This window comes from Nicotiana tomentosiformis, chromosome 5 (assembly GCF_000390325.3).
Source record: "Nicotiana tomentosiformis chromosome 5, ASM39032v3, whole genome shotgun sequence".
Taxonomy (NCBI): Eukaryota; Viridiplantae; Streptophyta; class Magnoliopsida; order Solanales; family Solanaceae; genus Nicotiana; species Nicotiana tomentosiformis.
Window position 1 is genome coordinate 59,304,101 of NC_090816.1, and position 72,089 is coordinate 59,376,189.

At 38.5% G+C, this 72,089-nt stretch overlaps 1 protein-coding gene and 2 long non-coding RNA genes across 3 annotated transcripts; all 3 read right to left on the bottom strand.

The window, feature by feature from the left end:
- Positions 1-27,952: 27,952 nt before the first annotated feature.
- On the bottom strand, positions 27,953-30,299 carry LOC138891794 (uncharacterized). Its single transcript, XR_011408122.1, has 3 exons — positions 30,175-30,299; positions 29,472-30,076; positions 27,953-28,223 (listed from the first exon to the last, which is right to left on the bottom strand). It is a non-coding gene; the product is annotated as an uncharacterized lncRNA (long non-coding RNA).
- A 1,371-nt stretch (positions 30,300-31,670) lies between these two features.
- On the bottom strand, positions 31,671-33,437 carry LOC104119734 (uncharacterized). Its single transcript, XM_018778881.3, has 3 exons — positions 33,299-33,437; positions 31,816-33,208; positions 31,671-31,714 (listed from the first exon to the last, which is right to left on the bottom strand). Exon 2 carries the CDS (start codon positions 33,113-33,115, stop codon positions 32,420-32,422), a length of 696 nt encoding a protein of 231 aa, XP_018634397.2. The 5' UTR covers positions 33,116-33,208; positions 33,299-33,437; the 3' UTR covers positions 31,671-31,714; positions 31,816-32,419.
- A 42-nt stretch (positions 33,438-33,479) lies between these two features.
- Positions 33,480-37,545, bottom strand: LOC138891525 (uncharacterized). Its single transcript, XR_011407817.1, has 3 exons — positions 37,454-37,545; positions 33,867-36,102; positions 33,480-33,785 (listed from the first exon to the last, which is right to left on the bottom strand). It is a non-coding gene; the product is annotated as an uncharacterized lncRNA (long non-coding RNA).
- Positions 37,546-72,089: the final 34,544 nt, after the last annotated feature.

The following is a 72,089-nucleotide window of genomic DNA, read 5'->3' on the forward strand; positions in this document are numbered from 1 at the left end:
TTGAGTTGTTTTAAATAAAAGAAAACTTCCAGTATGTTTAATTTAATAAATTTTATATCCAAATGAGTAGTTTATCTGATGCTTTATTTTAAAGAAAATGTCATTTTTCCTCTCTCAAATGATTTCTAAAATAAACTTATCCTTTTGTTGATTTCTTACTTGATTTAAATATTTTAACCTTACTTTATTGAAAATAAATTGATCTTGTTGATCTTATATACATTGATATTTTGGTACGTGAGTTGTCCGTACAGTTATGAAAATAATATCGGCATGAGGTGCTGGGGATCCGTCTCATATTCTGGATTTTAGTACAATACAGCTGGACGGTAATTTGACTTATGACGTGGAACCGGTGGCTATTTTATACCGGCAGGTTAGAAAGCTGAGGTCAAAGAGCATAGCATCAGTGAAGGTGCAGTGGAGAGGCCAGCCAGCAGGAGAAGCTACTTGGGAGATTGAGCAGGAGATGCGGAGCAAATATCCACACTTATTTGAAACTTCAGGTATTGTTCTAAATACGTTCGAGGATGAACGTTTGTTTAAGAGGGGAGAATGTAACGACCCGACCAGTCGTTTTGAGTATTATAATCCCGTTCCCCCATTTACTGCTCAATTTATGCTTTATAGTTATTTTATGACTTACCGGGTTAGTTGTAACGACCCGACTTGTCGTTTTAAGAATTAATGCCCCGTTCAGTGGCTTAAGATCTCGAACAGCTTCACAATATGTATTATGACCCGCGGGTGTGGTCGAGTTTGAGTTACTGAAGATTTGGAATTTAGTTAAAAGAGCAATTCTTGTTTAGAAGCTTGAATGGAAAGAGTTGACCGGAGAGATTACTTTTGAGTAAACGACCCCAAAATAGAATTTTGAAGATGGCAATAGCTTCGTATGATGATTATAGAGTTAGGCGTATGTTCGGATTTGGATTTGGAAGTCCGTAGGATAATTTGACACATTTTGGCGAAAGTTGGAAAATATAAGATTTTGAAAAAGTTCGACCGAAGGGTGAATTTTTGATAACGAAACCGGATTTCGATTCCGAAAATGGGAATAACTCCATTAAGTCATTTATGACTTGTGTGCAAAACTTGAAGTCATTCCGGATTAATTTGATACGTTTCGGCGCAAAACATAGAAGTTGAGAGATTTGTAAAGTTAAGAAATTTGAGAATTTAGCCATGGTCAAGATGACCTCTTTTCAGTGTTTTGAGTGCACGAACAGGTCCGTAGCGTGTTTTATGATTGAAATTCATATATGGTTTGTGTCCAGAAGGTTCCGGATGAGTTTTGAGCGAGTCTGGGCATTACCGGAACTAAGGCATGGTTCTGGTGCTTAAAATTTCGCTGAGGGCGGAAAAATTTCCGCTGAGGTGACGAGTACGTACTTGGTTTATATATGCAAATTTCATTGATTAAAAATCCTTAGACGCCCTTATGTATTAAATTGTAAATTATTGGCACTCATTAAATCCTCTATTTATCATGCCTAGATCCTTATTAGTTGAAATTGTTTTTACATGATGATTTGGTGTGATTGCCACCTTGATTTTTATGTGAAATATTATTTTATTGAGTTGTTCACTTTCGGATATTTTGTTAAGATTTTTTGTGATCATTATAGTCGAGCCATGGGCTCGTTATTGTGGAAAATAAGGTATTGTTGATTTTTGTGGCAAGTTGTGATATTTGAGCACTTGATGTGCAATCTGTGATAAGTTGTAATATTTGAGCACTTGATGTGCAATCTGTGATAATTTGTAATATCTGAGCACTTGATGTGCAATTTGTGATAAGTTGTAATATTTGAGCACTTGATGTGCAATCTGTGATAAGTTGTAATAATTGAGCATTTGATGTGCAATCTATGCTATGTTGTAATATTTGAGCACTTGAGGTGCAGTTTATGACATGTGATATTGGCACATTATATTGTGAGAGTTATGTTCGGGTGTTTGCACGAGGTTTCTACCGTGCTATTATTACTATTAATTTATGCACATGCGGTGTGACAAGGCGGGATATATATATATGTGTGTGTGGGTTTGCGCATGTGCCGAGTCAAGGTGGGAACATTATTATGCACGTGTCGCGAGACAAGGCTGGCATTTACTTTACTATTGCACACGTAGCGAGACAGGGGGGGCTATGTTGGGGATTGATTTGTGATGGCCTGGGGGCATTATTATTGTTGCATATTTATTTTAGAACTACGAGGCGGTACCTCGGGAGATTCCCTGTTGAGCACTTACTTCGGGACTATGTTTGCACTTGCCCTTGGTTATTTTATTTTTCCGTAATTTATAAATTCTTGTATTTTTCGTGATGTATTATTGTACATAATATTAAGTGTTTTGTATTCTTGATGTATTATGTTGACCTTGACTTTTTCGTACGAGGCTTTGAGGATTTGTATTTTTGGGTTGTACTTGTCTTTGATGATTGAGTTGTTTTAAATAAAAGAAAACTTCTAGTATGTTTAATTTAATAAATTTAATATCCAAATGAGTAGTTTATCTGATGCTTTATTTTAAAGAAAATGTTATTTTTCCTCTCTCAAATGATTTCTAAAATAAACTTATCCTTTTGTTGATTTCTTACTTGATTTAAATATTTTAACCTTACTTAATTAAAAATAAATTGATCTTGTCGATCTTATATACATTGATATTTTGGTACGTGAGTTGTCCGTACAGTTATAAAAATAATATGGGCATGAGGTACCGGGGAAAAATATGATGATTTTATTATTGACACGTGAGTTGTCCGTGTGATGGTATAAAAATATGGGCACGAGGTGTCGTGAAAAATATGAAAGTGGGTTGAGACCCGTAATTTTTATGATTTGAAATGAGGTGTCACATGGTGACTTTTACTTGAAAATATATTTATTTGAAAGAAGTATATTCGAAAGATAATTATTCAAAAGAAGTATATTCGAAAGATATTTATCTTAAAGAATAATATGTGAAGGATTTATATTTGAAGGACTTGACTTACTGATTGTACTTGTGTTCCTTATTCGCCTAAGCAATAATTATGATGTTCTTGTTGCCTTGTTGTTATATCACTGGTTGATTTGTTGTTATCATTGCTAGTTATTTTTCAGTACTATTGTATATTGCTATATTGCACAGGGTATTAGACTAGTGAGTGCCTTAACTGTACCTCGTCTCTACTCTATTGAGGTTAGTCTTGATACTTACTGGGTACCGACCGTGGTGTACTCATACTATACTTCTGCACATTTTTGTGCAGAGCCAGGTATTTGAGATATCGGACTTGAGCAGAGTTACATCGTAATCGTAAGGATTCAAGGTAGAGCTGCTTGGTCGTCGCAGTCCCTTTGGGTCTTTTCGTTTCATTGTACTGTTAATTTGTAATCAAACAGTATTGCATATTCGGTCCTCGTGATCATTCCATGTATTCAGTTAGAGTTCGTGACTCAGTACTACCAGTCTTGGGAGGTTGTATATCATATTTGTTCTACTGTTAGTTTTGATTACTTATTCAATTCAAAAGAAATGGCTTCAAAAGGTAATTGAAATCGGCTTACCTAGTCTTAGAGACTAGGTGCCATCACGATGCCTGTGGTGGGATTTTGGGTCGTGACAAGTTGGTATCAGAGCTCTAGGTTCATAGGTTCTACGAGTCACGAACGAGTTTAGTATAGTCTTGCAGATCGGTATGGAGACGTCTGTACTTATCTTCGAGAGGCTACAGAGCTAGTAGGAAAAAAATTGTCACTTCTTTCATTCCTCATCGTGCAAAATTTATTCAGCTTGAAGAATATATCTTATGTTCTTTTGCATCCACTCATGTATGAAGTTGCGCACTCGGTATCAATTATGCACCAAAGGTTCGTAATACTATAGAGGGGTTATAAGAGAGCCAGGGTTGCTCAACCATTATTACAATATGTCGTCCAGATAGAGGATGCGGAAGTATTGAGAGATCATTCAGTTGTGCACATTGGGGTGCAGCAGGTTCAGACATCTAATTGATAAGTATAATATTAAGAGGGTTTAATTAATTGCCTAATCACCACAATTGTGGTAGGGTCACGAGCTGAATGTAGATCTGAAATAGCTGGTGGTATTAAAGACTATGTAGTTCGTATGGGATTTCTATTTAGCAAAAGGTAAGTACACAACCAAGGCACTAGAGGAAGTGAGTTTAAGTGTCGCGAGGATGACATGCGCCAAATAAATGGCTTGAGGCGTCTTATGACCGGTGTCCTACGAACGATGAAGGTTAGTATTGTGGATTATGGGAATGTGTCCTGTGGCTTCGCGCCAAGTGAAGGGAGTCCACTATCAACAATCAGATTGCTTCATGTGCTATATCAGTTGGGACCTGAGATGTATTTATGGGGTATTGAAAGGTTCTCCAAAACTTGTATATGATTAAGAGGTGGGATTCAAGCTACAAGCTTTATTCCAGTTAATACTCCACGTGCACAATCAGCTAGAGGTCGAGGATAGGCGGGTAGTGGGCGCCTAAGAGGTGGAGACCCGACCCGTTGATATAATCGCTATGATTTGGCTGAGGCCAATACACCCGATGGTGTCGTTACAGGTACGATCCCGATTTGTTATAAAAGGATATTTTCCTTTAATTTGATTTGATTCTGAATATTGAGGTGAGCCCTCCTATTATGCTCCGCTTATGGGTGAGCTTCGTAAATTTTGTTACCCACTTATATGTTTATCCCTGTTGGGAGATTTGAAGATTTGAGCCCGTGTCTGTCATTTTATTTTTGGGCACCATTGAGGACTATAAGTCCAAAAGTAACTTTTATTATTCATTACAGTGGGTTTGATGTATTTTGGAGTAATTGATTCCAATTTTATGAATTATATGTCCTACCGGTATGAGGGTTCATTATGTGTTGTGAAAACTGTTTATGAAATATATTGAAAAGAAGAAAGAAAGGAAATTGAAAATTCAGTTGGCACAATGTGCAAAACAAAATTGTGATTCGTAGTTGAGGACGAGATCCTCACATTTTATATATGATGTGAAATATTTAAACTGGGCCACAAGCTGCGGTGGAAGTTATATAAGGACGAGGTCCTTGTTGTGAAAAATTTATGAGTTTAAAATTCTCCCTGTGTAAAGTTTAAATTGTATTATAGAACTAATAGGGAGTCATGCCTTATAGGCTTACGTGATAATTCTTTTATGTGTTTCTGTGCCATAATTGTGCTGTAATTATTGAGTTTTAGCCTACGAGATGAGTTCCCAGGTGGCGTTAATATGACTAATTAATCCGAGTAAGTAATCATGAGGTCTTCATGCCTCACATTCTGTTGCAAGTGTTGTGAAAATTCCAAACGAGGTGGTGGTTAATATGAGATTAATTGATGATGCTGAAATTAATTATGAACAACTTTTAAGACCAGAGATGTGGTAATGAGCATACATATGATGTGCTTCATGTCCTGATATCATTATGTTAATGCAATGCTTGTAATGCTGAGATTGGTGTTATTGATATATACATTATGGATGTATTTTTAGGAGTTATTTTGGTGTTACTCTGGTAGGTTGATAGGTCCAATTACAGGGGAGACTCTGCCGAAATTTCAGAAAAATTTGCTAGTTAGAAAAATTTGGGAGATTAAGACGTGCAAAAGAAGAGATAAGTTATGTTATGTGGTTAGGGGCGAATGATCCTGAGCGGGGGAGAATGTAAGACCCCAGAAAATTTTTGAAGTACTTCAACACTATCAAGAAAGTTTATGTGTGCGTAGGAACGATTTGCTACAGCCGGTTGAAACTAACACTATGTCTTGATGTAGGGAATTTGAAATTTAATTGGAGTATAAGGAATTGGCTTAAAGGCTTATAAGTGTGAATAAAAGAAATAATATCAAACGAGATGGTGTTGTCGGGATTATCTCAAATGCGGTAGCATGGAATCAACCGTGAGTATACGTGTAAAAGTAAAATCATCAATTTGGTAACCTCAGAATAATTTCAAGAACGTTCGAGGACGAACGTTTGTTTAAGAGGTGGAGAATGTAACGACCCGACTTGTCGTTTTAAGAATTAACGCCCCGTTCAGTGGCTTAAGGTCTCGAACAGCTTCACAATATGTATTATGACCCGCGGGTGTGGTCGAGTTTGAGTTACTAAAGATATGGAATTTAGTTAAAAGAGCAATTCTTATTTAGAAGCTTGAATGGAAAGAGTTGACCGGAGAGATTACTTTTGAGTAAACGACCCCAAAATAGAATTTCGAAGATGGCAATAGCTTCGTATGATGATTTCGGAGTTAGGCGCATGTTCGGATTTGGATTTGGAAGTCCGTAGGACAATTCGACACATTTTAGCGAAAGTTGGAAAATATAAGATTTTGGAAAAGTTCGACCGAAGGGTGAATTTTTTATAACGAGGCCGGATTTCGATTCCGGAAATGGGAATAGCTCCATTAAGTCATTTATGACTTGTGTACAAAATTTGAAGTCATTCCAGATTAATTTGATACGTTTCGGAACAAAATATAGAAGTTGAGAGATTTGTAAAGTTAAGAAATTTGGGAGTTTGGTCAAGACGACCTCTTTTTAGTGTTTTGAGTGCGCGAGCAGGTCCGTAACGTATTTTATGATTGAAATTCATATATGGTTTGTGTCCGGGAGGTTCCGGATGAGTTTTGAGCCAGTCCAGGCATTACCAGAACTAAGGCATGGTTTTGGTACTTAAAATTTCGCTGAGGGAGGCAAAAATTCCGCTGAGGGCGGAGGAGGGGGCGCGGACCGCGTAAATTTGGTCGCGGAGGCGCTCCAAAAAGTTCTGCAGTCCGTTGGTCCGACTTCGAAAGCCTATATCTTTGGATCCTCAAGGAATTCGGAGATGATTTAAAAACGAAAGTTGTAGCCCTTCGTATCTAGTTTCTAGAAAGGTAGAGAAGTCATACTTTGGACATCTGTAGAGAAAGTTATGTACAAAATACTAAAGCCTAGCAGTGCAGCCACCAAACTTTCGCGGCCGCAGTGGGAATTCCGCGGACCGCGGTGAGGCATTCGCGGGGGCGGTGGAAATGCACGGTCAGCATATTGAGAATCCGAGAGGTGCACTATATATCCGAGGTTTAGGTTGTTATTTCATTTTGGACCTAGGGAGCTCGGTTTGTGGCGATTTTTTGAGGGTTTTTCAAGAAATTCATCGGGGTAAGTGATTCTAACTCGGATTTGGTTAATATACATGAATATATCACTGAATTTCATCATTTAATTAGTACTTTGAGATGGAATTTTGGAAAAAATTATAAAAAGGCAAAAATTCTGCTGAGGGCGGCAAAATTCCGCTGAGGGCGGAGGAGGGGGCGCGGACCGCGTAAATTTGGTCGCGGAGGCGCTCCAGAAAGTTCTGCAGTCCGTTAGTCCGACTTCGAAAGCCTATATCTTTGGATCCTCAAGGAATTCGGAGATGATTAAAAAACGAAATTTGTAGCCCTTTGTGTCTAGTTTCCAGAAAGATAGAGAAGTCATACTTTGGATATCTGTAAAGAAAGTTATGTACAAAATACTAAAGCCTGGCAGTGCAGCCACCAAACTTTCACGGCCGCGGTGGGAATTCCGCGGACCGCGGTGAGGCATTCGCGGGGGCGGTGGAAATGCGCAGTCAGCGTATTGAGAATCCGAGAGGTGCACTATATATCCGAGGTTTAGGTTATGATTTCATTTTGGACCTAGGGAGCTCGGTTTGTGGCGATTGTTCGAGGGTTTTTCAAGAAATTCATCGGGGTAAGTGATTCTAACTCGGATTTGGTTAATATACATGAATATATCACTGATTTCATCATTTAATTAGTACTTTGAGATGGAATTTTGGGAAAAACTATAGAAACTTCATAAATCACAAATTTAAGATTTGGAGGTCGATTTGATATTGGAATTCGATAAGATTGGTATGGTTGAACTCGTATCGGAATGGGTGTTCAGATTTCATGAAAATTATGTCGGGTTCTGAGGGGAGAACCCCACGTTGACTTTTGTTGACTTTTTGGAATAAATTTCTAAGCCGACGTTTTATTATCCGGAATTATTTTCGATGAATTTTAATGAAGTTATACAACTGATTTGAATAGATTTGAGCTGTACGGAAGTCAATTCAAGCAAGAAGGCGATTTTGGAATATCGGCATAACTTCTAAAAAGTAAGTGTCTTGCTTAACCTCGAGTGGGGGAATTACTCCTTAGGCATTGAGTCTTATATGCAATTTATGTAATTGAAAACCATGTACGCGAGGTGATGAGTACGTACTTGGTTTATATGTGCAAATTTCATTGATTAAAAATCCTTAGACGCCCTTATGTATTAAATTGGCAATTATTGGCACTCATTAAATCCTCTATTTATCATGCCAAGATCCTTTTTTGTTGAAATTGTTTTTACATGATGATTTGGTGTGATTGCACCTTGATTTTTATGTGAAATATTATTTTATTGAGTTGTTCACTTTCAGATATTTTGTTAAGATTTTTTATGTACATTATGGTCGAGCCATGGGCTCGTTATTGTGGAAAATAAGGTATTGTTGATTTTTGTGACAAGTTGTGATATTTGAGCACTTGATGTGCAATCTGTGATAAGTTATAATATTTGAGCACTTGATGTGCAATCTGTGATAATTTGTAATATTTGAGCACTTGATGTGCAATTTATGATAAGTTGTAATATTTGAGCACTTGATGTGCAATCTATGCTATGTTGTAATATTTGAGCACTTGAGGTGCAGTTTATGACATGTGATATTGGCACATTATATTGTGGGAGTTATGTTCGGGTGTTTGCACGAGGTTTCTGCCGTGCTATTATTAATATTGATTTATGCACATGCGGCGTGACAAGGCGGGCTATTTATATATATATATATATATATATATATATATATATATGTGGGTTTGCGCATGTGGCAAGACAAGGAGGGAACATTATTATGCACGTGTGGCGAAATAATGCGGGCATTTACTTTACTATTGCACACGTGGCGAGACAGGGGGGCTATGTCGGGGATTGATTTGTGATGGCCTGGGCACATTATTGTTGTTGCATATTTATTTTGGGACTACGAGGCGGTACCTCGGGAGATCCCCTGTTGAGCACTTACTTCGGGACTATGTTTGCACTTGCCCTTGGTTATTTTGTTTTTCCGTAATTTGTAAATTCTTGTATTTTTCGTGATGTATTATTTGACTTAATATTAAGTACTTTGTATTTCTTGATGTATTGTGTTGACCTTGACTTTTTCGTACGAGACGTTGTGGATTTGTATTTTTGGGTTGTACTTGTCTTTGATGATTGAGTGTTTTAAATAAAAGAAAACTTCTAGTATGTTTAATTTAATAAATTTTATATCCAAATCAGTAGTTTTTTATTTTAAAGAAAATGTCATTTTTCCTCTCTCAAACGATCTCTAAAATAAACTTATCCCTTTGTTGATTTCTTACTTGATTTAAATATTTTAACCTTACTTTATTGAAAATAAATTGATCTTTCCGATCTTATATACATTAATATTTTGGTACGTGAGTTGTCCGTACAGTTATGAAAATAATATGGGCACGAGGTGCCAGGGAAAAATATGATGATTTTGTTATTGACACGTGAGTTGTCCGTGTGATGGTGATAGAAATATGGGCATGAGGTGTCGTGAAAAATATGAAAGTGGGCTGAGACCCGTAATTTTTATGATTTGAAATGAGGTGTCACATGGTGACTTTTACTTGAAAATATATTTATTTGAAAGAAGTATATTCGAAAGATAATTATTCAAAAGAAGTATATTCGAAAGATATTTATCTTAAAGAATAATATGTGAAGGATTTATATTTGAAGGACTTGACTTACTGATTGTACTTGTGTTCCTTATTCGTCTGAGCAATAATTATGATGTTCTTGTTGCCTTGTTGTTATATCACTGGTTGAGTTGTTGTTATCATTGCTAGTTATTTTTCAGTACTATTGTATATTGCTATATTGCACAGGGTATTAGACTAGTGAGTGCCTTAACTGTACCTCGTCTCTACTCTATTGAGGTTAGTCTTGATACTTACTGGGTACAGACCGTGGTGTACTCATACTAAACTTCTGCACATTTTTGTGCAGAGCCAGGTATTGGAGATATCGGACTTGAGCAGAGTTACATCGGAATCGTAAGGATTCAAGGTAGAGCTGCTTAGTCGTCGCAGTCCCTTGGGGTCTTTTCATTTCATTGTACTGTTAATTTGTAATCAAACAGTATTGCATATTCGATCCTCGTAATCATTCCATGTATTCAGTTAGAGTTCGTGACTCAGTACTACCAGTCTTGGGAGATTGTATATCATATTTGTTCCGCTGTTAGTTTTGATTACTTATTCAATTCAAAAAAAAAATGGCTTCAAAAGGTAATTGAAATCGGCTTACCTAGTCTTAGAGACTAGGTGTCATCACGATTCCTGTGGTGGGATTTTGGGTCGTGACATTAGTGGGTTCAGGTCCGAAAGGAATTCAAAGTGAAATGAGACACTTAGACTCATAATTGAAAATTTAAGTTAGAAAAGTAGACCGGATATGGACCTATGTGTAAACGACCTCTGTTTTGAATTAGAAACGACCTCATAATTGAAAATTTAAGTTAGAAAAGTAGACCGGATGATTCCAATAGCTCCGTATGGTGATTTTTGGCTTGGGAGCATGTCCGGAATATTATTTGGAAGTTCGTAGAGGAATTAGGTTTGAAATGCCGAAAGTTGAATTTTTGGGAAGTTTGATCGGGGAGTTGACTTTTGGATATTGCGGTCGGAATCCGATTCTGAAAATTTGAATACCTCCGTTATGTCATTTATGACTTGTGTGCAAAATTTGAGGTCGATCGGACGTGAATTAGGTTCCGGAGTCGTTTGTAGAAACTAGAAATTTCAAAGTTCATTAGGCTTGAATTGGGGTGTAATTCATGGTTTTAGCGTTGTTTGAGGTGATTTGAGGGTTCGACTAAGTCCGTATGATATTTTAAGACTTGTTGGTATATTTGGTTGAGGTCCCGAGGGGCTCGGGTGGGTTTTGGATGGTTAACGGATCATTTTTGGCCTTGGTGAGATTACTAATATCTGCTGCTGCATTTTTTTGGTTTTCTCTTTCGCGTTTGCGAGTGGGCCCTCACGTTCGCAAAGAGTTTTTTCTGAGTGTGAGGTTTTGTTCTTTGCGTCCGTGAAGGGGAGGACGCGAACGTGAAGGTATAGTCTGTGTGTGCATCGCGAACGCGTGAGAGGTGTCACGTTCGCGAAGAGGAGTGAGGCTATTGGGGACCCTCGAGTCCTTGCTCTATGCGTTCGCGAGGTGGCGGTCGCGTTTGCGAAGGTCTGAGCTGGTAAAGCTTCGCGTTCGTGAATCCACGGTTGCGTTTGCGAAGGGTTAAATTTGTGGGCAGTCGAGTTGTGCTTCGCGAACGCGAGGGACTTGTCGCGTTCGCGAAGAAGAGAGGTCTGGACAGAGAGGTTAAGTTCTGAAAATGGGACTTTTCAGTTTTTGATGGATTTGAGCTCGGGAAGTGGCAATATTCGGGAGTTTTTTAAGAAAAACAACGAGGTAAGTGTTCTTAACTCAATATTGATTAAATTACCCGAATCCATGGTTGTTTTTATCATTTAATTGGTGAATTAAGTTGGAAAAGTTTGAAAACCCTCCTAGTTTAAATTGAAGATTCGACAGTCGAGTTGGGGTCGGATTTTGATTAAATTGGTATGGTTAGACTCGTGGTTGAATGGGCTTTTGGATTTTGTAACTTTTGTCGAGTTCCGAGATGTGGGCCCCCCAGGCGATTTTGTAGCTAAAATTCGGATTTTTATGGAAAATAAGCATTTTCTTATGGAGTTAATTCCAACAAATTTTATTGATAATTATTTGTGACTAGATTCGAGGCATTCGGAGGCCGATTTGCGAGGCAAAGGCATAGCAGAGTAAAGAATTTCACGCTCTGAGGTAAGTAACAGTTTTAAATCTGGTCCTGAGGGTATGAAACCCCTAGATTTTGGTATCATGTGATTATTTTGAAGGTGCCGCACATGCTAGGTGACGGTCGTGTGGGCGTGCTTCGAGGGGATTGTGACTTGGTCCGTCTCGGGAACTGTAAAGTTGAATAATTTATTGTTAGCTATATGCTCTCTATGTGTTGATAAAATTTGACTGTAAATCATGTTAGAAATCATGCTTAGGCTATGTAATAGTATTGTTGGGACCCACAGAGGTCGCGTACTTGTTGAATGCCTGCTAAATGCTATATGTCCTCAGTCTCAGTTTTTACTTGCATATTTTATCTCAGTCTCTGTTATTATTATTGATACATCATATCATTATTGTTTGGGCTGATTTCATAATTATTGAGAGCCCGAGAGACTGGAGAGATTTATGAGTGAGTGAGGCCGAGGGCCTGATTATGAGATATTGATACTATAGCATGTGAGTTGTCCGTGCAGCACATGAGTTGGCCGTGCAGATCCTTATATTATACTATAGCACGTGAGTTGGCTGTGCAGATCCAGATATTTATATTATGGCACATGAGTTGTCCGTGCAGCACGTGAGTTGTCCGTGCGGATTATAGCGCTTGGGCTATAGGAGCCCCTCCGGAGTTTGTACACCCCCAGTGAGCGCGGGTACCCATTGAGTGTGAGTGATGAGGGTTGGGAGTCCAGTGAGTGATTGTTGTCATGAGAGGTTGTACTTGACTTTTGTTTGTTGTTTCACCTAGTTTCTATCTGTCTTTGTTGTGAAATCGCTAAAAGATTTTATATACGGATTATATAAACATGAAATGTATAAAAATTGATTTGACATTAAACTGCTAGATTTGAAAGCATGTCTATTCGTTGTTGGAACTACTGAATATGAAATGTAGTTGTGTAGCTCGTCACTATCTTCAGTTCTTTATTTATTATTGTTACTTACTGAGTTGGTTGTACTTATACTACACCCTGTACTTCGTGTGCAGATCCAGGTGTTCCCGGACATAGCGGGTGTTTATTCTTCCGTACAGCTGATTTTCAGGAGATTTTGAGGTAGCTGCCGTGTTTCGCAGAGCTAGTCTCTCCTTCTCTATCTCCTTGTTTACTGTATTTGGTCTCAGACTATTATAGACCGTATTTTCCAGACTTATATTCATATTAGATGCTCATGAACTCAGTGACACCAGGTTTTGGGGAGTGTTCGTGTCAGTATTTATGGGATTTTGTATTGTATTAAATTATTGTATTTTCAAACTTAAGAGAAATTGTGGTTTATCGAGATTATCGGCTTGCCTAGTATTGAGATAGGTTCCATCACGGCAGGTTGGGATTTTGGGTCGTGACACTCTTCTTCGTTTCCGACACGAAGCAAGAAGACAATGAATATTGGATCTGTTCTTACTTTATATTTCTTGTAGTTGAATCTTTTTCGTTGAGGCCAGAAGTATAACTTTGGTAAGCTAGCTTTTATAGTCTCTGCTTTTGTCGATTTTGGAACTACTGGTAGTACTTGACAGAACTCACCTCCCAAACCATTAATTTTTTTTTACCAAATGATTCATTAATATCCAATATATCTCTAGAATTCCGGGCAATTATTTCGATCGTTTGACACTTAACCATAAGTGCTTCATCCCATATTATCAATTTTGTTTTCCTTATAAATTTAGCATCATTGCTCTGCTTTGATATATATATGGTGGTTATTTAAGTTGTTTGAATAGGTATATCAAATCTAAAGTGGGTTGTCTCATAATAAAATTGTTGTTTGTACACCACTTGCTATTATTGCTAACAATGTCATGCCTCTTGATATGATATTTGCAAGTAATGCATGACATAGAAATATTATTTCGATTCCGCCGGAGGCATCTACAAAGAATAATCATGTTATACCAGAGTCGACTCTTTATAATATAGTCTTGAAAACTTGTTCCTGTTTAGAATTTAGCTTTGATTGTGCTTCCTTAGACACTTGTATATCATTTTGATTCTTAATAATATACTAACCTTTTTACTGTGTTCTAGAGCTCTTTTTATGGAATAAATTTATGTACACTGAGATATGTTTTTAACTTGAATAAGAATTTTACTCATATGATGAATTTAAAAAATAATTGAATTCGATTCTCTTGCTAAATAATTAATTAAAAGAATTAATTATTTGGTTTTAGCATAAAAAATAATTTATTCTATGTTGATTCAGATCTTAATATTAGTTCATCTCTTGTTTTGAATATTTAATCCTAATTATAATATTATCCACCATAAATTTTGTTTTCAAAGAGTAAAAGATTGATATGACATTTCACTTTTAGATTTTTATGTTTCTAGAATCATTAGTGGTATTGACTCTTACCAACCATTTTGTTTCTCTTTCTCACAAATTTATATTCTTAAATATTTTCTTAGTTGTTGTTTAATAATTGGGTATTTTTTAATATTACATAAAAAATTGATAAAAAAAATATTATTTGAGTAGGAAAATAGTTCAAATATAATATAAAAATATATTATCGTGGTGGTATTTTTTTTCTCTCAATTTTAACTCTTTATGCATTTTATTTAATATTAGTTTTATTTTTTCTTCGTATTGGACATTATGTAGTAGTAATGCATTGCCAATACGGAGGATTCTTATGAAAATGATTTTATTAAACCTTCAAACATATTTTAAATAAGAATTTAATAGATAAAATTTTATTAATTTTAAAATTTTAAATATTAAAAAATTAGCATCGAAGATATTGTAGTCCAAAAAATAGGTTATTACATTTATGTCCTTTCCCTATGAGTTCTTTAGTTTAATATTTTAGGGCAATTTTGATATATTAATATAACGACCCGGCCGGTCGTTTTGAGTATCACAACCCCGCTTCCCCCTTTACTGCTCAAATTGTACTTTACAGTTGTTGTGTGAATTGCCGGGGTAATTGGTTCGGGTCCGGTGAGTTTTGGAATGAATTGGAATACTTAGTTTCAAGGTTTAAAGCTTAAGTTAAAATAGTGACCAGATGTCGACTTATGTGTAAACGACCTCGGAATTTAATTTTGATGATTCCAATAGTTCCATATGGTGATTTTAGACTCAGAAGCGTGTCCGGAAAATTATTTGGAGGTCCGTAGTGGAATTAGGCTTGAAATGTCAAAAGTTGAATTTTTGGGAAGTTTGACCGGGGAGTTGACTTTTTGATATCGAGGTCGGAATCTAGTTCTGAAAATTGGAATAGCTCTGTTATGTCGTTTATGACTTGTGCGCAAAATTTGAGGTCAATCAGACGTGATTTGATGTATTTCGGCGCAAGTTGTAGAAACTAGAAATTTCAAAGTTCATTTGGCTTGAATTGGGTTGTAATTCATGGTTTTAGCGTTGTTTGAGGTGATTTGAGGGTTCGACTAAGTCCGTATGATTTTTAGGACTTGTTGGTATATTTGGTTGAGGTCCTAAGGGGCTCGGGTGAGTTTTGGATGGTTAACGGATCATTTTTGGCCTTGGTGAGATTGCTTATATCTATTGCTGCATTTTTCGGATTTTCTCTTTCGCGTTCGCGAGTGGGCCCTCGCGTCCGTGAAGAGGAATTTGTGGCAGGCAGGATTTACTCTTCGCGTTCGCGAGGGGGTCTCGCGTTCGCGTATGGGATATCGCGTTCGCGAAGGGAAACATAGTGGGCATGGGTTTTTGCCTTCGCGTTCACGAAGGGGAGCTCACTTTCGCGAAGAAGGGCTTCGTTAGGCGTCGCATTCGCGAGTAGTATCTCGCGTTCGTGAAGAGCAAATGTTGGGAAGCACATTTTGTGCTTCGCGAACGCGAGGGACCTGTCGCGTTCGCGAAGAAGAGAGGTCTGGACAGAAAGTTTAAGTTCAGAAAATGGGACTTCGATTTTTAACGATTTGGAGCTCGGATTGAGGTGATTTTTGGGAGATTTTCAGAGGAAACAACGGGGTAAGTGTTCTTAACTCAATATTGGTTAAATTACCTGAATTCATGGTTGTTTTTAATATTTAATTGGTGAATTAAGTTGGAAAAATTGTGAAAACCCTCTTGGTTTAATTTGGAGATTTGAGGGTCGAGTCAATGTTGGATTTGAGTAAACTTTATATGGTTGGACTCGTGGTTGAATGGGCGTTAATATTTTGTAACTTTCGTCGGATTCCGAGACGTGGGCCCCACGGGTATATTTGGGGCGTAATTTCAGATTTTGTGAAAATATTAGTATTTTGATATGGAATTAATTCCTATAAATTTTGTGGGCTGAATCAAATTAATTGTGACTAGATTCGAGCCATTTGGAAGTTGATACGCACAGAGTGGAATTGCTGGAGCATTGCTTATCTTGCTCGACATTGGATTTGGCTTGTTCGAGGTAAGTAACTCTTCTAATCTTGGAGTTGAGGGTATGAACCCTGAATATATGCATTTTCTGAATTGTTGGGAGGTGACGCACATTCTAGGTGACGGGCGTGTGGGCGTGTACTATAGAAATTGTGACATAATTGTTTCTGTGGAATTTTATAGTTAAATAATCTTGGCATTTTCCATACGGTTTTATGTGTTAAAGAAATTGAGCTGAAAAGCATATTAAAAAAATCATGTTGAGGCTATGTGCCAATATTATTTGGACCCACAGAGGTCATATTGCTGTGAATTATTGTGTTAAATTGAAAATTTAAACTCAGTCATATTCATTTCATTGCATATCATAACTCAGTTTTATGACTCTATTTTGATGTATATAAATGTTTTGGGCCGAATGCCCTGTTTTACTGAAATGCCCGAGTGGCCTGAGAGGTTTATGACTGAGTGAGGCCGAGGGCCTGATTTGTGAGGATGCGTGTGGTTCGGGTATGCCCTCCTGCAACATATTTATGACTGAGTGAGGCCGAGGGCCAGATTTTGGAGGATGAGTGTGGATCGGGGCTGCCCGCCTGCAGCATATTTATGTTTGATATCGGCCGAGGGCCTGATTGTGAGTATGAGTGTGGATCGAGGCTGCCCTCCTGCATCATACTTTATTATTATAGCACGTGAGTTGTCCGTGCAGATTATAGCGCTTGGGCTGAAGGAGCCCCTCCGGAGTCTGTACACACCCCCAGTGAGCGCAGGTACCTACTGAGTGCGAGTGCCGAGTGCTGAGTGACTAGGAGGCATGAGTGATTGTGAGGTATGCCCAAGTGGAAAGAGTGATTGTGAGGTATGCCCGAGTGGGACGAGTAACTGTGAGGTTTGCCCGAGGGGCTGTATATGAGTGATGTTCTGCCCGAGGGGCTGTTTATGATTTTATCATTGAGTTGCATTGCATTGGCATGCACACATGACATACATGATTTCTCACACATTTGTTGACAGATGGGCATAGTGATGCATTTGTTTTTACACGGGTTATCCGGAAGGAAAATAAAACATTTTATTTATTATTGACAAGATTTTGGGAGAAATTTATTGTTTTCAAACTATTCATAATTTTGGCAACTCCAGCAAACGATTTGGGTTTTCACTGATGTATTTGAATGAAAGAACTATTATTTTTGAAATCATGATTTGGTCGGGTATTTTATCCCTGAGTTACTTCTGGTATTATTTTCTTTATGTTGTAATGGATTGTTGTGGACTATTGGTTTTGGACCCGACCTTGGTGGAAGCTCGTCACTACTTTCAACCTACGGCTAGGTTTGTTACTTACTCAGTACATGGGGTCGGTTGTAATGATACTACACTTCTGCACATTGCATGCAGATGTTGGTTGTTGTTTTTGCTGTGCTCGATGATTGCGGGACTTGAAGATGTACCTGCATTCCTGTTGCAGCTACCTTTTGTTCAGGGTAGCCTTAGATTTATAAAAGCTCTGTTTATGTATTATTCAAACATACTATGTATTTATTTGATTTTCGCTTTGTATACCTATTCTTAGAAGCTCATGATTTGTACTACCAGTTCTTGGGGGATGTATAAGATTAAGATGTTTATTCACTTAAATTACTTTAATAATTGTTATTGAAATTAGATAATCGAAAGTTGGCTTACCTAGCGGGTTGGGTTAGGTGCCATCACTACTAGTTGGATTTTGGGTCGTGACAAGGTGGTATCAGAGCTCTAGGTTCATAGGTTCTACAAGTCATGAGCAAGTATCTAGTAGGGTCATGCGGATCGGTATGATGAAGTCCATACTTATCTTCGAGTTGCTACAGGGCATTTAGGATATATACTTCCCATTTTTCTTTCCTTATCGTGCGAGATTGATTCAGCTTGAGATATAAACTCTTTGAATTCCTTCCACGTATTCGTATGCGCACATGAGCACTCAGTATCAGCTGTGCATCGCTCGATTATGATTCTATGAATGAGGTTCGAGGTGAGTATTCTGTGTTTTGGTGGTGGGCCAGTCTGGAGGACTTGAGGCCATGGTTAGACCGCAATTTAAGCTCGGCAGCTTCGGTTATAACTTGTACAATTGGACTCATATGTCCGGTAATGACCCTACAGTGGAATTTGTAGCTCGATGAGCGGTGGAATGGCGGTATGATGGGTATGACGTGACCGGGGGATGTGTTAAGACGATTTGAATGTGACGAGAAGTGTTTCTTTGAAATGTAAAGAAATGGCCATTGGGTGCTTGATTTTCATTTTAATGTGACGTACAGTCTCGAGTATGAATGTTTTGATGGATCTTTTATATTGTTAAATTTTGGGGTAAATTAAATTCTCGTGTATGGGTAATGAGTTTGGACGCAGATTGACTAAGTGATTGCATAGTAATTGTGACTGCGAAAAGATATAACAAGATACCAGATTGAGGCTAAGCAGGTGGATTATCCCCTGCGGAGTAATCTATGTAGGAGTATTTCTTATGATGTGAGTGGAGAGTTTCTTTTCTGCCGACGGGGTGTATGGGTGGAGATTTGAATCTGAATCTGGTTGAGAAAGTTGACTTGTGTGTTAAGAGGATGAATACGAGCTTAGCGGATGATTGAGGTATTTTTATGGTTGGCGTTGTATGAACTTGAGAAGAAGTTTCATTGGACTGACTGTGGCATTATGGCAGTAAGAGAGTATTGGTATTGTGAGTTATGGAATGTTTTAATCTATGGCTTTGAGCCAAGTGGGGGAGTCTGCTTTTGACCATTTGATTTCATGGTTAGGTGTTAAATTTTAATTTTGGTCGGAGCCATACTTGTGGGTTAGCTATGACTTGCAGAAGTTGAGATCGAGGATGACTCGAATAAGGAGATTCCTGGTTAAGGATTATATTTCATGTATGAGTAAATGAAATTCGCAGGATGAGTGAGTTGTTATTGGTGAATGATGTAGTGCGCATGGAGTATGAATTTGATATGTGGTGTTAAAGTAGAGTTACTTCTTTGAGTGTTGTTGTGCTAATGGGGCATGTGTCTTTTGACCCATTTGGGTGGTGCAATTAGATTTGAGCAAAGTGAGTGACTCCCAAGAAAGTTCTAGTGGGTTTGAGAATTTTATATAGCAATTGAGAATTTTTCCAGACTTGTGTATGGATAAAACTTAAGATTTACACTGGATGGTGCCTGGACTTGCGAAAATTCTCTATGACTATGGATTCTATGTTGTAGTATAAGGAGGGTGAGGAGAACAATTTCAAATTCATATAAGGTATTCTCAGAGCGAGTGTTATAGTTGTAGTATTTTTGAAGGTGCTTAAGAAGAATACAATTGCTTATGGGTCGTAGGGCATTGTGGTTCTATGCTAATGTTTGTGGGGTAAGTTGTGGTTAAAGATCATGGTATTTTAGTAAGAAGAAGTATCAATCTGAAGACAAATTCGGAAGGGACTTGGAGAAATAGGACAGCTTGGTAGTAGGTTGGATCAGTATGGTAATGGATATGATCGGTTCTTTGAGTGCTTATGATATGGGGGTTTTCTACAGGTGCTTTGTGGCAATACACCTGGACTTGGCGACCTGCGTGGCTTGGTCGAGTTAGAGGAATTTAGACTTAAGGGCTTGATTATGTGTAAATGGATTCCAAAGTATTCTTGATGGTTTCTACCGGTGTGGAGAACGTGTTGTGTATTGTGATTTCCTCCTGAAAAGAAGCAAGAGAAAGGTTTCTAACTAAAATGGGTGGCAGTACAGTCTTGAAAGGAAGGTAACAAATGTTGGACAACATGGGCGGTTTCAAATAACTAGATGAATATTATTACTACTTGGTGTTGTATGAGAAAGGGACAGACTTCAGAAGGCGCATTGTATTTTTTACTTACGGAGGTATAAATTAGTATTCTGATACTAACATGGTTGATAGACTGCTGATATTCAAATTTTATCAATTGGCACAGAAGAACTTTTAAAGTATTCTCGTGGGATGATCGTGTATGAGAGAGTTATTAGGCATTCGGGCGGTGGAGGTGGAATCAAATATGGTGATTCGCGTGTTCTATGGATTTGGAGATTGGGAGTTCTCAGGAGCGGATTGTTTCATGGTTGTGGACTGTGAAGTTGTGGTCGGAGCTAGCTATATGATAGAATGGGTTATGATTCAGTCATTATGGATTTTCGGAAGAGTTTTTATCTATTTGTGGGTAACCCGAGTTGATTTGGGGGTCCATAGGTAGGCCCAATTAAGATGTGTATTCTACACCGAGCCGGAATAGTTGGCTCCATACTGCTATTATTAAGGGATGTGTCATTTGGTTGATGTTGAGCTTATTCGTGTTCTCAAATGATCTGTGAGTTATTCCTTTATGCTACGAGGAGTTGTGATTCATTGGTTATGTACACAAATGGTGCGGTTCTATTTGAGCTTTATAGTGGAAGTTGAGCGTGATGAGTATTTGGGTATTGCATGATTGATTGCATATGGATTATGTTCTTTCAGGTTTGTGTGGCATTGCGTCATTTGCTTCTACATGGTTATGGTAATGCACTTTGAGTACTTGATGTTGGATTGCACGTGGTTATTAATTTTGAGCAGGATGACTCGAGGTAGATAATATGGACCAACGTTTAGATGGGGTCACGCATTGCAGGGGAGTTATGATAAGGTATAAACCTTGTGTTAGAATCGGGTAATGGTACTACGGTGTATGATGAATTTTTAGCGTTTCGTTGTGGAAGTACTTGTTAATCTGGCGGGCAGTTCTCTCATTTGAGTCATTTTCCATGACTGGGTACATTTGAATATTGCGTATTAGTGCACGGATGGCACGAGTTGTGGCTCCGAGTTATATTGGTGCGGTATATCTGTGGAATAGTTGTGTTTACTAATATAAGGTCATTGGACCTAGAATGGGTACTATCAGGCTTGATTATGGTATATTCAAGAAGGCTATGGTTTTGGTTGGGCGAGAGACCTCTATGGCTAGTTGACCTGATGAGTGGTTATGAGTGTTTGATTGTTTCTTTCATCATTGGCAGTATATGAAGGTTTTGGAACGAGGTTTGGCTTGATATGAGGTTTTATACTAGTACTTGGTTGGTTTGGAGTAATTATTGTGATCGAAAATGGTGCTGCGAACATGCAAGTTGTGTAATATGCTGGGTGATTATATCCATGGTTATAGTTATAGCTCGATGCAGCTTATTCGGACTTATACAGTGTGTAAATGTAAGCTTCGTGTCTTGAAAGAAATTTTTAAGGTTAGAAATTAAAACTCCAAGGTTTATGGGCTAAGGTTGGATTAATGATTTTCAGTTGCATTGTGTAGTCAAGCCTATGTGGGATAGGGTGACGTGGGTTCACCCCGGGTACGTGTGTGGTAAGATGGAACAGTGATTTGATGGCTTGGAAACAACTCTTAGCACGTTCGAGGACAAACGTATGTTTAAGTGGGGGAGAATGCAACGACCTGGTCGGTCGTTTTGAGTATCACAACCCGGCTTCCCCCTTTACTGCTCAAATTGTACTTTAGAGTTGTTGTGTGAATTGCCGGGGTAATTGGTTCGGGTCCGGTGAGATTTTGGAATGAATTGGAACACTTAGTTCCAAGGTTTAAAGATTAAGTTAAAATAGTGACCAGATATCGCCTTATGTGTAAACGACCTCGGAATTTAATTCTGATGATTCCAATAGCTCCGTATGGTATTTTGGACTCAGGAGCGTGTCCGAAAAATTATTTGGAGGTCCGTAATGGAATTAGGCTTGAAATGCCGAAAGTTGAATTTTTGGGAAGTTTGACCGGGGAGTTGACTTTTTGATATCGAGATCGGAATCCAGTTCTGAAAATTGGAATAGCTCTGTTATGTCGTTTACGACTTGTGCGCAAAATTTGAGGTCAATCAGATGTGATTTGATGTGTTTCGGCGCAAGTTGTAAAAACTAGAAATTTTAAAATTCATTAGGCTTGAATTGGGGTGTAATTCATGGTTTTAGCGTTGTTTGAGGTGATTTGAGGGTTCGACTAAGTCTGTATGATATTTTAGGACTTGTTGGTATATTTGGTTGAGGTCCCGAGGGGCTCGGGTGAGTTTTGGATGGTTAACAGATCATTTTTGGCCTTGGGGAGATTGCTGATATTTGTTGCTGCATTTTTTGAATTTTCTCTTTTGTGTTCGCGAGTGGGCCCTCGCATTCGCGAAGAGGAATTTGTGGCAGGCAGGATTTACTCTTCGCGTTCGTGTATGGGGTATCGCGTTCGCGAAGGGAAACATAGTGGGCAGGGTTTTTGCCTTCGCGTTTGCGAAGGGGAGTTCGCGTTCGCGAAGAAGGGCTTCGTTAGGCGTCGCGTTCACAAGCAGTGTCTCGCGTTCGCGAAGAGCAAATGTTGGGAAGCATATTTTGTGCTTCGCGAACGCGAGGGACCTGTCGCGTTCGCGAAGAAGAGAGGTCTGGACAGAAAGTTTAAGTTCAGAAAATGGGACTTCGTCCCATTTTCCATTTTTAACGATTTGGAGCTCGGATTGAGGCGATTTTTGGGAGATTTTCAGAGGAAACAACAGGGTATGTGTTCTTAACTCAATATTGGTTAAATTACCCAAATCCATGGTTGTTTTTAACATTTAATTGGTGAATTAAGTTGGAAAAATTGTGAAAAACCTCTTGGTTTAATTTGGAGATTTGAGGGTCGAGTCAATGTTGGATTTGAGTAAACTTTATATGGTTGGACTCGTGGTTGAATGAGCATTAAAATTTTGTAACTTTCGTCGGATTCCGAGACGTGGGCCCCACGGGTGATTTTTGGGGCGTAATTTCGGATTTTGTGGAAATATTAGTATTTTGATATGGAATTAATTCCTATAAATTTTGTGGGCTGAATCAAATTAATTGTGACTAGATTCGAGCCATTTGGAAATTGATGCGCATAGAGTGGAATTGCTGGAGCATTGCTTATCTTGCTCGACATTGGATTTGGCTTGTTCGAGGTAAGTAACTCTTCTAATCTTGGAGTTGAGGGTATGAACCCTGAATATATGCATTTTCTGAATTGTTGGGAGGTGACGCACATGCTAGGTGACGGACGTGTGGGCGTGCACTATAAAAATTATGACATAATTATTTTTGTAAAATTTTATAGTTAAATAATCTTGGCATTTTTCATGCGGTTTTATGTGTTAAAGAAATTGAGCTGAAAAGCATATTAAAAATATTATGCTGAGGCTATGTGCCAGTATTATTGGGACCCACAGAGGTCATATTGCTGTGAATTATTGTGTTAAATTGAAAATTCAAATTTAGTCATATTCATTTCATTGCATATCATAACTCAGTTTTAATTCTATTTTGATGCATATAAATATTTTGGGCCGAATGCCCTGTTTTACTAAAATGCCCGAGTGGCCTGAGAGGTTTATGACTGAGTGAGGCCGAGAGCCTGATTTGTAAGGATGAGTGTGGATCGGAGCTGCCCGCCTGCAGCATATTTATGAGTGAGTGAGGTTGAGGGCCTGATTTGTGAGGATGAGTGTGGATCGGTGCTGCCCGCCTGCAGCATATTTATGTTTGATATCGGCCGAAGGCCTGATTGTGAGGATGAGTGTGGATCGGGGCTGCCCGCCTGCAGCATACTTTATTATTATAGCACGTGAGTTGTCCGTGCAGATTATAGCGCTTGGGCTGAAGGAGCCCCTTCGGAGTCTGTACACACCCCAGTGAGCGCAGGTACCTACTGAATGCGAGTACCGAGTGCTGAGTGACTGGGAGGCATGAGTGATTGTGAGGTATGTCCGAGTGGCAAGAGTGATTGTGAGGTTTGCACGAGGGGCTGTATATGAGTGATGTTCTGCCCGAGGGGCTGTTTATGATTTTATCATTGAGTTGCATTGCATTGGCATGCACACATGACATACATGTATAGAGATGTATTTTTCCTCATGCTGTACAACATCACATCATTCATGATTTCTCACACATTTGTTGACAGATGGGCATAGTGATGCATTTGTTTTTACACGGGTTATCCGAAAGGAAAATGAAACATCTTATTTATTATTGACAAGATTTTGGGAGAAATTTATTATTTTCAAACTATTCATAGTTTTGGCAACTCCAACAAACGATTTGGGTTTTCACTAATGTATTTGAAAGAAAGAACTATTATTTTTGAAATCATGATTTGGCCGGGTATTTTATCCCTGAGTTACTTCTGGTATTATTTTCTTTATGTTGTAATGGATTATTGTGGACTATTGGTTTTGGACCCGACCTTGGTGGAAGCTCGTCACTACTTTCAACCTACGGCTAGGTTTGTTACTTACTCAGTACATGGGGTCGGTTGTAATGATACTACACTTCTGCACATTGTGTGCAGATGTTGGCTGTTGTTGTTGTTGTGCTCAATGGTTGCGGGACTTGAAGATGTACCTGCGTTCCTGTTGTAGCTGCCTTTTGTTCAGGGTAGCCTTAGATTTATAAAAGCTCTGTTTATGTATTATTCAAACAGACTATGTATTTATTTTATTTTTGCTTTGTATACTCTATTCTTAGAAGTTCATGATTTGTACTACCAGTTCTTGGGGGATGTATAAGATTAAGATGTTTATTCACTTAAATTACTTTAATAATTGTTATTGAAATTGGATAATCGAAAGTTGGTTTACCTAGCAGGTTGGGTTAGGTGCCATCACGACTAGTTGGATTTTGGGTCGTGACAATTAATATTGTATTTATACGTTTATAATAATATAGGCTCTCATTTTTCTAAATGGATTTGGACAATATAATACATTCTCAAATTAAATTAGTAATAGGACATTATAATACGTTTTCAAATTAAATTGGTAATCGGAATTTTTAATAAGTATATCCTAAATGTAATATGATTACATGACTAAATATATTTACTTGTTCAATTTTATATGGATTAGACAACCCGAAAATAATTATACTAATAGGTTTCCTAAAGGTAATCATGTAGGATTTCTAACGTGTAGTATTATGTCCTAAAACTAATAGGATTATAAGGCTAATATCTAGAATTCCGGTTATGTCCTTTTATTATGAGTTATTATGCTTAAAATTAAAAGGTTATTTTTGTAAACCGACATTGTATTCATGCTTTTATAATAATATAGATAATTAAAATATTCTTAAAATTATTTATTAAAAAAAATTAAAAATATTTTTATATAAACATGACGGATGGAAATAAAATAGAGAGATAATTAAAAGTTATATCTTAGGAAGTATTTTAGAGATTACAAAAGATAGTAGTGACGTTAAAGGTTTCTTTACGTGTTTGTCAAACTTTTAGATAAAACAAAAAAGATATAGTATTTATACCCTCTTAATTATGGTAAATGGCTAATGCAAAGCCATTTATTTAGAAAAGAAAATTAAAGAGTGTTATTACAATCTGGGATAGATCTAAACGATATTGTCCCCAACTAATTTTTGCGGAGTTGGAAATAAACAAAAGGAGGAGGAAAATTCCAACATGCATCAGTATCTTCTGTGCCGTCATGCAAGGCCAGGTACTCACATGACTAGCAAGAAGATGAGCTACCATATTAGCTTCACGATAGATGTGGTACAGGGCTGCCATTAGCAGCAACTTGCAATCATGAAGCAAACTTGATTAAGGTGTGTTATGAGATGTTGAATTAAGTAAGGAAAGCAATACTCGGGAATCTGTTTCCAGATTCTTTCTGAAAGCAAGTTTAGTCCATTAGACAGGGCTAGAAGCTCAGCATGAACAACTGAGTTTGGACTGATGTTGCTGGAGAAGCGCACAATCCATTTTTCGTTGGGGTCTCGGATGATACCTTTTGCTTCTCCACTATTAGAATGTAGCTTGTATGCACCATCTGTATTTAACTTGAATATGTATGGTGGTGGTGGGTTCCATTTGATAGCAATTCTTTGAATTACTTTTGTTTGCCCAGATTGGTTAGTGAGGTAGGCAAATTCTAAAGCTTGCGAGAAGATTTTGTTGACATCAAGTTCTAGGGAAGTGTTGTTGAAGAGGTTATTATGATTCGTGTTAATTCAAAAATCCAAAGTGTTGTGGGATAAGAATAGAGAATAAAATTGGGATGTTGGATGGGAAAAAAGATGATTTATGGATTGATAGATATCTTTGATCCAAGAGATATAGTTGCAGGTAGGTGTTGGTATTTTGGTAGTGGTCCAAATAGGCATTGCCTTTGGACATTAAAAATGGATATGTTCTAAATCCTCAATGGAGTTAGAGTGAGGATAGAGATTGGATCCTATGATATTCCTATGGTGGAGCAGTGCAACAATAGGGAGTCAACAATGTGTAGTAGACAATTTGCTTTCCAGTACTCCAGCTGCATTCAAAAATTTGGGTATCCAAATCAGAAGCAAAATAAGAAAGGAGCAGTTGATAAGCTGATTCAACGGAGAGAAAGATCCATCATTAATTTCCTTCTAGGAGGAGGAGTCTTCATGATTGTCATTGAAAGGCAAGTAGGTATGGATATAACGCTAGAAACATCTGGTGGTTGATGAAAAAGAGTGAGATAGATTCCAAGAAGAGTTGGTAATTAAGTCACTTATAGTATTATGTGTGCCAAGTGTTGTGATACATTAATAAACTCTCTGAGAGTGTAGGTTGAGTCTACCAATATATTTTTCCTTATACTAACACTAATTGTTTTAGTTATGTTCCAAGCTAGCCCCTTAGAAAAAAGTCGGTGAGCCTTAACATCACTCTTCCAGACATGAGAATCACAAATTTTTACTTGGAGATCATTGGTCTGCCTTAGTGAGAACTGAGGCCCATAAATAGTAAGGATTTTAATAGAAACACCAAATTATGCCAACAAGGAGGGCTAGATTCTTTTCCTTGAAATTTATACATTCCTAGTTCTCCTTTAATTTTTGGTTGTGTGGCCATCTCTGAACTAATGTGGTGGATGCGTTTCTTGTCTAGAGTTGCATCCCAAAGAAAGTTTCGCTAAATGCTATATATGTGCTTCCTAGTTGCTAAAGGCAAATAGTTAATCTGCATTGAATGGACATGAATTGCGCTGCTAGAACATATTGTATGAGAGTAGTACGTCCTGCGAGGGTCAAAAGCTTTGCCTTCCAACCTTTCAGGCCTAGTGTCACTATAAGAAAAAGGGCTTTTAGTGGCGACAAAATTTGCCACAGAAAGTTTAATTGTCGCCGCAGAATACCTTTCGTGGCGACGACGTGGCGACCAAGTGGCCGTTGACTATACTAAGTGGCAGATACTTATTGCTAGCGACTTATAATGGTCGCCACACCTTTCGTGGCGACATTTGTCGTCACAAAACTTATTTTGGATTGCCACTAGAATTCACTTTAGAGAATCCGTCACCACTAAATGCTAGCGTTTGGTGGCGACTCATATCACCACAGATCATTGGCGGCGACTATGGGTGCAACCAAAGCCTGACTTTGGTGGCTACTTTTGTCGCTACTAAAAATTACATTTTAGTGACAACTTAGTATTGCCACCAAATCTCCATTTTTTGTGGCATCAAAATGTCGCTACTAATTATATTTTCTTTTAGTGACAGTAGGTTATAATCGCAAAAGCTCTTATTTTTCGTCTCAACATAAGTTTTCCATAAAAGAAAATATAAAACTACAAATATTTGTACAACCTGATAACAATTCTCAAAATAGAATTATAGTCTTTTTAATGTTAAAAAGTCTACACAGTCAAAAATAGTCAATGTATATACATTGCCATTTCACGACACAAACAAAAAAGGAATAGTCTTTAAGACATACTCCAATGTCTTCTACGATAAACAAAACGACCATAAAAATATCTTCAAACTACACCTTGAGCAACTTCACTTCCTCGTTCTTGAAGTATCTTATCCTTGCTATTAAAAAATAAAGATGAACATCATTAATATACGCATATGTACAAAAAAGACTGTAAGTTTGAAGAGAAAATTAGCCGAAAAGAGCGAGAAGATGTAAAGCAAAGAAACGTATTTCTGGAAAACTTTTAAAACCCCATAAGCAATAACTTTTTAAAGCATGAAAACATCAATCTTGCGGTGTGCTTAGTCTAAATTATTATAAAAAATTTCAATCAAATGTGAGATGCAATTGATACTTTGTGAAATTCAGTTATCAAAACCAAAACTAATAATAATAAATCTGAAGTGCACGAATTGAATTGAATGCACAAAGTCGTATTACATAATCTTTGTCCAAATTGTTGAAAGTAACACGACAACGTAATATTTGACTAAGAACCTACTGAAACCATCTATAATGCACAATCAATCACCAGTCAATAAAATAACAGAATTGAATTCTATGCAGTCAGCCACCTAACAATGATTTATTCATTCCCTTGATATGGTGAGTAAACACACACTTCAAATGATTACCAAAAAACTACTTATGCATTGAACAGAGAGGGACATGTACTAGAGACCAAAATAACCAGAGATAAATTTGAGAATTTCTTAGTAATTAGTTGGTCCCCATATCATCTAGATTGGGTTTGTCAGCAGATTTAGCACTCAGCAAAGCAAAAGGGGGTTGTTTTCTTGAATGTGAAAGGAGAGGGTGGGGACAGTGGAGTCCCCAGGTATTTTCTTTTGAATTTAGACATTGTGCTAAGTTTAGTTTAAAAAATAATGGATACATGTAAAATGAAAAATCAGTATATACTGTCACTTTTTAGGTAAAGGTATGCTTCTTTCCCTAGAGTAGCTTTATAGTAGTATTATTGTCCATGTCTTAGTAAATGTAAGAAAATGACAAGAACAATTGTTATGTCCAATCTCCATTGATATGGAAACTGATCAAGTTAAATTAGTAGAAAAGGAGAACCATGTCATATACACCCAAATCTAAAAGAGCAGAGTCTAAACATTCTAACTAGTGCTTTTAACTGTAGTCAACTGGTTCTTACTAACTCTTGATATTTAAATTTTAATAAGAAAAGCTACTTGCGGAATGGACTGAGTAGAAATTCTTATATATGCCTATGTTTTCAAGGACAACTCATTCAGTTTTAATAAATATAGAGTAAAACTGATTTCAAGAGAAATACCTATATAAGCTTATGATTTATGAATATACACTAAACTGATTTCAAGAGAAATCCCTACCTGTTGCATTCTGATCAGCCATGCATCCATCTTTTCTTCAAACTTTTTGTCAACTTGTAAATCTATCCGTGCACACTCAGCAACCATTTGTTCTTCTAGCTTACTTTGCAACTCAGCAGCCATTTCTTCTTCTAGCTTGCTTTTCAACTCGGCAGCCATTTGCTCACGTTCTTCTTGTAATTTTCTATCCATTTCCTCTTGCATCTCTTGACGCATTCTTTCCATTTGAGAAGACATACTCGCCTCTAAGTCTACCTGCTGCAAACTGCTTTTTTTTTGTAGACTTCTTTCCATACCCTTTTCCACGAACATAGCCAGTTCGTTCGCCAAGTACAGTGGCTAAAATCTCATCTGCACTCATTGGCTGCTCATTTTCTTCAGATTGTTGTTGAGCTACAATTTTCTTGAGTTGGCCCTACAAATATGTATGAATTTATAGTATAAAATAGGAAACATATAATAAAATAACAAAATAATTATGCTAAGAAATTACATGAATTTGTTGCGACTATGGATCCGACCACACAATTTCTCCTTTGTCGGCGAGTATGTTGGAGCTCCCAAACTCGATCTGGTGCTACTTTGTTTCTACTAACAGGATCTCTCTAAAATATATTTTAGTAGAGGGAAATATTTATAAGCACATAATATGTTATAAATTAATGATGAATAGTTTTATAGTGATTGTGGTAAATGCATTTACCGTCGATTCCTCCACTTCGGCAAATGACTTTGAGCCACAAGAGTGCTTATTTATCTGTTTTCCCCTATTAAGTTTGTTCCTCTCACTTGCAGCCTAGCAATTAAATCAATACATAAGAACCAATAATTAAATATTAATTTATCAATAATTTTTATTACAACGTTACCTTGAATTTTGGACTCCCAAAAAGTCCTACAAGAAACACCCAATCCTCAGGCGTAACATCATCCGGCCTATGAGACAGCCTCTTTTTATCAGTAGTATAGAGATTGTATTCTTTATGCAATCGAGTCTTCCATGCTCTAAAAAGCCTTCGCATAGTGTCAACAACAAGAACTTGTAACACATGTTCTCGCATACCACTAGCTTCAGATTTATCCTAAAACAAATATGTAAAGCTATTGAAAGTAAATAAAATGTATGATATAAAGTCAATGTAATATTGAAAGTAAATTATTACCTTAACCTTCAACCACATCACTTCTCCATGTTTCGCAATTATCGCTTTCCAATCACCATCTATGAATGAGATAGTGCTCCGCATAATCAAGCCACAGTAGTTTACAATATCCCTAGACCCTGGACCTACAGCTCTCACAATGTCATTCGGAATGATGATGGGAATTTTACTGCCATACTTAGTTTTCATATCCACATGTAGAGATTTGTATCTCCCTCTGCCTTTCTTGTTATCTCTGTTTTCACAAAGATTACCTTCACAAGAATAAGAAAATTTATGTCATACTCACTTAATAAGTAGATTTATTCTACATGACTTTAATTGTTCATGGTTAGATCATACAGAATGGTTTTAGGTTCAGAATTTGATGGGCAAAATAACTTTTTTAAACCCGATAAATTACGCATGTGTTCTTCTATGATAAATGGATCACATATAGTGAGCTGAACAGAATATATAAGAGAGTGAAATTGAAGGAGTGAAAACTGGGATCATTTAACCATTGATTTGTTCCTGATTAATTAGCAGGCCATCGTCTTTCAGTTAAAGATTGTGAGTTCTGTTTCATGGATGCTACACTTAAAGCTACACCAGTTTAACAAAATTGGCAATGTCTTTACCAACTAGCCCTCCTTAATTATAATTGTTTGAAAGATATTGATTCATTCCAACTCTGAATTGACAACCTTACTATTTGTTTCCTAGTACGCAGAAAAATGGCTTTAAATCTACTAAGTACTAGTAATGAGCAACAAGATTGTTTATTAATAGAAAATAACAGTTGGGATAGAGTACTGTAAGTCGTGATCAAGTTCTTGTTTAGAGCAAGATCAAAGAGCAAAATAGTGATAGTGTTGGGCTGCTGGTAAAATAGTGATAGAGTACTGCCATGTTAGGCTACTTTTTAGTGATTATACTTCCTGAGTGCAATTTTAGAAAGCAAAAACTATATGTAGAGAGGTCTTTGGTGTAATGAAACGACATTCCCATATAGGCATAAAACATCTAAATTCATAATGACGAAACAACTTGTACTCCTTCAAAAGTGTAGGTTTATTATTTGATCCTATAACATATAGACTGAACAAACGGAATAAACTTTGTCTGTTCAATACAAATAACCAAAAATAACTAAAAAATGCCAACTGAAATACATGATTCCGATTCAATAAAGAACCAACCTACACTACTATTTTCAGTCTCTGGAGTGGGATGCATACTTTCTACAAAAGCCCTTGATGATAATGAGTCCATAGATTGTACTTGATGAGGGTTACTCAATTGTCCCATATCTGGAGATAGTTGTGTTTGTGGATTAGGTCTAAAGGATGACGTCGTACTAGAATTATTATGTAGTACTCCTACATTGCCGCATCCACGACCCTTTCCACCTCGCCTACCTTTACCTCGTTCAATTCTTGTCATTTCCTGCAGCATCACATAAAAATATAAATAAAGATTTACATTTTAGAATTCTTAGTTAGAATCCACTCAATGCACCATAGAAACTTTAGTCTTCTCTACAGTATTTATATCATATCCTCTCAATTCTAAACTAAAAACAAATCAGAAATCAAGTTACAACAAACCTAGCAGGACGCAATCCTTCAATGACCTTGAACCAAAGGACAAACATTTAACAGGAATAGAAGATAAAGTATCAGGATAGTTGCAATGCAAGATAGAAAATTCATATTAATGGCAAAATAACATAGGCTAGAAAGGCATAAGAAGCCTTGCTTAAAAAAGCACAAAACAGCTACAGATAGGAAGCTATTTCTTTGATCAGTCCATATCATTATCCTCTCCTTCATTATCATCAAATATCTCTTCTTTGCTTTCTTCATCTTCGGTCATATCTATATCATTATCATTAATGAAACAATCTTCTTCATTATGCCCACTTGTCCCAGCTTGTTCTATTACATGATCATAATTAATGATGTGAGGTTCAACATCATCCCTGTGTAAAGACACTAAAATATCATTTTCTTGATCACCATTACGCTTCATATTAAATTCAACTTCCTTTTGTTGGTAAGCTTCTCCATTTTGTAATGCTTCATCTTCAACATTTGTGCAATTATCATCCTCTTCGGGCATATTAAAAAGGTCGCGTGGACTTGTTTTTAAAACAACAAGCCAATCTTTATCAACCATGTCGTTGACATAGAAGACTTGTTCAGATTGAGATGCCAACACAAATGGCTCATTTGTATTCAAGGCACATCGAGTATTCACACTTGTGAAACCATACTTGTCAATTTTATATCCTTTTCCTAAGTGAGCCACATCCCACCAATGACACCTGAAGAGGTAAACTTTTCTATTTTCCATATATGACAACTCGTAAATGTCCTCTAATACACCATAGTACTCCTTCTTAAAGTCTGAATCACCTCCTCTTACAAGAACTCTATTGTTCTGCATTTTTCTTCTTGATTCAAGATCTTTTGTTTGGAATCTAAATCCATTCACCATCAATGTGGAATATCGATGCACCACTGGTCCCGGACCGATTGCTAAGCTTATGAGCTCATTATTAGCATTTCCTTGTGCAACTAATTGCAAGATCTACAAAGTAAGACAAATAACTCCCTCTTAACCAATAATATAATAGGATAATCAAAAAGTATTCAAAATGAGATTTGATTCAACACTTACATGTGCACGAAACCAAACAGTAAAGTCATTGTTATGCCTTTCATCACTTCTTGAACTTTGTCTTTCAATCTCTTTTGTATGTTGCTTGCATTTAGATAGAATTATATAAGAGAATGAATGAATTATTCAAATTTGAAATCAAATCCAAAATTATCTTAGAATTGATTAAAAAATAGAAACTTACTCCATGAATGAACAAACCTCTTCACAATTTTGAAGAACATACATACATGCTTGTTTAAATGCATCATGAGATAACGTGATGGTTTTTGAACCACCTTTTGTTTGCCCACTATTTTTAAAGATGGACATTTCAGCATTTGACACGGATTCATCGCCATTCCTAGCCGGTCTATTAAACTTGGTTGAGATATTCTTTAAGTATCGTGAGCAAAATGTGAGGCTTTCTTCTGCCAAATAACCTTCTGCAATTGAACCTTCTGAACAATTTTGGTTTCGAACATAAGACTTAAGTGTTCCCATATACCTGTATGCAAATGATTAGTTAATATAATTAATGTGTCATTCTAAAACTTTAGTATTGAAATTTATATGAAAAATACATTACCTCTCGAAAGGGTACATCCATCGAGTTTGAACTGGTCCACCAAGCTTTGCCTCTCTTGCCAAGTGAATTGGCATATGAACCATAACAACAAAGAACGACGGAAGAAAAACAATTTGAAGTTTTCATAATATGATAGGAATTTCAACCTCTAGGATATCAAGATCTTCAATTGTGAAGCGCTTAGAGCATAGATTCTTGAAAAAATTTCCTAATGCTATAATTGGTTCACACACTTCTTTAGGCAACAAGTCACGTATAGCTACTGGAAAAATATCTTGCAACAATACGTGGTGATCATGACTTTTCAATCCATGTATCATTTTGTCTTGTATGTTGACGCACCTTGAAATGTTTGATGAAAAGGCATCAGGAACCTTCAAATTAGCTAAGAAAGTGCATGCCTTCAACTTCTCATCGGGGGATAATGCATAGCATGCTGCTGGTAATAAAACATTGTTCCCATCCTCAACTGGGTGCAACCCTTGCCTGATTCCAAGATCCACCAAGTCATATCTACCTTTCACTATGTCCTTCGTCTTTCCAGTCATATTCATCACAGTAGATACAATATTATCAGACACATTTCTTTCTATGTGCATTACATCTAAGTTATGTCGTAACATAAGAGTCTTCCAATAAGGCAATTTGAAAAAAATACTTTTCTTCCTCCAATTGTAAGCGTCATTGGGAACATTACGCTTTCACTTTTACCCTTTACCATAAGTCACATTTCTCAAACTTTGTAATTGCTCAAGTGCTTCGTCACCTGTTAAGGGATTAGGTGCAACACCCATCTCTATTTTTCCATCAAATAACCTCCTATTTTTATGCCATGGATGATCCATTGGAAGAAAGCGACGATGACCCATATAACACAACTTATTACGTAAAGAAACCGATTGTGTATCTTCATGGCAACAAGGACATGCAAGTTTACCTTTGGTTGACCATCCTGAAAGGTTCCCATATGCAGAAAAATAATTAATCGTCCACATGATAGCCGCACGCATCATAAAATTAGTTTTTGAGTATGCATCATAAGTCTCCACCCCCTCCCATAATACTTTTAACTCTTCAATCATTGGTTGCAAGTATACCTCTATATCATTACCTGGAGACTTAGGACCTGAGATAAGAAGTGTCATCATAAAATATGGATCTTTCATGCAATCCCATGGTGGCAAATTGTACGGAACTAATATGACTGGCCAAATGCTATGACTAGTACTCATGTTCCCATGAGACTGGAAGCCGTCACTTGCGAAACCTAATCAAACATTTCTTGATTCAGCTGAAAAGGTTGGATGGAGCTCATCAAAATATTTCCAAGCCATTCCATCAGATGGATGTCGCAATACACCATCATCAATATTTTGCTCCTTGTGCCACCTCATTCTTTTTGATGTCTCTCTTGCCATGTACAATCTCTGTAGTCTTGGTTTGATTGGAAAATGTCGCAATATTTTATTAGCTACTTTCTTGCCTCCAGTATCTTTTGACTTCCATCTAGACTTACTACACTTAGGACATGATTCGGCATTGGCATACTCTCTCTAATATAAGATACAATCATTATCACATGCATCTATTTTGGTATAACCCAAGCCTAAGTCTTGAAGTACCTTCTTCGCTTCATAAAAAGAATATGGTACAAATGACCCCTCTGGAAGAACTTCTTTAAAGAATCTCAACAATGCATCCATCGATTTGTTGCTCCAATGATTAAGGCTCTTCAAGTGAAGTAGTCTAACTACAAAAGACAACTTTGACACTTTTTTACAACCAGGATAAAGTTCTTTCTCAGAATCTTCCAACAATTTGTAGAACTTTTTCGCATGCACATTTGGCTCTTCATTTTCCTCTTGATAATTATTCATATTCTCCATATTTGTAACTCCACAAGCATCATGAATTATTTCTGGAATATCATCTGTTTCAACAGTATCATCATCTACTTCGACATTGCATACATCATTAGAATTTTCAACTCTTACTAATACTTCTCCATGCAAGTCCCATACTTTATAACTGTCCCAAAAACCTTTCCCAACCAAGTCTCTTCTTACTTGGATTCTTGTCTTGAACGCAGTATTTCTACACCCTTTACAAGGATACCAAATTACAGAGCTCACATTTTGGTTGACTATATGCCCAACCAAGAAAGTCATCTATTCCTTTAATATACCTTTTGTCACATATATCCCTAATATTCAACCAACTTTTATCCATATCTTTTCTACAAAAAGAAAAGCAATCAATTAACCAATTAAAGGGAATCAATAATCAAAGCAAACCAATTATAAGTAAGTATTGAACTCAATGATTCTACACAAGTATAAATCAATAATGGAAACACAAGCTATATAAATAATGTTTGAACTGAATAATTCTACACACGTACACACACTAGGATATAGGACATCAATATTTTTTATAATAATGAGAATACATTAGATATGCTAAAAAATAATTAAATACCATAAAATGGTCTTATAGAAGACAAGTCCCAAAAAAAATCAATTCAATTGTCATGTAAGGTTAGACTAAGTTTATTTTCCCCTTCTCAAAAGGTTAAGAACCTCTTGTCTAGCTTTAAATGTCATGAATGAACTCCATTAAGACTCATAGTTCAGAAGACGATTTAATATAGAATTCGTTAAATTAACACATGTAATCATTTTGTATTATCGGTAAAACTAAAATAGATTAGTTAATGGAATTTCAATGAAGACAAACACTCATACTGAGAAAGAACATATATTATAAAATATACAGAATGAAACTAATACTCATGCAACTCCAACTTGGCCCAAGAGTCGAGCTCTGGCCAAAATTTCTTAAGTTAAGACCCCTGCAAATCATAAATCATACAAAGACATACCAAAAGAAATAGGCATCTCGGAGAGATTCACCATAAAAATTAGACTCTAACTTTTTTTATTTCCTAAAAGCATGATATCTGATGAAATTTGGCTTATATCAATTGCAGAACACAAATGTAGCACTGACTTATAATTACTGACTCTCAAGACTTTAGGAAAAATATATAAGACACTCTTAAGTTAATAAGTATACTAATGGCATGATATCTGGGCTTAGTTAGACATCGAGGCATGTTCAGGTAGTAGAGATTTTACAATAGCAAGGAAGATTCTAAGCAAAATTCAGGAAAACTTCATGAGTTATCTCACTACATTTGGAATCCACCAACTCAAAATTCATTAGTTCGAACCTAAATATGGAAAACTATTTTTGGTAACAAGATCAAATCACAGAGAGCAAGCATATATCTTTTGGGCAGAATCTTTTCATTTAAAGAAGTACCAAATTAATCCTTTGGTCCTAAGGGCATGGTGTTGTAAGTGAAATACAGAAACTCAAATATGTACTAAACTTTAGCCAAACATATGCACATACATAAATTTATTACCTATTTGGTTATGCCTAAGTCATGATTTCTAGTTGACAAAATACTTTGAACGAATCCGAACGGGTCAAACTGATGATAGTTCTACAGTCAAGTTCAATAATAAAGTTGAACTCAAGCAACAAATAATTTCTAAATTGATTGAGAAGAAATAGCTTACTGATATTCTTTGGTAAAACCTCAGGAAATCAAAGAAACAATACACCTTCGTTGGGTTCTTCAGCGCAGCAGGGTAAATATCGCCATTTGGGTGAAAATGGTCACTTGGATTTGTCGATTTTGTATTCTGGCTTAAGGCTTTTTTGAAGAGAGAATTTTCATTTGGGTTTTGAGATTACAAATTGATATCTTGAGCAGATCTCTACCCTTTTGAGTTAGGCTACTTTTGAGTTCTCTTCCCTTTTTGAGCGTGAGAGATTTTTGAGAATTGAGAGCAGATTCTTTTAACTTTAAAAAGTAGAATAAATAACTTTATATATTTCTCAAGTGTTTGTATTTTAATTTATCCTTAAAACTTTAAAATAAAAAGAATAGTGGCAATCAAATTGCCACAAAAGTCAACGAGCTAAATATTTAGAGCCAAATTTTCTCTTTTAGCTGGAAAGTAAAAATTTATCCCGTAGCTGAAAATATTTGTTGCGACTAGATAAAGTTGCCACTATAGTGTCTTTTCCGTAGCGACCTATTATAGTCGCCACAAATAACTTTACCTTTCTATTGCGATTTTCTAGAGTCGCCACTAAATCCCTAACCTTTGTGGCGATTAGTAGAGTCACCACTGATACCTACCACTAAAACCCCTTTTTCTTGTAGTGTGTTCATTCGATCTTGAATGAATTGATAGTCAGAACTTATAAGATGTTATTTTGAGACTTTTACCCATTCTTTCGTATTTTGAGCCATAAAATTTGAGAGGAGGAGATCTGAAAGAGCAATTTCACTACTACATAGGTAAGGAATATTCTCTCGTATTTGTCTTTATATATTAATTCCTCGTGGTCTTCTACACCTAAAATATAAAATTTTGATATGAAATTTGAGATTTTGACTACATTTGAGAGAGTGTATTTTGGAAATTTGAGGACCAATTTGATTTTATTTTGGAAACTAATTATATATTTGAACCCGACAGGTTAGAGGTTATGAGATTTGGTATTGGTTTCGGATTTCAGGCACCCGGGTCCAAATTTACTTTTGTTTGACATTTTAAACATTCTTCCAAAATCGAACCTTTATGGATTTGTATCGCTTCCTATAGCATTGTTTGACTTTCACAGTTGATGATTGGGTTGGATTTGCGTGATTGATGGGCTGGAGCGAGGTTTCTATGTGATTTGGGATTGAAGGTGTAACGACCCGGCTGGTCGTTTCGAGAGTTATAGCCCCGTTTTCTCCATTTCTGCTTTCTTTTGTGCTTTCCAGCTATATTATAATATACCGGGTAAGTTGGTTTGGTTCCGGAGTGGTTTCGGAGTAGATTGAGACACTTAGTCTCTAAAGTAGAAGCTTAAGTTGGAAAAGTCAACTGGATATTGACCTATGTGTAAATGATCTCAGATTTAAATTCTGATGGTTCCATTAGCTTTGTTAGGTGATTTTAGACTTAAGAGTGCCTCCGGAATGTGATTTGGAGGTCCGTAGTAGAATTGAGCTTGAATTGGCGAAAGTTAAAAATTTAGAAATTTCGGTCGGCAGTGAAAAATTTGATATCGGGGTCAAAGTAGATTTCAGGAAGTTGGAGTAGGTTCATGGTGTCATTTGTGATGTGTGTGTAAAATTTGAGGTCATTCGGACGTGGTTTGGTAGGATTCAACATCGTTTGTGGGATTCGGAAGTTTAGAAGTTCTTAGGCTTGAATCCGGGGGTAATTTGGTATTTTGATGTTGTTTTGAGTGTTTCGAAGGTTCGACTAAGTTTGTATGTTGATATATAACTTGTTGGTATGTTTGGTTGAGGTCGCGAGGGGATCGCAGTGAGTCCGGGTGGTTAACGGATTGTTTGAAGTTGGAAAATATAAATGAAGCTGATGCTACTGGTATTTCCACACCTGCGGAGGGGGAGCCGCAGGTGCGAGGTCGCAGGCGCCCGTGGGAGTTCGCAGGTGCGGACAGTGTTGAGGTAAGCTTGGTCCGCAGGTGCGTAGGAGAGGTCGCATCTGCGAGTCCGCGGATGCGGATAGATGCCCGTAGAAGCGGAAGTGAGGAGGTCAGGCAGTGGCCGCAGGTGCGAGGTCTTTTCTGCACCCGCGTGGTCGCAGATGCGGATATGGAGCGCAGGTGCGAAGTTGGGGATTTTATTAATTTTTCATAGGTGCGGAGGTTCTTGCGCAGATGCGGCACCGCAGGTGCGCATATTTAGCCGCATGTGCGAAAGACCTAGGCAAGAACTATAGATTGAACACTTCGCGAATTTTGGTTCATTTCCACCATTTTTAAGTCGGTCTTTGGAGCTTTTGGAGTGATTTTTGAAAGGGATTCAAGGGTATTTACTAAGGTATGTTGCTTGAGCTCTATTATCATTAGCTATGGTGTTTTTCCGTTAATTTCTCAACTAATTAGTAGGATTTTGGAGTGAAATAAGGGGTTAGGGCTTGGGATTTTGGAGATAGTAATTTGGGGATTTGAGGGACCAAATGAGGTCTAATTTTGATGAATTTAGTATGGGTAGACTCGGGAGTGAATGAGCTTTCGGGTTTTGTGACTTTTGTCAGATTTAGAGACGTGGGCCCGGGGGCCGGGTTTAAGTGAATTTCGGGATTTGGCCTATAGTTGGTATTTTCCGTGTGGGATTTATTCCTTTAGCTCATATTAATCGTATCTTATTGCTCGTTGCTAGATTTGGGTCATTTGGACGCCGGTTCGAGAGGAAAAAGCATCCCGGAGTAGGAGTTCTACACTATTGAGGTAAGTAATAATTTAAATCTGGTTTTGAGGGTATGAAACCCAGAGTTTGGTATAATGTGACTGTTTGGAGGTGGCACCCATGCTAGATGACGGACGTGTAGATGTACCCCGTGAGGGATTGAGACTTGGTCTATCTCGGGAGACTGTGAAGTCCAATAGCCTTTATTTGTGTTTATATGCATTCCTGTCTACTAGAACTTGACTGCCTTTCATGTTAGAAATCATGCTTAGGCTATATTCCTGCTCATGGTAGTTATACTCAGTCATAGTGATTCTTGTACATGTTTACCTCAGTCTCTGTTATTGGTTTTCCCCTGATGATATACTGTAACACTTTGATTTTGGCTGTTTTTCCTTTCTTTATTGAGAACTGCGAGACTAGAGAGGCTCATGACTGAGTAAGGCCGAGGGCCTGGTTGTGAGGTATTGTTATATGGCATGTGAGTTGTCCGTGAGGATTCTTATGTTTATACTATGGCACGTGAGTTATCCGTGCAGCACGTGAGTTGTCCCTGCAGCACGTGAGTTATCCGTGCGGATCCAGATATGATATTATAGCACGTAAGTTGTCCGTACGGATTAGCGCTTGGACTGTAGGAGCCCCTCATGAGTCTGAACACCCCTAGTGAGCGCAGGTACCTATTAAGAGTGTGTATTAAGGGCTGAGAGCCGAGAGTGTGAGCTGTTGAGATGGGTTGAGTGACTGCTACCTTGAGAGGCTGTACTTGCTTTTATTTATTGTTGCACTTAGTTGTTATCTGTTGTTGTTGTGAAATTTCTGGAAGATTCATATCTGTTTTACATGCGCGCGAACTTATTTGACTTATACCACAGGATTTGAAAGCATGTTCACTCTTTACTGAAAACTTTTAAAATGAACTGTACTGTATAGGTCGTCACTGCTTCTTAGTTCCTTATTTATTTCTGTTACTTGCTGAGTTGGTTGTACTCATACTACACCATGCACTACATGTGCAGATCCAGGTGTGTCTGAGCACGAAGATTGTTGAGTCCATGCGTGTTTGAGTTTCAGAGACTGCAAGGTAGCTGCCAGCGTCCGCAGGACCTTGTTACTCCTTCCATATTTCTTTCTGTTTTGTACTGATATTTAGATATTGACTGTAATAGTTTTAAATACTTAGACGCTCATGACTAGTGACACCCCGATGTTTGGGCCGAGGCCACGGTAGAGGCTATGGTAAGGGCAGAGGTGCAGCCCGTACAGCAACTGGGGCAGTACTTGCAGATCCACCAGTTGTCCCAGATCAGGACCAGATTCCAGTTGTTGATGCACCAGCTCAGGCACCACCTGTGCCTATTGTGATTCCAGGCCTTCAGGAGGCCATAACTCAGATTCTGACAGCGTGTACCGGCCTTGCTCAGGTGGCCTCTATCTCGACGGCCGCAACCACTTCTCAAGCCGGGGGAGGCACTCAGACTCTTGTCGCTCGTACACCCGAGCAGGTTGTTCAGGGAATACAGACACCAGAGGCACCACCAGCCCAGCCGGTTACAGCTGCTCGAGATTATGTGGTTCCTGCTATGCCTGAGGATAATCAGTGTAGGTTAGAGAGGTTTGGGAGACTCTAGCCTCCACCTTTCAGTGGCACAGAGAGAGAGGATGCCCAGGACTTCTTGGACAGATGTCAGAGAATACTCCGTACAGTTGGTATTCTGGACACTTGTGGGGTCTCATTCACTACTTTTCAGTTTTTCGGGGCTACACTCAGATGGTGGGAGACTTACGAGAGGCGTAGGCCTGTTGGCGCAGCACCCCTTACTTGGCAACAGTTCTTCGTGGTCTTTTTGGAGAAGTTCGTGCCTCAGTCCCGTAGAGAGGAGCTGCGCAGACAGTTTGAGCAGCTTCGCTAGGGTGATATGTTTGTGATGCAGTATGAGATGCGATATTCAGAGTTGGCCCGTCATGCTATCTGGTTGGTCCCCACAGGCAGGGAGAGGATCATGAGGTTTATAGATGGTTTCACTTTTCAGCTACGGTTGCTTATGACCAGAGAGAGGGTGTCTGGTAATACCTTTGATGAGGTTGTCGACATTGCTCGGGAGATTGAGATGGTTTGCGGTCAGGAGAGGGTTGAGAGGGAGGCCAAGAGGCCTCGTGGTCAGGGTGGATTTAGCGGTGCTCCTTTCGGGGGTCAGTTCCAGCACGGTAGAGGTCGTCATTTCAGACAGGCTCAGTCAGCTCGGCCATTTCACTGTGGTGCATCATCTAGCCATGGTTCTCACAGTCATCAGCAGGGCCAATCATCATTCAGTATACTACCAGTGCAGAGTTCTCATCATGCTTCGCCTGCTCAGGTATCCTCGGGTAGTTCTTTTGAGCATCAAGAGCAACAGTTTTGTCAGATGAGGGGTTGTTTCGAGTGCGAAGATTTTGGTCACATTATGAGAGATTTCCCTAGGCTATTGGGTGGGACTCCACAGCGGAGTACCTGGCCGATGGCACCAGCACCAGTTCCTCCACCACCCGCCCAGCCAGCTAGGGGTGGAGCTCAGCCAGCTAGGGGCGGAGCCCAGTCAGCTAGGGGCCGCCCGAGAGGGGGAGGCAGATCAGGGGGTGGTCAGGCCCGTTTCTATGCCCTCCCTGCCAGACCAGATGCTATTGCTTCAGATGCTGTGATTACAGGTATTGTCTCAGTTTGTCACGTAGATGCCTATGTATTATTTGACCCAGGTTCCACGTATTAATATGTTTCCTCGTATTTTGCCCATTTTCTGGATATGCCCCATGAGTATTTAGTTTCATCTATTCATGTATCTACTCTTGTGGGCGATACTATTGTTATGGACCGCGTATATCGGTCATGTGTGGTGACTATTGGGGGTCTGGAGACCCAAGTGGACCTTTTGCTGCTCAGTACGGTTGACTTTGATGTGATATTGGGTATGGATTGGTTATCTCTATGTCATGTCGTTCTATATTTTCACGCAAAGACCGTGACGCTGGCAATGCAGGGATTTCCGAGGGTTGAGTAGAGCGGTTCTATAGATTATGTACCGAGTAGGGTGATTTCATATTTGAAGGCTCAACGTATGGTTGAGAAGGGTGGCCTATCTTATTTGGCATTTGTGAGGGATGTTAGTGCAGAGACTCCTGCCATTAATTTTGTTCCGGTGGTATTTTCGGATGTGTTTCCTGCAGATCTGCCGGGCATGCCACATGACAGGGATATTGACTTCGGTATTGATTTGGTGCCGGGCACTCATCTTATTTCTATTCCACCGTATCGTATGGCACCGACGGAGTTGAAGGAGTTGAAGGAACAGCTTTAGGAACTCCTTGATAAGGCATTTATTTGGCCTAGTGTGTCACCTTGGGGTGCTTCAGTTCTATTTGTGAAGAAGAAGGATGGTTCCATGAGGATGTGCATTGATTACAGGCAGTTGAACAAGGTCACGGTCAAGAACAAGTATCCTTTGCCTTGTATTGATGATTTATTTGACCAGCTTCAGGGGGCGAAGGTTGTTCTCTAAGATTGATTTGAGGTTCGGTTATCACCAGCTAAAGATTCGGGATTTGGATATTCTTAAGACAGCTTTCAGAACTCATTATGGCCATTATGAGTTCTTGGCGATGTCCTTTGGGCTGACCAATGCCCCAGCAGTGTTCATGCATTTGATGAATAGTGTATTCCAGCCCTATTTAGACTTATTCGTTATTGTATTCATTGATGACATCCTGGTGTACTCTCGTAGCCAGAAGGAGCATGCTCCGCATTTGAGGGTTGTATTGCACAGATTGAGGGAAGAGAAACTTTATGCAAAGTTCTCCAAGTGTGAGTTTTGGCTCGTTTCAGTAGAATTCTTGGGGCACGTGGTGTCCAGTGAGGGTATTCAGGTGGATCCGAAGAAGATAGAGGTGGTGCAGAGTTGGCCTAGACCGTCCTCAGCCATGGAGATTAGGAGCTTTCTTGGTTTGGCGGGTTATTACCATTGCTTTGTGGAGGGATTTGCATCTATTGCATCGCCCTTGACCAAATTAACCCAAAAGGGTGCTCCATTCAGGTGGTCGGATGAGTGTGAGGAGAGCTTTCAGAAGCTTAATACTGCTTTGACCACAGCTCCAGTGTTAGTTCTGCCATCAGCTTCAGGTTCTTACACCGTGTATTATGATGCCTCGAGGGTAGATATTGGATGTGTTCTGATGTAGGAGGGTAGGGTGATTGCCTATGCCTCGCGCCAGTTGAAGACCCATGAGAAGAACTATCCTGTCCACGATCTTGAGTTAGCAGCCATTGTTCACGCCTTGAAGATTTGGCAGCATTATTTGTATGGGATTCATTGTGAGATCTATACTAATCACCGTTGTTTGTAGTATCTGTTGAAGCAGAAGGATATTAATTTGCATCAGCAGAGATGGTTAGAGCTTCTTAAGGACTATGATATCACCATTTTGTACCATCCGGGGAAGGCCAATGTGGTGGCTGATGCTTTGAGTCCCCGGGCGGAGAGTTTGGGGAGTTTAGCATATCTCCCAGTAGCAGAGAGACCCTTGGAATTGGATGTTCAGGCCTTAGCGGGACAGCTTGTCAGGTTGGATATTTCGGAGCCGAATCGGGTTTTGGCTTGTGTGGTCTCCAGGTCTTCTCTTTACGACTGTATCAGGGAGTGTCAATATGATGACCCCCACTTTCTCGTTCTTCAGGACAGGGTTCAGCGAAGTGATGCCAGAGATGTGACTATTAGTGATGACGGTGTGTTGAGGATGTAGGGCCGGATATGTGTGCCTAATGTAGATGGGCTCAGGGAGTTGATTTTCGAGGAGGCCCACAGCTCGCCGTATTCCATCCATCTGGGTGCCACGAAGATGTACCAAGATTTGAGGTAGCACTATTGGTGGAGGCGGATGAAGAAGGATATAGTTGGGTTTGTGGCTTGGTGTCTCAACTGTCAGCAGGTTAAGTATGAACATCAGAGACCGGATGGCTTGCTCCAAAGGTTAGAGATCCTAGAGTGGAAGTGGGAGCGAATCATCATGGATTTCGTAGTTGGGCTCCCACGGACTTCGAAGAAGTTCGATGCTATTTGGGTTATTATAGATCCGTTGACCAAGTCAGCTCACTTCATTCCAGTTGGTACTACTTACACTTCAGAGCAGTTGGCTGAGATTTATATCCGAGAGGTTGTTCGCCTACATGGTGTTCCGATTTCCATCATTTCAGATAGAGGTACTCAGTTTACATTGCAGTTTTGGAGGGCCGTGCAGTGAGAGTTGGGTACTCAGGTTGAGTTGAGCACAGCTTTTCACCCTCAGACGGACGGGCAGTCTGAGCACACTATTCAACTATTAGAGGACATGTTGCGCACTTGTGTTATTAACTTTGGGGGTTCATGGGATCAGTTTCTTCCGCTCGCGGAGTTTGCATATAACAACAGTTACCAGTCGAGTATTCAGATGGCTCCGTACGAGGCTTTATATGGGAGGAGGTGTAGATCTCTGGTAGGATGGTTTGAGCCGCATGAGGCTAGGCTCTTAGGTACAGACTTGGTCCAGGATGCATTAGATAAGGCAAAATTGATTCAGGAGCGGCTTCGCACGGCGCAGTCTAGGCAGAAGAGCTGTACAGACAAGAAGGTCTGTGATGTGTCTTTTATTGTTAGGGAGAAGGTTTTGCTGAAGGTATCACCCATGAAGGGTGTTATGAGGTATGGGAAGAGGGGAAAGTTGAGCCCCTGGTCATTGGGCCTTTTGAGGTGCTTCAGAGGATAGGGGAGGTGGCTTATAAGCTTGCCTTGCCACCTAGCTTGTCGAGCGTGCATCCAGTGTTTCATGATTCCATGCTCCGGAAGTTTGTTGGCGATCTGTTCCATGTTTTAGACTTCAGCACGGTTCAGTTGGAGGGTGATATGATTTATGATGTGGAGCGGGAGGCTATTTTGGATCGGCAGGTTCGGAAGTTGAGGTCAAAGGATATAGCTTCAGTGAAGGTGCAGTGGAGAGGCCAGCCTATGGAGGAGGCAACCTGGGAGATGCGGAGCAGATATCCACGCCTATTCGAGACTCCAGGTATATTTCTAGACCTGTTCGAGGACGAATGATTATTTAAGAGGGGGAGGATGTAACGACCCGGCCGGTCGTTTCGAGAGTTATAGCCCTGTTTCCCCCGTTTTTGGTTCCTTTTGTGCTTTTCAACTATATTATGATATACCGGGTTAGTTGGTTCGGGTCCGGAGTGGTTTCGGAGTGGATTGTGACATTTAGTCTCTAAAGTAGAAGCTTAAGTTGGAAAGGTCAACCGGATATTGACCTATGTGTAAAAATCTCGGATTTTAATTCTGATGGTTCCATTAGCTTCGTTAGGTGATTTTGGACTTAAGAGAGCGTCCGAAATGTGATTTGGAGGTCCGTAGTAGAATTAGACTTGAATTGGCGAAAGTTGGAAATTTGGCGATTTCGGTCGGCAGTGGAAAATTTGATATCGGGGTAGGAATGGATTTCCGGAAGTTGGAGTAGGTTTGTGGTGTCATTTGTGACGTGTGTGTAAAATTTGAGGTCATTCGGACGTGGTTTGGTAGGATTCGGCATCGTTTGTGGGATTCAAAAGTTTAGAAGTTCTTAGGCTTGAATCCGGGGGTAATTTGGTGTTTTGATATTGTTCTGAGTGTTTCGAAGGTTCGACTATGTTTGTATGTTGATATATGACTTGTTGGTATGTTTGTTTGAGGTCCCGAGGGGCTCGGAGTGAGTCCGAGTGGTTAACGGATTGTTTGAAGTTGGAAAATGCAGCTAAAGTTGCTGCTACTAGTATTTCCGTACCAGCGGAGAGGGAGCCGCAGGTGCGAGGTCGCAGGTGTGCGTGGGAGTTCGCAGGTGTGGACAGTGTTGAGGTAGGCTGGATCAGCAAGAGAGGTCGCATCTGTGAGTCCGCAGATACAGATAGATGCCCGCAGAAGTGGAAGTGAGGAGGTCAGGCAGTGGCAGCAGGTGCGAGGTCTTTTCCGCACCCGCGTAGTCGCAGATGCGGATATGGAGAGCAGGTGCGAAGTTGGGGTTTTTATTGATTTTCTGCAGGTGCGGAGGTTCTTGCGCAGATCCGGCACCGCAGGTGCGCATATTTAGCCGCAGGTGCGAAAGACCTGGGCAGGAACTATAAATTGAACACTTCGCGAATTTTGGTTCATTTCCACCATTTGCAAGTCAGTGTTTGGTGCTTTTGGAGTGATGTTTGAAGGGGATTCAAGGGTATTTCTGAGGTAAGTTGCTTGAGCTCTATTATCATTAGCTATGGTGTTTTCCCGTTAATTTCTCACCTAATTAGTAGGATTTGGGAGTGAAATAAAGGGTTAGGGCTTGGGATTTTGGAGAGAGTAATTTGGGAATTTGAGGGACCAAATGAGGTTGAATTTTGATGAATTTAGTATGGGTAGACTCGGGAGTGAATGGGCTTTCGGGTTTTGTGACTTTTGTCGGATTTCGAGACGTGGGCTCAGGGGCCGGGTTTGAGTGAATTTCGGAATTTGGCCTATAATTGGTATTTTCCTTGTGGGATTTATTACTTAAGCTCATATTGATCGCATCTTATTGCTCGTTGCTAGATTCGGGTTATTTGGAGGCCGGTTCGAGAGGAAAGAGCATTCTGGAGTAGGAGTTCTACACTGTTGAGGTAAGTAACAGTTTTAAATCTGGTTTTAAGGGTATGAAACCCAGAGTTTAGTATAATGTGACTATTTGGAGGTGGCACCCATGCTAGGTGACAGGCGTGTGGATGTACGCCATGAGGGATTGAGACTTGGTCTATACCGGGAGACTGTGAAGTCTAATAGCCTTTATTTGTGTTTATATGCATTCCTGTCTACTAGAACTTGACTGCCTTTTATGTTAGAAATCATGCTTAGGCTATATTCCTGCTCATGGTAGTTATACTTAGTCATAGTGATTCTTATACATGTTTACCTCAGTCTCTGTTATTGGTTTTCCCCTGATAATATACTGTAACAGTTTGATTTGGGCTGTTTTTGCTTTCTTTATTGAGAGCTACGAGACTAGAGAGGTTCATGACTGAGTAAGGCCGAAGGCCTGGTTTTGAGATATTGTTATATGGCACGTGAGTTGTCCGTGCGTATCCTTATGTTTATACTATGGCACGTGAGTTGTCCGTGCAGCACGTGAGTTGTCCGTGCAGCACGTGAGTTGTCCGTGCGGATCCAGATATGATATTATAGCACGTGAGTTGTCCGTGCAGCACGTGAGTTTTTCGTACGGATTAGCGCTTGGACTGTAGGAGCCCCTCATGAGTCTGAACACCCCCAGTGAGCGCAGGTACCTATTGAGAGTGTGTATTGAGGGCTGAGAGCCGAGCGTGTGAGCTGTTGAGATGGGTTGAGTGACTGCTGCCTTGAGAGGCGGTACTTGCTTTTATTTATTGTTACACTTAGTTGTTATCTGTTGTTGTTGTGAAATTTCTGGAAGATTAATATCTTTTTTACATGAGCGCGAACTGATTTGACTTATACCACAGGATTTGAAAGCATGTTCACTTTTTACTGAAAACTTTTAAAATGAACTGTACTGTATAGCTCGTCACTGCTTCTCAGTTCCTTATTTATTTCTGTTACTTGCTGAGTTGGTTGTACTCATACTACACTCTGCACTACATGTGCAGATCCAGGTGTGTTTGAGCATGGAGATTGTTGAGTCCAGGCCTGTTTGAGTTTCGGAGACTGCAAGGTAGCTGCCAGCGTTCGTACGACCTTGTTACTCCTTCCATATTTCTTTCTGTTTTGTACTGATATTTAGACATTGACTGTAATAGTTTTAAATACTTAGACGCTCATAACTAGTGACACCCCTATGTTTGGGGTTGGTTTCCGCATTTTTGATTCTATATTGAGTTAAACTTTGATTTTATAAAAACATTCCTGATATGAAAAGCTTTACTTTACTTTTATATTTAGTTTGGAAGTATTTTTGGGAAGGTCGGCTTGCCTAGTACCACCGATAGGTGCCATCACGACGGGTTAAGTTTTGGGTCGTGACAGAAGGTTAGCTCGGATGAGGTAAGTATCTTACCTAATCTTGTTGTGAGGGAATAACCCTTAGGATATGACTTTATTTGTCTAATTGGAATATGTGATAAGTGATGTATATGCGAGGTGACGAGCGTATATGCGGGTGCTATGTATGATTCATGATCGGAGTAGTCTTTAGGCTGTATCAGACCTTGTTTTGGATATTGTGCTTCCTGCTATCATGATTTATATGTTTGTATGACTTCGTGAACTTCTCAAATCATGCTAAAGATCATGTGTAGGATTTGATTATCTATTTGAACTTGATACTCATTATTGTATAGCATACTCGCCTAACCTGAGCTGTAGTTGGACACTTCGCACATGCATACACCTTAGTATGCTATTTTATAAGTCCATGAGTATGTAATTTGATATCTGTTATTTGTGTACATGTATTCTTTTATATACTTTCTTTGTGATGGACTGAGTTGACAACACTTGAGTGGTCCATACGGGTTGAGTTATTATAACATGCGAGTTATCCATGCGATTGTTATGATTATGACATGTGAGTTGTCCGTGCGTTTGTTTGATTATGACACGTGAGTTGTCCATGTAGCGTGTGGATAAGAATCCATCCCCCTAGGGTCGCCCTCTCATATTTCTCTGTTGATGGCGTTCAAGCGAATTATGGAAAACTGATCAGTGGTTGGACTTTGCGTATCTTCTCTATACGCAAACTCCTTGGATCTATACATGATTTTTATCGCATATCTTCTCTATATGTTAGCCACAAAATTTATATATGCCTTTTATGCATTCTTCTCTATATGCTGTTTTATTTTATCAAACGATTCACGGTACATATCTTCTCTATATGTTAGTCCAAGTAACTTGACTTGTTTATTCGTGCGTATCTTCTCTATATGAAATTGCTGACGGGTATTTGATATTTATGCATATCTTCTCTATATTTCACATGATCTAAGAATTTAATTCACAGTACATATCTTCTCTATATGTCAATCTGGGTAACTTGGCTTGCTTATTTATGCATACCTTCTCTATATGTAACTGTTGACGACCAATTTTGACCCTCCCTTTTAAAATTAAATTATTTATAATTATAATTTGTGTTAAAAATATTTCTAATCAATAATACTTATTTTTATACAAATATAACATAAATAGGTAATCAATTGTGTTAAATTAATAATTCGAAATTAATTTTTTATAAAATATATTAACCTTACTATTTTCTAAAATAATTAAAATAACTTCTATTTTGAAATATAAGTCTTACAATTAATTTAACAAATTAACCTTTGATTTTTTTAATTAACTCGTTTATTTTTTGAATTAATTCGAAATTAGTTCCAATTTAGAAAATAAAGTATTTAATAAGTAATTAGTTAATTATAGTAATTAATGGTGTATTTGGTGATTATATTTTTATCACATTTAATTAGAATTAGTTAAGTTTAATTTAAATTAATTTTACAAGATTAAAGACTAAAGGGATACAATTACAAAGATCCAATTTAACTCAATGTGGCTATTTGTTAAAAAAACCAGCCCAAACATTGGCCCAATCTCTATCTGACCCGGTCCGAAATTCCCCCTCCTATCCATCTTGGCGATCCAGGCCACTACGTCTAAACCAGCAGAATGGCTCCACGTTTCTCATCTTTTCCACTCAAAGAGAAAGCACAACACATCTGGACCGTTGATACAATTCATCAATGGTCCACAATTAATCTCCATTTTCTTCTTATTTTAAAACTCCTACCAGATTTTATCTCAACCGTTGGATTAAAAGAATCCAACGGCCACCGTTTTTTCATATTGAACCTTTTTGTTAATTTAAATTCTCCAAAAAATCGAGTCGTTGATCAAAAGATCCAACGGCTCACATTCCGTCTCTCATCCTAAATTAACCAAACACCCCACTAACCCTAAACATTTTCCACCAGAGCAGCCACCCCTGTTTCCTCTTTCACTCTCCATTCTCTCATCAGCTCGAACCCCATCAGTCACAAGACCTTAGACAAATCTGTGCAAGGTCAACAAATCAACCACGAAATCATCTTTTCTATCGCTACTAGCCGCGATTCTCCCTTGAATCTTTCCCCTTTTGTTGTTATAATTCAAAATTCCAAATCAAAACACTAGGTCTAAAACGATGACTTGGGATTTCATATGTTTTGGTTCTGTGCTTTCAAATCGAAGCAGTCATGGAGATAATATCTTGCTTCATCATTATTATTCGATGTCCAGAGGTCAAATGCAATGACCTCTGGACATTAGGGTTCGACTAATGGTTTTTAACGCTTTAACGGCCAATCCCCCATTTCTTCATGCCCAGTTAATTTCTATGATATTTTCCCCTCTGTTTTCTCTAATTTTACCTATTTTGTTGTCATCATCCAATCTTCGTCACTTTCCACTACCTAGATTCAAATCTACTAAAATCCTAAGGCACTTAATGCTGCTATAAATAGGAGCTTTAATAGCTCACGTAACACACCTATCAATATGAACACACATTAACATACAGAATCACTTCACATAATCAAAAACCTAGGGTTTTTCACTAATTTTGGCTTTCTTTTCTCATCTCCGGCTATGAGTTCATTCACTGCTCAAAGTTTAAATCTTTGGTTCCTCAAGGGCAAAGCAAAAGATTTCGTTTGGTTTGCTACTCAAAAGAAGGTCAGTTTATACTGACCCTCCCTCTCTTTAATTGTTCAAGTTGTATTTATGCTTGTCATCTTACTTTCTGTTGATTATCTTTGTCTATGATATATGCTATTAGTTTATGGATGATAATTGTATACGGTCGAAATAGATTTTGGCCTTCCTACATTCGATCGAGTTCGAGTGTTAAGAAGTCGGAATGAGATTTTGGGAGTGAGCTCTGAGGTCGGTACTAACGAACCTCGAGCCCGAATGTCGCTCGAGGAGGCAGATCGATAATCCTATTGAACCCATGACCGAATTGATCCGCAAGGCACTGCTTCGAGGTCGGAAATGCGCGACACCCATCTCGAAGGTCGAACTCGATCCAAGACCGAAGGGCCCGACCCAGTAACGAGTTCGAGCTAGTATCGAGCTCACAGACAAGAGCCGTTGCAACCGCACCAACAAAGAGAATCTTGGCGGGAATCAAGAAAGAGACAAGTCATCATGGGTCTACCACTACATGTTTTATTTTATTGTTTTTTGGTAATGACCCTCTTCTATAAAAGGGGGAATCCTTGTAAGCTAGGAAAGGGGGGAACATAAAAAAAAAAAAAGATCACTTCCTCTAGATATTGATAGTAATCCCTTTGTGCTTGTTTTACTTATTCATTCTTTTTGCTTATTATTTTCGTTCTTATAGTCAACAATACACATATTTCCATTTCTCTACGCGATTTATATCACATTGTATCGCATATCCTTAGAACCATCCACAAATCTAACGTTATCCGATTTTTCCGGTAAACAGTTTGGTGCCCACCGTGGGGCTAAGGGTAACAGTGATCGTTTGATATAAACCTAAAGTACACGCCAGTTTGCAACTTCAAATCAGCAATGGCTTCACCTATCGACCATGAAGTCGGCCTTCAAGATGAAACCAACAACTTGGCACCCGGGGCCGGAAGGCCACTCGATGAAGGCGCTGAGGCTCGAATCGAAGCACTCGAAATTCGAGCCGAAGTATCATTAGATGTCAATTCACAAATAGCTCTAGAGGCGAATCAGCGTTCCGAACCGGAAAGGAGCATTCAGGGTGGTACTTGATCCGTAGCTCGAGACACCCATAACGTGGAGAAGATCGGAGTTAGCTTACGGATGATCCTCGAGATGTTACAAGCCCAGCAAATAGCGATAGCTCAGTTGCAGAGCCAAACTCAGGTACAAAGCAGGCCGGAGCCCAATCCGCTTCGAGAAGTCACCCACAGAACGGAACCAGCCATAGAGAAGCCAAATGAGCAAGAATCGGGGACTACTCCCGAAATTACTAAATTGCTCGAGGAACTCACAAAACGAGTCGAAGCCAACGATAAAAAAGTAGAAACATATAATTCTAGGGTCGACCAGATCCCGGGGGATCCACCAATGATAAAAGGGCTAGATTCAAAAAAATTCATTCAAAAGCCTTTTCCCTCGAGTGCAGCCCAATCCCCGAAAAATTCCGTATGCCCGAAATACCCAAATATAACGGAACGACCGACCCCAACGAGCACATCACTTCTTACACGTGTGCCATCAAGGGCAATGATTTGGAAGATGATGAGATCAAATCTGTATTATTAAAAAAATTTGGTGAAACCCTGTCAAAAGGGGCAATGATATGGTATCATAATTTACCATCTAACTCCATTGATTCTTTTGCTATGCTTGCAGATTGCTTCGTAAAAGCTCATGCCGAAACCATAAATGTCGAAACCAGAAAGTCGGACATGTTCAAGGTAATGCAAAAGGATAACGAGATGCTAAGGGAGTTCGTAGCTCGTTTTCAAATGGAACGAATGGATCTGCCACCAGTCACAGATGATTGGGTTGTTCAAGCATTCACTCAAGGTCTAAATGAGCGGAGCTCGAGGGCTTCGTGGCGGCTGAGGCAAAATCTGATCGAGTACCCAGCTATTACTTGGACCGATGTGCACAATCGATATCAATCCAAAATAAGAGTCGAAGATGACCAGTTGACTTCTAGGACCATTACGAAAAAGCAAAAGTCGACCAGAGATCGATACCAGCCATATAGTGGAAACGATACTACTGCTAAGTATCCGTGGCCTCTTTAAAATCAACCTCGTACACAGGGAGGCTTTATCATTGAACGCATCTGTGATGATTATCAAGTTCGGTGCAAAGGAAATTACTTCGTTATTTCATGACAAACAGTGTCTCAACGGGAAGCGTTGTAAAGGCCAAACGGTCAAAATGAACCATGCTTATATAGTTGGCCCGAGCCCTGATGCAAAACATGAACCCATGTATAATGACCTACAAAGAAAGCTCTCCTCCTTACCGATATTCTATGTTCAAGATTTATTATGCAAACAGGATCGAGTTCGAATCATTCACTCGATTGCCAAGCCTACGGGCTACCTTTATTTCGAGTTTGAGCAATCACTCACTCGACCATTAAGCCTACGGGCTACTTTGACTATTACGCCTACGGGCTACATTGCATCGAGTTCGAATCATTCACTCGATTGCCAAGCCTACGGGCTACCTTTATTTCGAGTTCGAGCAATCACTCACTCGACCATTAAGCTTACGGGCTACTTTAACTATTACGCCTACGGGCTACATTGCATCGAGTTCGAATCATTCACTCGATTGCCAAGCCTACGGGCTACCTTTATTTCGAGTTCGAGCAATCACTCACTCGACCATTAAGCCTACGGGCTACTTTAACTATTATGCCTACGGGCTACATTGCATCGAGTTCGAATCATTCACTCGATTGCCAAGCCTACGGGCTACCTTTATTTCGAGTTCGAGCAATCACTCACTCGACCATTAAGCCTACGGGCTACTTTAACTATTACGCCTATGGGCTACATTGCATCGAGTTCGAATCATTCACTCGATTGCCAAGCCTACGGGCTACCTTTATTTCGAGTTCGAGCAATCACTCACTCGACCATTAAGCCTACGGGCTACTTTAACTATTATGCCTATGGGCTACATTGCATCGAGTTCGAATCATTCACTCGATTGCCAAGCCTACGGGCTACCTTTATTTCGAGTTCGAGCAATCACTCACTCGACCATTAAGCCTACGGGCTACTTTAACTATTATGCCTACGGGCTACATTGCATCGAGTTCGAATCATTCGCTCGATTGCCAAGCCTATGGCCCACCTTTATTCGAGTTCGAGCAATCACTCACTCGACCATTAAGCCTATGGGCTACTTTAACTATTACGCCTGCTGGCTACATTGCTTCAAGTTCGAATCATTCACTCGACTGCTAAGCCTACGGGCTACCTTTATTTTGAGTTCGAGCCATCACTCGCTCGACTATTACGCCTACGGGCTACATTATTTCAAGAAAAACTACTCATTTCTTTGAATTAAAACAAACACTTGACAATTTAAGCTGAAGGACGCTCGAGCCCAATAAAGCAAAGGGGACTACGCACGAGGCCCGAAGGCAACAGAGATTTAAATTCAAACTGTCTATTTAGTTTGAAAGGCCATTTTTCTTCAAAAAAGAAGAAGAAAGATTTGTATTTACAAAATCTTTTGTACAGAAGCGGCGAAAACGCTATCAGAAGTTATCCGATTCAAAGCATGTTGGGCCTCGTTGAAAAGACAGGAAGCCCCTCCGCATTCATCACTAATTGATCTTCTCCGGTCACCAAAGACCGAAGGTAACTGGCAATTCCCACCGGGGAAGAAAAAATTCGGGTATCCTCGATAAAGTCGGGGATTATAAAGACACATAAGATGATCGAGCATTACATACGTCATGGTCGGGATCGATAAAAACATCAGTGTATATCTGATCGAGCTGCTGGGAAATCATATCGTTTCTCGCCACATCCTTTTCCGAGAAACGAGGGGACTATCTGTATACGGTCGAAATAGATTTCGGCCTTCCTACGTTCGATCGAGTTCGAGTGTTAAGAAGTCGGAATGAGATTTTTGGAGTGAGCTCTGAGGTCGGTACTAACGAACCTCGAGCCCGAATGTCGCTCGAGGAGGCGGCTCGATAATCCTATCGAGCCCGTGACCGAATCGATCCGCAAGGCACTGCTTCGAGGTCGGAAATGCGCGACACCCATCTCGAAGGTTGAACTCGATCCAAGACCGAAGGGCCCGACCCAGTAACGAGTTCGAGCTAGTATCGAGCTCACAGACAAGAGTCATTGCAACCACACCAACAAAGAGAATCTTGGCGGGAATTAAGGAAGAGACAAGTCATCATGGGTCTTCCACTACATGTTTTATTTTATTGTTTTTTGGTAATGACCCTCTTCTATAAAAGGGGGAATCCTTGTAAGCTAGGGAAGGGGGGAACATAAAAAAAAGATCACTTCCTCTAGATATTGATAGTAATCCCTTTGTGCTTGTTTTACTTATTCATTCTTTTTGCTTATTATTTTTGTTCTTATAGTCAACAATGCACATATTTCCATTTCTCTACGCGATTTATATCAAATTGTATCGCATATCCTTAGAACCATTCACAAATCTAACGTTATCCGATTTTTCCGGTAAACAATAATCATGCCTTGATACTGTATGTTATCCTCACTGTGTGTGAACCAATTCTCTCTCTAATAAACTGAAATTATATTAATGCTAATCGACTATCCTTGTGAACTTAATAAATGCTTATCTGAGTTCAACAATCTATGTTTTGTTGAACTTCTGTAGTTAATTAAGGAACATTATTGATTCTCTGCACATGTTCTGATCATAGACCTTCCTGAATGTCTTGCTGAGATTTCCATGCCTGCTGCACAAGTCTTACATTGATTAGAACTGCTACCTGTTAATCTATACTATGTACTAGATTTGTTTGCTTTGATGAAGTTAGAACTAAGCTAATTGTGTACACTTAGAAGTTCAACACAAGCATGCTATTATAGCTATCAGTTTAGATGTTAGTATGTCTTACAATCCTATAACTCCTTAAAACATTATAAAAGTCTTCTGTTAATCCTCATGTTTATGTGATTGCTTAGTTATACATTTGAGTTTCACTAGATAATTGTTTCCCTAAAGTGATTGACCTAAGTATTAAGGAGTTTCTGTGGTTAATTCCTCATGCGTTCTGACAGCTACTACCATGTTTATTAGCATAATTAAAATTATATCCTTAACTGTCTCCATGGGTTGTACTTTTGCTATATCACCTCTTGAATTAGCTATGCTTTAACATATCTAAAACTGAACTTCATCATGTTGTCTGTGTTATCACACTAACTAGTCTGCCTGAATTGATTAATCAGCTACCAAAACCATATCTGCTAAATGTATATGAAATCATCCATGTTCTTATGATCTAACTCCCATGTAATAAACTCATTAGCATGGTCTTAGATCACCTGTTCATTTTGCAACCTTGTAGCCTTTAGAGAATGTTATTATGTACATGTTTGAGCATTTTCTTGTTCTGACTCATGAACCACATGTTTGCCTCTTTATCTGAAAAGACTTATGTTTGAGCTGTTATACCATTCACTTAGAATTGTATTACCACATAAAGAAGAAGTTGAATCTTATTTCTTCTACAAGGATTAACAACATAGAATTTGGAACATAAGTTAGTTATGATCACTAGTGAGCGTAACAGAAACACATGAATATTTGTTTGCCCTATTTGGGACAGATATTGTGTTATGCTTGGTTGAATACCTTGACTTCTAATAATTGTTGGTATGCTGTGAACTTAGTTAAAAGTCCCTGCTAGTTTGGACCTATCAATAGGATTGGTAAGGTTAAGATACATGTTTGTTCTACCTCCCTAGGTCATTTAACTTAGTGTTTTAAACTTGAGTTAGTAACTGTTGTGACCTCTCTTGTTCACATCTGTGATTGTCCCTTCAAGTGTTCTGATGCATGCTCTTGGATAGTGTAAAGACCTGCAACAGCCTACATTCTTATGTCTAAATTAAAGTTGATAATGTTCATTATGCTCTGTTGTAGTATTTTGTGAAGATTTTGTGACAATATGTATTACCTGAACCTTTGTCTCAACTGTTGCTACCATGTTAGTTATTAGAATGATTTCCTCATTTATCTTTAAACCTTTGGGGAAGAATGATTGTGAGTAACTAAGAGTATTTGGTGTGGGGCTTAGTTTGTGGATGAGATGTCCTTCCCTGACACAAGCATTGCTCGGGGTCCTTGAGACCTTTGTGAACTCTGAAGTGCCATGGATTCCAAGGATACCTTGTTCACGAATAAGGTCTTACCCTAACCTTTTAGTCATTGGCCTTCATTAATACTCTCAGGATAATATAAATGAAGTTTGGTCTTCACTCCACTTAGGGATTTTTCATTCCTATACATTATTTGAAATGTATCCTTATGCTCTGTTGTAGTATTTTGTGAAGATTTTGTGACAATATGTATTACCTGAACCTTTGTCTCAACTGTTGCTACCATGTTAGTTATTAGAGTGATTTCCTCATTTATCTTTAAACCTTTGGGGAAGAATGATTGTGAGTAACTAAGAGTATTTGGGGTGGGGCTTAGTTTGTGGATGAGATGTCCTTCCCTGACACAAGCATTGCTCGGGGTCCTTGAGACCTTTGTGAACTCTGAAGTGCCATGGATTCCAAGGATACCTTGTTCACGAATAAGGTCTTACCCTAACCTTTTAGTCATTGACCTTCATTAATACTCTCAGGATAATATAAATGAAGTTTGGTCTTCACTATACACTTAGGGATTTTTTCATTCCTATACATTATTTGAAACCTTATTACGAAAAATGTCCATGTTTTGGTATTTACCCGACCTAAACACATTTTAGTTATAAAATATATACAATCCACCTTAAAAGGCTCTCAATCCATTATTTGTGCCTTCAATCAAGGGATTTAGTTACATCCTTTTCCTTTTTTCTCTCCTCTCTCCCCTCTTCTCTCCCCTTTTCGGATTTCCTTGTTAAAAATTCCTTAGTTAGTTAAACTACCAGCTGTAAATGAAGGAGGGAAAAGTGGAAATAAACCAATTTTCACACATCAAGACAAAAACCTTCATTTTTTGGTGGATTATACCTCCACTCTCACACATCACTGCATCTTAAAACAACTTATCTACAACTTTCATACATTATTTCTACCCAGTTATATACAACCACAATATCATACCACTTAAATACAATTTTTATACAAATTTTATACAATATGTCTTTTGTATATTTTGTATCTGATTTATATATAGTAAAAATAAACTTCATACAACTAATTATATATTATACAACTTATCTACAACTTTCCTATATTATTTCTATCCAGTTATATACAACTATAATATCATACCACTTAAATACAATTTTTATACAAATATTGTTCAACTTTCATACAATATTTAAATAAAAATATATATATAAACAACAAAATATAATTTTTCTACAATTTTACTACAATTTCATAAGTATAATGTATGTCACGTCTTCTTCTTCTTCTTCTTCTTCTTCTTCTTCTTCTTCTTCGAGTTTCAATCTGAAATTTAGCCAAAATCAAGTCTAATCTTCACCAAAACACCCTCAAAATTGAGATATAAACTCCAAACAATATTCTCAATTATTTGCAACAACACCCAATTCAAACAAATAATGGTTTTTGAAAATCCAAATTCGAATTCAAAGCTTTTTAATGGTTATCAATGGTGGAATTATTGCTCTCTTTTTCTTTGCTCTACATTACTGGAATTAGGGATTGAGAGACAGAGAGAGACGTAGAGAGAGAGAGAGAGAGAGAGAGAGAGAGAGAGAGAGAGCGCAGGAGGGAGAGAGAATAAGGATGGGAAATAATTGATTCCTAATATAAAGGGATACTCATTTAATTTCTAAAGTGTATATAATTGGTAAATTTGTATATAGGATGTAATTAAATTGAAACTTGAGTAGGGAGGGTAATAAAGTTTCAAATAGTGTATAGGAATGTAAAAATTCCTTCTTGGGATTTTTTTCATTCCTATACATTATTTGAAACCTTATTATGAAAAATGTCCATGTTTTGGTATTTACCCGACCTAAACACATTTTAGTTACAAAATATATACAATCCACCTTAAAAAGCTCCCAATCCATTATTTGTGCCTTCGATCAAGGGATTTAGTTACACCCTTTGCCTTTTTTCTCTCCTCTCTCCCCTTTTCTGATTTCCTTGTAAAAAATTCCTTAGTTAGTTAAACTACCAGCCGTAAACAAGGGAAAAGTGGAAATAAACCAATTTTCACACATCAAGACAAAAACATTCGTGTTTTGGTGGATTATACCTCCACTCTCACACATCACTTGTAACGACCCGGCCGGTCGTTTTGAGAGTTATAACCCTATTTTCCCCATTCCTACTTCTTTTTGTGTCATTCAGCTATATTATGTTATATCGGGTTAGTTGGTTCGAGTCTGGAAGGAACTCGGGGTAAAATGAGACACTTAGTCTCATAATTGAAATTTTAAGTTAGAAAAATGGACCTGATATGGACCTATATGTAAACGACCTCGGATTTGAATTTTGATGATCCCAATAGCTTCGTATGGTGATTTTGGGCTTAGGAGCGTGTCCAAAATATTATTTGGAAGTCCGTAGAGGAATTAGGCTTGAAATGCCGAAAGTTTTATTTTGAGAAGTTTGACCGGGGGGTTGACTTTTTGATATAGGAGTCGGAATCCGATTTTAAAAATTGGAACACCTCTATCATGTCATTTATGACTTGTGTGCAAAATTTGAGGTCAATCGAACGTGATTTGATAGGTTCCGGAGTTGTTTGTAGAAATTAGAAATTTCAAAGTTCATTAGGCTTGAATTGGGGTGTAATTCATGGTTTTAGCGTTGTTTGAGGTGATTTGAGGATTCGACTAAGTTCGTATGATGTTTTAGGATTTGTTGGTATATTTGGTTAAGGTCCCGAGGGCCTCGGGTAAGTTTCGGATGGTTAACGGATCAAAAATTGAACTAGAACAGCTGCTGCAATTTCCTTCTGTTGGAAATTGCTTCTGCCCAGCGATCGAACCCAGCAATCGAGCCCAGCAATCTCCCAGTGATCGAGCCTAGAATCGAGGGCCACGATCGGAGACACGATCGAGCCCAGAATCGAGGGGCACGATCGAAGACATGATCGAGCCCAGAATCGAGGGCCACGATCGAAGATATGATCGAGCCTAGGGTCGAGGGTCACGGTCGAAGGCCAGGATCGGAGGCATGATCGAAGGCCTAGGACCGAGAATCAGGATCGAAGGCCCAGGATCGAGGGCCAGGATCGAGGCCCAGGATTGAGGGCCAAGATCGAGGGCCAGGATCGAGGACCGAGGATGTCTGGGCAAAATTATAAAATAACAGGGACTTCGTCCCATTCGCCATTTTTGGCAAATTGGAGCTTGAGGAGAGCCGGTTTTTGGTATATTTTCAAGGAAAAACTTGAGGTAAGTCCCTTGTTATCATTTCTACTCCAAAATATTGAATTGTCATCGAATAATCCGGCTAGATTATATGATTTTGAAGTGTAAATCGGAGATTGGAACTTAGAAATTTGGAAATAAGATTTATACATTTGAGGGTCGAGTTGAGGTCAGATTTTGGTAAAATTGGTATGGGTAGACTCGTGATTGAAAGGGATTTCGGATTTTATAACTTTTGTCGGGTTTCGAGACGTGGGCCCCACATGCGATTTTTGAGCCAATTTCGGGTTTTGGTCTAATTTTGAAGCTTTCTTGTGGAATTCATTCCATTAGCATATATTGATGGTATTATACTGATTGTGAATAGATTTGGAGCATTTGGAGGCCGAGTCCAGACGCAAGAGCATTGCGGGGTAGAGATTTGATCTGTTTGAGGTAAGTAACGATTGTAAATCTAGTCCTGAGAGTATGAAACCCCGGATTTCGTATCATTCTATTATTTTGAGGTGACGCACATGCTAGGTGACGGGCGTGTGGGCATGCACTGTTGGGGATTTGTGACTTGGTCCGTCCCGTAGCAACTGTAAAGTTGCATACTTTGTTGAAACCATTGATAATTATATGATTTAGAAAGATTTTATGTAAATTGGGCTGAATGCCATGTTTGGGCCTTGTGCCAATGCTGTTTGGACCCTTAGGGGCTGTCTCTTATCATCCTCTCATTATTTTCAATTGAAAATCTATACTCAATCATGGTTACACTTGTTTACCGCATAACTCCGTTTTATGACTCTATTTTGATGCATATAAATATTTTGGGCCGAATGCCCTGTTTTACTGAAATGCCCGAGTGGCTTGATTTGTGAGGATGAGTGTAGATCGGGGCTGCCCGCCTGCAGCATATTTATGACTGAGTGAGGCTGAGGGCCTGATTTGTGAGGATGAGTGTGGATCGGGGCTGCCCACCTGCAGCATACTTTATTATTATCGCACGTGAGTTTTCCGTGCAGATTATAGCGCTTGGGCTGAAGGAGCCCCTCCGGAGTCTGTACACACCCCCAGTGAACGCAAATACCTACTGAGTGCGAGTGCCGAGTGCTGAGTGACTGTGAGGTATGCCCGAGTGGCAAGAGTGATTGTGAGGTATGCCCGAGTGGCAAGAGTGACTGTGAGGTTTGCCCGAGGGGCTGTTTATGATTTCATCATTTTGCTCACCTTTGCATTGAGCCTTTGTTTGAAAAACTGTTGGAAAAAATGTCTTTAAGTGATTTTTTTTACTGGAACTGGGTTTAAATGAGATATTTGATTCAAATCCTGATTTTTAAAAGCATGTGGTATTTTACTGAGATTTCCCGATATGAACGTTATATGCTTTACTTCTCGTCACTACTGCTCAGTCTTTATTTATTGGTGTTACTTACTGAGTTGGCGTACTCACGTTACTCCCACCTTGTGTGCAGATCCAGGTGTGGCTGGACACGGTAGCGGTTATTGAGTGTTTTGGTTGCAAATTTTCTTGGAGATAGCAAGGTAGCTGTTTGGCGATCGCAGCCCTTGCTCTTCTCCCTCTTATCTTCCTCTAGTAGTATTTAGCTATTTTTCAGACTGAGTTAGCCTTGATATTGTTAGACAGATTATAGTAGATGCTCATGACTAGTGACACCCCGATGTCGGGCTTTTCTTTTCCGCATTTCTATTTTTCTTTGATTTGAACTCTTTAAATTGAGGTTTTTATGTTAAATAACCTTGAAATTATCTTTAAAATGAAAATATCATTTTGTTTGGGAAATAAGTCGGCTTGTCTAGTTCCACGATAGGCGCCATCACGACAGGGGGTTAGTTTTGGGTCATGATATCACTGCATCTTAAAACAAAAACTCATCGTCGCTTTCCCTCATGTGTATCGTCTCTTGCTAGGTGTTTTCTGATTTCTTTGTTAAATCTTATCTCCAGATTGAACTTATATTTAGGGATTTAGCGAATCTAATTCCTCAAATCTCAACTGATGTATATAGCTTGAGTTGAAAATTCGAATTCAATTGTGCCTAATCTGCAACTTCCACTATGAATTCGCCCTAGAGTTCTTGAACAGTTAATTGTAAATGACTCAATTTCTACCCAGTTACATACAACTACAATATCATACAACTTAAATATAATTTTTATACAATATGTCTTTTGTATATTTTGTATCTGATTTATACATAGTAAAAACAAATTTCATAAACTAATTATATATTATACAACTTATCTACAACTTTCATACATTATTTCTACCCAGTTATATACAACTACAATATCATACCACTTAAATATAATTTTTATACAATATGTCTTTTGTATATTTTTTATCTGAATTATACATAGTAAAAACAAATTTCATACAACTAATTATATATTATACAACTTATCTACAACTTTCATACATTATTTCTACCTAGTTATATACAACTACAATATCATACCACTTAAATACAATTTTTATTCAAATATTTTTCAACTTTCGTACAATATTTAAATAAAAAAATATATATAAACAACAGAATACAATTTTTCTACAATTTTACTACAATTTCGTTAGTATAATGTATGTCACGTCTTCTTCTTCTTCTTCTTCGAGTTTCAATCTGAAATTCAGCCAAAATCAAGTCTAATCTTCACCAAAACACCCTCAAAATTGAGATATAAACTCCAAACAATATTCTCAATTATTTGCAACAACACCCAATCCAAACAAATAATGGTTTTTGAAAACCCAAATTCGAATTCAAAGCTTCAAAGCTTTTTAATGGTTGTCAATGGTAGAATTGCTGCTCTCTTTTCCTTTGCTCTACATTACTGGAATTAGGTATTGATAGATAGAGAGAGACGTAGATAGGGAGAGAGCGCAGGAGAGAGAGAGCACAAGAGGGAGAGAGAATGTCACGACCCAAAAATCCCACCACAGGCGTCGTGATGGCACCTAGTCTCTAAGACTAGGTAAGCCGATTTAAATTACATTTTTTTTGGAGCCATTTTTTTTAATTAAATAAGTAACCAAAACTAACAGCGGAACAAATATGAATGTATAACCTCCCAAGACCGGTAGTACTAAGTCACGAACTCTAACTGAATATATGGAATGATCACGAGGACCGAATATACAATATTGTTTGATTAATAATTAACAGTACAATGAAATGAAAAGACTCCAAAGGACTACGACGACCAAGCAGCTCTACCTTGAATCCTTACGATCCTGCTTTAACTCTTCTCAAGCCCAATAACTCCAATACCTGGCTCTGCACAAAAATGTGCAGAAGTGTAGTATGAGTACACCACGGTCGGTACCCAGTAAGTATCAAGACTAACCTCAGTGGAGTAGAGACGAGGTATATTCAAGACACTCACTAGTCTAATAGCATGTGCAATATAATATACAAAATAATAGGAAGCAGATAACAATAAGGGAGACATAAAATAACCAGTAATATGCACAGCAGATAATAAGAATACCATTAATATCGCTTAACAGTTAATAAATACAATTACACACAATAAATCAAATCCTTCAAATAAATATCTTTCACATATAATTCTTTCAAATAACTCTCTTTCAAATATAATTTTCTCAAATAATTACCTTTCAAATATAATTCTTTCATATAATACCTTCTACATAAAAATCCTTTCAAATAAATATTTTGAATATAATCCTTTCAATTTAAAAGTCACCATGTGACACCTCGTTTCATAATCATAAAAATACGGGTCTCAGCCTATTTCTATATTTTTCGTAAACACGGGTCTCAACCCATTTTTCATATTTTCACGGCACCTCGTGCCCATAATTAAATCATCATATTTCCCCCAGCACCTCGTGCCCTCATTTCATATCACAACTACACGGACAATTCATGTGCCAAATATCATTATCATTTAATCACAGCACCCCGTGCCCACAATTCATATCATAACCGCACGGACAATTCGCGTGCCAATATCCTCATTATTTACTCACGGCACCTCGTGCCCACATTTCATTTTATAATCCACCTGGCAATAGCCACAAGCTCTCAATTTCAACATAAATTAGATTGTCATCAATTTACCAACAACAAGAAAAATTGTACGAGGTATAAAAATAAACACAAGAATATCACAACATCACATGAAAATCATCAACCCCACAACCCCACATCATCACATATCGTCCATGACAATAGTCACCCTTATCGCTCCTATTTCCGCCCTTATCACTCCTATAGCCACCCTTATCGCTCCGCCCAGACAATATCTATAGCTACCCTTATCGCTCCTATTGCCACCCTTATTGCTCCTATTGCCACCCTTATCGCTCCGTCCAGACAATATTCCGACAAACACAACCATAATGAAATGCCACCCCTATACCCACATAATATCAACGGTGAAATGCCACCCTTATATCTTCAAAATAATAATTAACACAACAATTTATACGAGAAATTATCACGGCAACATAACAAAATCAATTCATATCACAATTTACCCAATGGCTACAACCAAAATTCCAAAGATACAACCAAGACAATTAATTTCACAACAAATAGTCGAAGGCTCCACACAATGTGTACAACACCCAAAAACAATCAATAGAGATAGAAATTACTCAACATAAATCAAAGTCTTTATTAACTCCAAATTTTCGATAATTATATAAACACCTCTTCTTAAGCTCATTTAATTAATTATTTGCAGAGGGAAAAATCCAAAATGAAATTAAATTCCAATAATTATCAAACCAGCAAATTCACGGAATTTCATAAATAATCAAATAACAATCACATCAACTTATCATATAACAACAGAGTCAACAACAAGGATTTAGGCACGACAAATAGATGATTAAATATATGCCAACAATTATCCAATTTACTACACAATATGCTCAAGACTTTAACTCAATAAAATTTGTACATATAAACCAAGTACATACTCGTCACCTCGCGTACATAGTTTTCAATTACATAAATTGCACATAAGACTCAATGCCTAAGAGGAAATTCCCCCACTCGAGGTTAAGCAAGACGCTTACCTTTGTGAAGTTAGGTCGATATTCCAAAATAGCTTTCTCACGTGAATTGACCTCCGGACGGCTCTAATATTTCTTGATCCTTCCTTACATTACTACGAGATTCTGGAAATCCTAAAAACTTCAATCTATTATAAACATAACAAAAGTAAACCATAATTAGGAAAATTTTCATGGTTTCAGCTCATTTGAGCATTTTATCAAACACTAGGTGTGCAAATTTAGTTACAAGGTTCTTCTACAAGATTTTCTTCATTCTACAACCCAATCGTTACTTATTTGATCTCAACAATATTACCACAAACCTTATTGGTACAAGCATATATACATAATACTCTTACACCCAAGAATCATACTCCCAATCACCAATCTTTTACCCCAAACTCGAAATTGAAGACAAGGGGTTGAATCTTACCTATTTGATGAAGATCTTGTGATTAGCTTCCTTGATTTTTGAAGATTGGATGATTAGAATGTTAGGTTCCCTCCTTCTCTCTCTAAAATGCTCTTACCTCTCTCAAAACCCCTCAGAAAACACCCCAAAATAAGCCCCAAAGCCTATTTATCAAAATGGGATCGGGTTATGAAAATAGAAAAATTAACCCTCCGAAAGTAGGTCTGCGGTCACATAATGGACCGCAAAATGGGTATGCGGGCCGCACAATTGATCGCAAAATTGGTGCCCAGAACTGGGCTCTTCTGGTCCATTCTGCGACCAGTTTGCGATCGCAGAAGCAGTTTTGGGATCGCATAACTGTTTTGCGATCGCATAATTAGTCACAGAATTATATTTTTCCAGCCTTTGGTAATTTGGTCATAACGTCTTGTAGGAATGTTCAAATGATGAACGATATGAAGAGTTGGAAACTAGACACATAGACCTTTCTTTTGATAGGTAATACACCATATAACACTTCATATCAAGAGAGGTATGCTCGTTTGAAGTTAGATCTTGTGCGAACTCACTTGAAACTTTAGTCTATTATGAAATTTCCAACTTCAACATTCGATGCCGAAACCTATCGAATCAAGTACGATTGACCTCAAATTTTTCACACAAGTCATAAGTGACATAACAGACCTATTCAAATTTCCAGAATCAGATTCCAACCTCGTTATAAAAAATTCAACCTTCGATCGAACTTTCCAAAAATCGTCTATTTTCCAACTTTCGCCAAAATGCGTCGAATTGTCCTACGGACTTCCAAATCCAAATCCGAACACGCGCCTAAGTCTGGAATCACCATACAAAGCTATTGACATCATCAAAATTCTATTCCGAGGTTGTTTTCTCAAAAGTCAACTCTTTGGTCAACTTTTTCCATTTAAGCTTCAAAATGAGAATTTCTCTTTTAATTAAATTCTAAATCTTCCGAAAATCAAACTCGACCACATCCATGGGTCATAATACATATTATGAAGATACCCGGGATCTTAAGTCGTTGAACGGGGCGTTAATTCTTAAAACGACAAGTCGGGTCATTACAGAGAATAAGGATGGGAAATAATTGATTCCTAATATAAAGGGATACTCATTTAATTCCTAAAGTGTATATAATTGGTAAATTTGTATATAGGATGTAATTAAATTGAAACTTGAGTAGGGAGGGTAATAAAGTTTCAAATAGTATATAGGAATGTAAAAATTCCATACACTTAATCACACTTGAATGTTATATTTTATTGGGCCTCATCACTAATGTCTTTCTTTTCCTTTTTTGCATATACGATCGAACTGGGCCTGCTGAATTCTAGAACTCAGGCCCAAGTTCTAGCCTAGAGCCCAAGTCACTAAAGTCTGTCGTCGTTGTGTTCTAAATCTACTGGGTCTATATTTCTTTTGGGCCCAAATATTGAGTCCAGTTCCCTTTCCGTTCCTCATTATTAGATAAAACTGAACTCATTATTTTATTTATTGTATATATTATGACACTAACGATATTATTGAATGTTTTATTATGCTTTACTGTCTTAGGAACCTAGGCAAGCCAAAGACCATAGGTAATTAAAAGAAAATCATTGTTTATTCTATATTGTCTAAAGAACTTCAATATACTTGTCACTCATTTCTGGTGTACAATTTTCATCTTTATTCATGCTAACCATTTTAATGAAGTTCCTTTTTGAAGTTTAAAACAGATTTGGAAAGAAAATGACTCTTTTCCTAAAACCGGAATAATAGGATGACTATGAAGTTAGTTTTCTATAAACAAAGATCGAATACAGTGGGTTATCAAGCCCCAACGAATTTTCTTCAAAACACAGCTTCAAATTGAAACCAATTCCAAAAGGTATATTCAAGGTCAAATTTTCCTAAAGTCTTTGCTATACTAGATTTATACAAGTAGCCATATTATTTCAAAAGATAAGGCATTCAAAGTATGGCCACATTTTACAAATCTTTTCAATCTTGTAGATGTAAACATTACAAAAACGTTTTTTTGCTAATCTTTTCAATCTTGCAGATATAAACCTTTTAAAAGATTTTTAAAAATCCAACCTATGTTCTCCTTCCAAAGTACATATACTATTTTCTTTAAAATGATAGACTTTAAACAAAGACATAGAGTAAGCCATAAACTTTTAAGCACTAACTAAGTAGAATATAGACATCTAATTTTCTAAACCTAGTCTAAGTTCTATGGAGCTACCTCAGGTAGATTTTAGGGGGTACCTAACACCTTCCCCTTAGAAGAACAAGAACCCTTACCCAAATCTCACCAGTTAGCAGACTAATAGGATAATAATCCAACGAATGAATAGGTACCCTAGTATACCTTTAAATATTAGGTGGCAACTCTTTTTCATCAATAATAGAAAAATCACTAGTTGAATCTTGTTTTGACTCGTGCAAAATAGGGGGCAACAACATGGCGACTATGCTGTGAAATTTTACACTTAGGTTCTGACCTTAGCAGACTTAGACTAGATCTGAAATTTAGGGATGTTTGTTTATATACTGATTTAACTGTGATTAATTTCACAAATATGTTCTTACCTGTCTTACTTGTTTAGCATGTACTTATCTGCCTGCTTTAATATTATTATTGTTATCCCAACTATATGTTACCGCTTTATATACACTGTCATCACATTTTTTTCTATCGAGTCTTGGTCGTACAGTTTCACATACAGTGGTACACGAGGGTTGTCTTTTACACCCATCCGAACCTTCTTTCAAAATTTTTTAGTCTCAAAGAATGGCTTTGTCAGGTCAACTGACATAACGTCTCACAGTATTCATTCCAACTCCAAGAATTTGGAAACACTCTACTCTAGTAAACATAGGTCATACTGTACAAACCTTAGGTGAGTCGGTCCTTGACATTGACTCATGATTAGGAAAGCCACCTTAAGGTCAACGGGTCATGCACCCAACGACATGTCTTTTGTGAAACGACGAACTATTCCATATGAGATGCTAAAGATCCAGAGCAAACACTTACCAAACTTCTTTTTCATCTCTTCAGAATGGAAATCAACCATAACATCCCCAAAATCAATATGGTCATAGGAATGCCACACAAGCTAAAATAATGGTGGAGAAACATTCGCTAAGATCATGGAGATGAAATCATAATGGATTTGGGAGCATTGACCATTTATTGAACATACGAGCTGACAAAGTCCTTACCAGACTACTTGTGGAATTCTAGGATCCAGCTAAAGTGGTGTTCAAGTTCATCGATTGTGAATTGGTGCCGACACTGGAGGACGTCACTAGCTTCACAGAGCTACCATTTGCCGGGAGAAATACGATACTGCCAGTTACCATGCCTGACCACAGGTTCCTCGATGTTTTGGGTCTGACAAGCAACCAAAATCTGAGGAATATTGAAGATGGATGGGTAAGCTTGGACTAACTGTTTGACAGGTTCGGGCATCAAGAAAGTTACGAGTGGCATATGGGAGAGTTTCAGTGTGATCAAGAGACCCGGGAGAGTCTCCGTCCTTTGATCTTATCTTTGTCATTGTTAGGATTACTGGTATTCCCAGAACGGAAAGGGTGAATCAACATCAACTTACTGTCCGTGGTCTTGGCAACTTTCTGGGGAAATCTCCAAGTTACCCTGGTTCCTATGATACTAGCAGAAACACTTTGAGCACTATTTGCATGTTCCAAAGGGTATGACTACTTCAAAGGATGCCACTTGCTACTCCATATATGGTCCATGGAACACTTCTTTAAAAGAGAGGCCAATGTTGACTATTTTGTGGGTGTCAGTAACATGATTAGGAGTCACAACGAGAGAATGAGACACTGGTCTCACCACACGGGCAAGAGGAATGGAGAGACATGCTAACTCACCTAAGTGGAGAATGGATAAATTAGAAGCTCTCATGGTTAAGTGGTAGGGAAATTATGAGGACCCCTAGAAAATAATTCAATGAGCTGGTGGGACTTGAAGGTATTTAACCGTATGCACCTCTACGAGTTCCCAAGCAGTTTGGTCTGATCTAGAGGATGACGACCGAGTGATAGAGTATATACAGGTTGAATCAGAGACAGAACTAGAAGATGATCCTAAAGAAGATCATGAGTACAACAATGATGAGGAAGAAGAAGAATTTGAAGAAGACCCCAAGGAGGAACCTGAAGAAGAGGACTTGGAAGATGACTTTGGGGATGATTATTAGTGACTGGTTGATTTTCCCCTATCCTGTATCCTTTACCTTATACTCCTTTTATTTACCTAAGGGCAAGCCTATCAGGCCATGTAACCTTGTGGATGTTGGAAAACAATAGTGTAACCTTCGTCTTGCCTAATGTAATCCAAAGATTATTAATGAACAACGGAAATTTGCTCCAGATTTAAACGTGCAAAAATCAGATTGTTCGTCAAACATTCGCGACATAGGCCTACCCCTGGCAAAGATAGGTCCATACGCATCTTAGGAAATGGGCTTATCTTGAATACATGAACTAACTGCTCTATGTACTTATATTTGTGCAATCACTAAAACTGACTTCTACTCTTCTTTCCTTTTATTTTTTGCATTACTTTATTATTATTCCCCGGGAATAGAGGTTGGTTTGTGTTGATACGAAAAACTAGCTGAACCATCATACAACCTGAGATCAAAAGGGAAGATGTCTACAACTGATGATGCAGCTAGAAACGCTCTGGTAATGGCCGACAATCTGAGGAATCGGGGAAAAAGGATGATACTTGAAATGATGAGCACGTTGCTAGAATGGAATAGGAAATGGAATCACTGAGAGAATAAGTGTAGCATATTCGGGAGCTGGCGCATCTGGCCATGACAAAGCTTCCGCAACCACCCCGCTTCCCTTCACTGGACTCAATCCCCGATCACTTCCCTTCAACCACCCGAAAAGCAAACAGTACCCCAACCATAATCTCTACAAATCCCGCAACCCAAGTATCCGCCAAATCCTTATATACATACTCCTTATGTCCCGAATTACATCCAGACACCGCAAAACCCACCAGTCACTACCAATTCAGTTAACACCCCTCCCCGTGACAATGTCACTTTTGCCAACAATTAGACCCAGCACATACCTGCGGCACACACCGCTACACACGAGCGGTATATTCCACATGTATATGCCACCTCAGAACCTACCTTCACAGCGTTTGTCATGGTCATAGTGCCATACAAGATCAATTAAAATATTGATATGGAGAGAGAAGAAAGGTAAAAAGAAGAAGAGTCAGCGTTAGAGCAGTTGCGAATGTTGAGATAGAAGATGAAGAATCTCTAGGTTGCTCGAGGGAGCGAGAGCCTGAATTGTGAAGACTTGTGTATACATCCT

Coding starts and splice junctions, on each gene's coding strand:
- LOC104119734 (XM_018778881.3), bottom strand. CDS start 33,115: ATGGTGAATGGATTTAGATTCCAAACAAAAGATCTTGAATCAAGAAGA.